The sequence below is a fragment of the Neofelis nebulosa genome, chromosome 4 (assembly GCF_028018385.1).
Source record: "Neofelis nebulosa isolate mNeoNeb1 chromosome 4, mNeoNeb1.pri, whole genome shotgun sequence".
Classification (NCBI taxonomy): Eukaryota; Metazoa; Chordata; class Mammalia; order Carnivora; family Felidae; genus Neofelis; species Neofelis nebulosa.
Window position 1 is genome coordinate 53,442,054 of NC_080785.1, and position 72,089 is coordinate 53,514,142.

Genomic DNA, 72,089 nt, shown 5'->3' on the forward strand with positions numbered 1-72,089 from the left:
GGGAAAATTTTAATGATAACCACAAACATTTTCAAGTATATCCTGAGAACTTGCATGGATCATGAAAAATGGATCATTTTGTAGGAGATCAGAATATACCATCCCAAAATATTCTACTTTGACATATGGATTATTGGGGGCTGAATAAAATTGAGAAGCAGACAAAAGAAAAACCCTCTGCTCTCCCCCTCGTTGCTAGCAAGGGAGGATAATTCTTAATCACTAAAGATGACTTTAAACCATCATCTTAGAGATAGTAACAGAGGAATCTACATAACAGACTTTACTAAAATAACGCTTATTTTCTAATTTGCCCTATATTTAGCTTTCCAGTTTGCCACCCCTGAAAAGCTAAATTCTTTCTCTTTGTCTTGTCACTTCCCTCCAAATGTATTGTCCTTCATGAAGATGCTATATAAGCCTGAAATTCAAACCACCTCTTTCTCCCACATATATGTACTCTGTATGTGTTAATAAACTTATTTGTATTTCTCTTATTAATCTGTCTTTTGTCAGTCTAATAGGTTGGATCCCAGGTGGAGAATCTAGAAGGGTAAAAGGAAAAGTGTGTCCTCCCTTATAATATTCTGGCATGTAATGTGTATTTAATAAAATCGAAAGTCAAAATTTAGTCTTCCATATTCTCCCATTATAGTGCAATAAAACTGAATTTCATGTCATGCATTAAAGTGTGCCTAGCTCCATGAACATTAAAAAAAGAGGTAGGAAAATTCTTAGACAGTATATGTACTCTTTCCCCTCTCCTTATAGTCTATGCTCAAATATTTTTAATTTGCCAAAAGCCCTATTCCAAATATCCTGATTCCTTCCTGACCCCTTCTCTTAAGCCAATTGAATTAAACATTTTTAGCACCAGGCTCTTAAGAAAGAAGCCTATTTCTCAGAGCCTCTTACGACATATTGACATCTGTCCACTCTATACTCCCCCACTTGGGTCTAGACTTTCTCTCTGGAATGAAATGGCAAGCGGTAGGGACTCTTCTTGGGCCATGGCCAGATCCCCTACCCTCAGTGACTTATTTGAGAGAAACTAAATAGCTGAGATAGGCCACCAAAAAAATACAAGGTTATTTTGCTTACTTTTCTAAGTACTTTAAGTACAGGAAACATGCTCAGCCCTTGATCTCTTTTCATACTTCCCTGTAGAATCACAAAGCTCAGGCTTTGTGTTTGCTATCCCCTGCCTGAAAAGACTGTCCCTCTCTCTGTTTCTTTGTCACCTGGCCAACTCCTACTTGGTTTTCTCATCTCAGATTAGACAACCTTTTCCTCTGGGAGCTTTCCTTGACTCCCTAAGACTGGGTTAAAACACTGCTTAGTGTTCCTCCACGCCGCTCCCTATCAATAGCCTAGCACTATGCATACTGTTCTGTAGTCGGGCACATTCACCTATATGGTCGTATAGACTGTAAGATTCTGGAAGGCAGGAAGTGCCCTTCAGATATCACCTTCTTTAATATCGTCAATGTCTAGCACAGAGCTGGTCACAGAGAAGGAACACAATAAATCTTACGTTCAAAAAAATGTAATATAGATCCAATATTACTTATAATATCTTGAGGTAAGTTCCAGCTAGGTTGAAAGACTTCAGCAATTAAGAAATGAAATAAAATTGAAGAAAGAATTTGGAATCTCTGTAAAGAAACTACTCTAAATACTGAAAATATTGAAGTTGTCATCAAAGATAGATATCTTTATAAATATAAAATGAAAACAAAATATGGTAAAAATCCATTTAAATAAGTAGGAATGCAACAGAGCAAGGGAAATGTGATAGACATAACTAAAGCTTAGCATTCAACATACATAAATATGATACAAATATATATAAGATCATATTCCATAATTGGAAAAGAGAGATCTATGCTAAAGCATACAAACTGTAAAAAAAATCCACTGCTTCAGTAACAATTCAAGAAATGGAGATTTTAAAAGTCTGGAGGTGACATCATATATTAAAATAAATAAAAATAATAAACCCACATATTTATAATTCTGTGGGAAAATGCAATTATTACTGTTGACATTATAAGTTGCTTCAGCCTGGAGAGCAATCTGGCAAGATGAGAAAAAAAACTAGAATATGTTCATACATGATACTTTACAATTTCACTTTGAGGGGTACATCCTAAGGAATTAATCTCATTAGAAAGCCAAGGATGAGTTATATAAAGAAGTTCGTAACTAAGCTATTTAGGGATTATAAAAACTGGATCAATCCAAGTGCCAGTTGATAGAATTATGGTATAACTGCACTGGGCATCTGTTAGAGTAGCATTAATATGGACTATGTCCCAATGTGGGAGCCTGATATAAAGTACGGAAAAGAGAAAAATGCAAAATCTAAAACATGTACACAGTGTTTGCTGCCACATAAAGGTCAGAAGGGTATTCAGAGATACTATAGCCTGCTTAGCTTTTGATCTTCCCCAGCTTCTGTGATAAAACTGCTTTCCCCCAACTCAAGTATTTTAGGGGGAAAAGATAAGAAGGGTCTAAAAGGAAAATGTCTGTACAGGCATTTTAATTGGTATGCAATGTACATAAAGCTGATTGCTGGCTATTATGATTACAATCATTATTATTTAATGTACCATGCTAGAATTGTTTTATTAAGTAAAAGCCAACTAATTGGGGCGCCTGGGTGGCGCAGTCGGTTAAGCGTCCGACTTCAGCCAGGTCACGATCTCGCGGTCCGTGAGTTCGAGCCCCGCGTCAGGCTCTGGGCTGATGGCTCGGAGCCTGGAGCCTGTTTCCGATTCTGTGTCTCCCTCTCTCTCTGCCCCTCCCCCGTTCATGCTCTGTCTCTCTCTGTCCCAAAAATAAATTAAAAAAAAACGTTGAAAAAAAAAAAAAAAAAAATTTAAAAAAAAAAAAAAAGCCAACTAATTAAAAAAAAAAGAGGGGGTATTCAGTGGTTACAACAACACATCCTCCATCACACATTCTTTCCCAGCCACATGCACACACATCCCTCTCCCATCTCCCCTCACTCCTTGGCCAGTGGCCCACCACACCCCTCCTCTCACTAGTCATTTCTGCTACTGACTTACAATTAAGCAAGATTAGTTCAAAATTTGTAGGGATTATTAGGCCTTGATCTCTATGAAGTAGTGATACTTTTTTGAGTCTAGAAAGAAAACACCATGAACGATTTGAGGTAATGAGAACTGCAGAGACTCACTAAAAAGGTAGAGAGGTATGAGGAAAGATGACTATCCAAGAAGCCACAGTCCAGGCTCAAGAACCAACTCAGCCCTAAAGTTTCCTTACCTCAGACAAGTTCCTCACTCTCTCTGAACTTCAGATTCCTCAAGTTTCATATGGTAGAGTTGAGCTACAAGATTTCTCAGTCCTTTCCTTCAATTTTATTCTTCTTAGTGAGGTGGGGAGTGTGGTCTGTTAAATGGTTGACACACAGTTGAGGAAGCATAATTTCTCTAAACTTTATTTCCCACCATTTGCCTTTTTCTCAATTCCTGAGGTGATTCTTTTATTGATTGTCTCAATTTCTTCCCCAAACTATTGAAATGCCATTTTTCTTTTGGCCATTATATTTTCATTTTTCTTCAAGTCCTCTGAGGCATTTTTAAAAATAAACCTTACTTTAAGAACAGTTTCAGGGGCACCTGAGTGGCTCAATCAGTTAAGCACCGACCAGCTTAGGTCATGATCTCACAGTTCACGAGTTCAAGCCCCATATCAGTCTCTCTGCTGACAGCTCGGAGTCTGGAGACTGTTATGGATTCTGTCTGTCTGTCTGTCTCTCTCTCTCTGTCTCTCTCTGTGCCTCTTCCATTCATGCTTTGTCTCTCCCTTTCTCTCTCACTCAGAAATACAATAAACATTAAAAAAAAAGAATCAGTTTCAGATTTATAGACTCTGAAGCACTTTGAGACATATAAAAACAAAAAAGAGGGGTTTTTTAAAAACCTGTGTAAATGGAATACTACGTGGCAATGAGAAAAAATGAAATATGGCCTTTTGTAGCAACGTGGATGGAACTGGAGAGTGTGATGCTAAGTGAAATAAGCCATACAGAGAAAGACAGATACCATATGGTTTCACTCTTATGTGGATCCTGAGAAACGTAACAGAAACCCATGGGGGAGGGGAAGAAAAAAAAAAAAGAGGTTAGAGTGGGAGACAGCCAAAGCATAAGAGACTGTTAAAAACTGAGAACAAACTGAGGGTTGATGGGGGGTGGGAGGGAGGGCAGGGTGGGTGATGGGTATTGAGGAGGGCACCTTTTGGGATGAGCACTGGGTGTTGTATGGAAACGAATTTGACAGTAAATTTCATATATTAAAAAATAAAAAAATAATAAAAATAAAAAAATTAAAACCTGTGTAAAACACAAAATATTCATAATTTTGGTTAAAATAGTTATTTTGTAAAGGCTAAAATATTCCTACATTTTCTTTTAGTAGAAAAATAATGGATAGGGGCACCTGGGTGGCTCAGTCAGGTAAGCGTCTGACTCTTGACTTTGGCTCAGGTCTTGATCTCACGGTTTGTGAGTTGGATCCCTGCCTCAGGTTCTGCACTGGCAACATAGAGCTTGCTTTGGATTCCTGTCTCCCCCACACCCACCCCACCCCTGCCTGTCTCCTGCTTGCCTACCTATGTGTGTGCTCCCTCTCTCTCTCTCAAAATAAATAAATTAAACTTAAGACAAAAGAAAAAGAAAAAGAATGGAGATAAAGCATCTTGATTCTTAGCTAGTCTCTGGGCATAGTTAAGTAGCTAATCTGTTTCTTTTTTTTCTCCTTCTTCTGCTTCTGCTTCTTCTTTCTAAAACATCATTGTTCTCATTTATGAGACAGAAAAATAGTATATAGCTAAGCTGTTAGAATTTTCATCATTTATAAATTTAATGTCACATTTGAAATAGCAACAAATAGCATAAAGATCTGTATGCTGAAAACTATAGAAAGCTTATGAAGGAAATTGAAGAAGATATAAAGAAATGGAAAAACATTCCATGCTCATGGATTGGAAGAATAAATATTGTTAAAATGTCAATACTACCCAAAGCTATCCACACATTCAATGCAATCCCAATCAAAATTGCACCAGCATTCTTCTCGAAGCTAGAACAAGCAATCCTAAAATTTGTATGGCACCACAAAAGACCCCGAATAGCTAAAGGAATTTTGAAGACCAAAGTGGGAGGCATCATAATCCCAGACTTTAGCCTCTACTACAAAGCTGTAATCATCAAGACAGCATGGTATTGGGACAAAAACAGACACATAGACCAATGGAATAGAATAGAGACTCCAGAATTGGACCCACAAAATATGGCCAACTAATCTTTGACAAAGCAGGAAAGAATATCCAATGGAAAAAAGACAGTCTCTTTAACAAAATGGTGCTGGGAGAGCTGGACAGCAACATGCAGAAGAATGAAACTAGACCACTTTCTTACACCAGACACAAAAATAAACTCAAAATGGATAAAGGACTGAATGTGAGACAGGAAACCATCAAAACCCTAGAGGAGAAAGCAGGAAAAAACCTCTCTGACCTCAGCCACAGCAATTTCTTACTTGACACATCTCCAAAGGCAAGGGAATTAAAAGCAAAAACGAACTATTGGGACCTCATAAAGACAAAAAGCTTCTGCAATGCAAAGGAAACAATCAACAAAACTAAAAGGCAACCAATGGAATGGGAAAAGATATTTGCAAATGACATATCAAAGGAATAGAATCCAAAATCTATAAAGAACTCACCAAACTCCACACCCGAAAAACAAATAACCCAGTGAAGAAATGAGCAGAAAACATGAATAGACACTTCTCTAAAGAAGACATTCAGATGGCCAATAGGCACATGAAAAGATGCTCAACATCGCTCCTCATCAGGGAAATACAAATCAAAACCACACTGAGATACCATCTCACGTCAGTCAAAGTGGCTAAAATGAACAAATCAGGAGACTATAGATGCTGGCGAGGATGTGGAGAAACAGGAACCCTCTTGCACTGTTGGTGGGAATGCAAACTGGTGCAGATGCTCTGGAAAACAGTGTGGAGGTTCCTCAAAAAATTAAAAATAGATCTACCCTATGATCTAGCAATAGCATTGCTAGGAATTTATCCAAGGGATACAGGAGTGCTGAGGTATAGGGGCACTTGTACCCCAATGTTTATAGCAGCACTTTCAACAATAGCCAAATTATGGAAAGAGCCTAAATGTCCACCAACTAATGAATGGATAAAGAAATTGTGGTTTATATACACAATGGAGTACTACGTGGCAAGGAGAAAGAATGAAATATGGCCTTTTGTAGCAACGTGGATGGAATTGGAGAGTGTTATGCTAAATGAAATAAGTCATACAGAGAAAGACAGATACCATATGTTTTCACTCTTATGTGAATCCTGAGAAACTTAACAGAAGACCATGGGGGAGGGGAAGGAAAAAAAAAGTTAGAGAGGCAGGGAGCCAGACCATAAGAGACTCTTAAAAATTGAGAATAAACTGAGGGTTGATGGGGGGTGGAAGGGAGGGGAGGGTGGGTGATGGGCATTGAGGAGGGCACCTGTTGGGATGAGCACTGGGTGTTGTATGGAAACCAATTTGACAATAAATTTCATATTAAAAAATAAATAAATAAAATAGAAAACAAAATGAAATAGCAACAAACATATTAAAATGTAAGTGATGAAATTATTTTTTTTAATGTTAACTTTTGTGGAAGAAGAGCCAATTATTCACCAGTCATATCTCTATTAGATGTTCCTGTAGGATTTTACTGCAGTATAGAAGTTTCTAGAGCTGGTCGCTCTGTATAGTTTACATTTCTTAGAACTATTAGGGATTGACTCCTTAAAGAAATAGCTTAAGACTTAGAGACCCACTTGAGACATCAAGGCAACCTTGAGGAAACTGATAAAGTAGAGATTTATACATGAACCACAGAAAGATCAAATGGTGTAAAAGTTTTAACTTGTCTGATTGTGGGTTGTGGACTTCAATGACAGATGGAATTGGTCTCTTTGTTATCACAGTATTTGCTTGCCAGCAATGAGGTTCAATTCCTGAGAAATCTCTTATCAAGAGAATTCATGTTTGAGAAATTTATAACAAAATAGAAATGGAGCAATAGGTTGGAAGTGACCCAGTGAAAGTTTTATGAATAGTCCTTCTATTCTTGAAAGAAGGTATTAAGATGGGCAGAGCATAGAGGATTTTCAGAACAGTGAGACGACTCTATATGGTACTATAAGTGGTGAACATATGTTACTATTTATGTGTCCAAACCCATAGAATGTACAACATCAAGAAGGAACACTAATGGAAAGTATGTACTTTGGTTGGTAAACTATGGACAATGTAAGTTCATCAACTGTAAAAAAAATGTTTTACTTGGGGAATGGGGTTGGTATAGGGGAGGCTATTCATGTGTGAGTACAGGGAGTATATAGGAAATCTCTGTATCTTCTGTTCAGTTTTGCTGTGAACCTAAAAATACTCTAAAATATAGTCTATTTTTTTAAATCTCCTAAAATAAAAAAATATGAATAATACTATCCAAACCTTAAATTAGCAACAGTAAGTACTGTATTACCAATTTCCAGGTACTATTTCTCACTGAAAACTTTTTTGCTTACTTTTCCTAGAGATTCAGTGTGATGTTTATAAATTCGTTTTGTTTTGTTGTAGAAATTTGCACAATAATGCGGATTATGACTCAGAGTTCCTACATCCTGCTTCTGGGAAATTGCCTCATTTCAAAAGGCCCAGAATAACCTGGCTATAAGACGTTTTGGATAACGCTGTTCAACCTATTTGTTGCATATCTCTCAGTTCCCTCTTCAACAATGTAGATTTAGCTCTATCCATAATAAATAACCTTTTGCCAAAACGTCAACTGCGATTCTCCTCCCCCTTCCCTGACACACCATTCAGCTCCTCTCTCCTCTGATGTGCCCTGTTCAGTTCTGAGGTCTGCCTGAATCAACCTTAAGTTCTTCCGGAGCCTTATGAAACAAATATCTACTTCTCTACCATCTACTATTATCAACTTTGTATGACCATTCCCTAGTTTACTCATTTTCTAAGTATCCCCAACAAGACCTTATTTGCTTCCTGCCTATCTTCCTACATTCCTGATTTTCCTGGCTGTGTTCCTGCATTTCTAAATAATATAGTCTGAAAGCCATTATGTGGGCCAAGCAAGCCAGGCATCTGTGCTGAGGGTAGGGTGCTGTCAGGGTCAACTGCAGGCGTTGGAGCCTCAGTGGGATGGCAAGGGCTCCTAAACAGGTTGGGGAGTAATGATATAGCTTAATGTGCAGCACTGGAGCTGAGTGGGGTAAGGAAGGAGTGGTGGGAAGAGGGCTATGGCAGCCCAAAGTTGAGTATAAGAGCCAGAGAAGTACAGCAGCTGCTTGGGACAGGAGCGGGAGAAAGTGATGGCTATAGGAGACTGATTACACACAGGGAGAGTTAATCTAATTACTAAATGTGTTAAGGATGATTGGAACCAAGTTTCTTGCTGTTGGATAAAGGAATTACAAATGTGTTGGACTGAAACTGAAAGTATTAAGTTCATTTATTAGTTCACGAATATTGAACTCATAGGTCTCAGTATAGAGATGTAGGAATACAGATATTCCAGAAAACCTGGTTATCAGATCTTGGTTTTTAAATGTCATTGTCCTTAAAAGGAACCAGTGCTGGGGCGCCTGGGTGGCTAGGTCGGTTAAGCGTCCGACTTCGGCTCAGGTCATGATCTCACGGTCCGTGAGTTCCAGCCCTGCGTCGGGCTCTGTGCTGACAGCTCAGAGCCTGGAGCCCGTTTCGGATTCTGTGCCTCCCTCTCTCTCTGACCCTCCCCCATTCATGCTCTGTCTCTCTCTGACTCAAAAATAAATAAACGTTAAAAAAAAAAAATTAAAAAAAAAAAAAAAAAAAAGGAACCAGTGCTCCTTGGAGAAATGTTGGATTCCAGAGTTGAAGCAGGGCAAGAACAAGTTGGTCTGAAAAATCATATTAGGCTTGAAAGTAAGGATGAGTTCAAAGAATAATGGATACATGTCAAAGGGAAACAGGATTCAGCTTTAAGGGTATCTCACTGGCTAAATCTCAGACCATTTCAGAATCAAAATAAATAATTTTATTAGTATATTATAATCCATTGACTACAACAGAAACCCATGATATAAACAAACAAACAAAAAAGCCAGGAGAAGAAAAAGTTATTCCTCCTAATACAATGCCAATTGATAAATGTAGAAGTAATGATAGAATTAGAAAAATCACCATATAACAATTATTATAGTAATAATTAACTAAGCAAAGAAGCATCAAGGGATGCTTACAGTAGTGGATAACATTTTGGTGAGAAATAGAATATTTCATAATATCAAAGTGCCTACTCACAAAATTCTTATTAATTACAAGGAGAAAAAATAGTAACTTTATAGTGGAGAAGCCTGGCAAACAACAGCAAGTGACCAAAGATAATATTGCTAGTAATGGGTTAAATCAAAATCATGTACCACCTGGTGGGAGGCAATGAGAACACAGCATCATTTCTGTGATATTCCTGCTCACACACAACACTCCCCGCCAAATGTATAATCTGCATCTAATCAGGAGGAAATATCAGACAAACCTAATTTAAAGGGCATTCTGCAAAACAATTGTTCTGTAATCTTCCCAAGTGTCAAGTCATGCTGGTCAAGGAAAGACTAGGAAACTGTCCCAGACTGAAAGTGGTTAAAAAGACATGACAGTAAATACAAGACAAGATCTCAGACTGAATTCTTTCGTAAGTAGGATAACATTAGGATAATTGGTAAAGCCTGAAGAGGGTCCAATGGTTAGATAATAGTAATGAATAAATGTTAATTTCCTGATTTTTATGGTTCTATTATAGCTATGTGAGAGAATGTTCTAATAGGTAGCAACTATATGCTAGTGTATTCCAGGGTAATGGTACTAGGTACGCACCTTACAAATAATTCAGGGGAAAAAATGTTCTTGCAAGATTTCTGTAAGTTCAAAAAGATTTCAAACTAAAAAGGGGAAATGTGAAATAGAATATGCTGGTTGGGGATCATTGCCTGAATGCAAAGAAACTGATGGTGACCAACTTGAAAAATAAAGAAATGTATTTACTGGCAGGAGACTGGATAAGCATAAGGAAGCCTTGAATAAAAACACAGCTTCAGAGAAGAAACGCATAAGGCAGCACTGAGAAATCTGGTTCAACCCTATCCTGAGGCCGGAGCTCTTTGGAGCCTCTTCTTAGAATCTCCACCTGGAAAGCCTCGAACATCCTTGGCCTCCCCAAGTTTAGGTTTGGCAGAATCAGTAGTTCCATTTTTCCAATTGCCTCTATGGGTTCCTGCTTTCCCTTGGTTTACCCTCTTGTCAGTTCTTCCATATTTTCAAGATTTGCTTTCAATGGGAGAGTTTGTCCAAATAATCTAGATGACCCTATTTCCATAAAGAGAAATTCCTGCTTTATTCTCTTCATAGCCCTTACCTCTTCCTAAAAAGCCTATATATTTCTTTACTTTCTGTCTCCCTGCACTAGACTGAAAATTGAGATGACAGGTCTCAAATGCCTTCGTCACCATTATATCCCATCCCAAGGAAAAAGCAAGCATGGCCACAAAGAACCTTTGCTACCAGAGGTCTGACAAATGATTGACCTAGGCACAACTCTTCAAATTAGCCTGAGACAATAAAAGCACATCAGTTCTTCCACATGTTATTGTTGAAACGATTTTCAAGATCTGGCTCTCCTGGGCTCACTGTCCTCAGCTGCTCCCTTTCAGATATACACCTTACCTCTTCGTCCTCCACCGAGTACGTACTGAGAATGGCTCTTCTTGATTTGGCTGCTTATCTTTTCATAACCTGCTCAAATGTTACCTGCTCTATGAAACTTTCCCTTCATCCCTATGCAGAGCCCCATAGCCTCTTCTGCCTATCTCTACCATAGAGACCCTTACCATATTGTAATGAATTCTTTGGTTATATCTCTGGTCTTCTCACTATAATGTTCATGTTCATCACTGTATCCCCAATACCTAGCACAGTGTCTGGAACATATTAGAAGACCTTTATGTTGACAATACCCTAGGGCATCAGAGCCAATTGGTGCTCTCTGGTCAAACTTCTCTCAACTACGTGTTACTGACTCTCAATACCAGGGAAGTCAATAAAAAATCTTTTTAAATATTAAAAAAGAAAATATCCTATTAGGCTTAGGATATTTTAATTCATTCATTTGACATTGTGGCCCAAAGATCTGCATTTTGAACAAACATCCCTTGTGATTCTGGGACAAATTTTGCGAAACACTGTTCCAGACCATTTTAAACTTTCACTACATTCCTCATCCATTCCAGTCTTGGCTAGTCTTCTCTAGCTAATCAGCCTCTATAAAACAAGGCAGACATCCCCTACAGTTCTGCTTTGCTGCTTCGGCATTTTGATGCAGATTGCCACTTTCTTAGTTGGATTTCCACAGAGACTTTGAGGCCTCAATTGTTTTGTTGAACTCTACTTTAGAATTTTATGTGATTTTATGTCCTGTGTCAACTCATTCTCATTTTGATTTTTAATTCCCATACTTTATGGTTCCTAATCCCAATTCTAAATCAGCTATCTGAGACTCTCAGCAATATCTCCACCCATGTAATTTTCCATAATAAAACCACAGGACTTCCTGGACCTTGAAAGCCACTCTCTGCCCAAGGCTCCCAAAGGTCTCTTCTACATAAGTTTTTCCTCACATCCACAGTCCTTCCTAAAATGCTGTGTGGTAAGAAGCAAAATGAATGCAAGCTTTGAAGAAAAATTCACCTCTTTTTTAGTTATAAAACTGACATTTTTGTTTCACTTGATGTTGGTTTAAGGGGCTGAAATATCTGAGTTCTCTAGCTTCATTAACCACTATCCCATTAAATGTCGTGTCAAGTGAAGAGGAATCCCAAGGCTCTGCTGCTTCCTGGGATGTGGCATGTTTTATCGTTATCCCCCTTGATGAATCCCACTAAATTTGTTTTCTTGTCTGGTTCCCCCGGGAACACAAGTAAGTTAGATCTAGCCTGTTTATACAATATCAAGATGGTTCCAGCAGAATGGCACTCCTAAGAGTTATTTTCAGGCCTCAGTGAATGTCAGTAAGTGATGTGATCAGATGTACATTATCATGTCCAGCCTGTAGAACATTAAAGAAACCCTGCTTATTATCACAGGATGTTATAGGAGTTTTCAACATGAAAAGAAAATAGATTGTTTCCAGGAGTAACAAATTCAAATGTCAACAGGAAGCTGGAGGATAATATAAATGTGTGAATCTAGTAGATATAAGAAAATAGGGCTTGGTGGGAATTGTGGGGAAAGGAAAATATATTTCACCAAAAGGTATTCAAATTGAAAAATAAAATTGCTAAAAGTCCCTAAAATATAAAATCTGCTGAACTGCCATCCTGCCACATTAATCTATATTCTTAAAAATATATATTTGATCCACCCAGTTTTTTTTTTTTTCTTTTTCAACTAGGTATTTTAGTTAGGCTCTAGGTTAAGCTATGTAACCAAAAAAAACCTGAAAATTCAGTGGGTTAAATAAGACAGAACTTTATTTCTCTAAGAGACCAGAAGTAGGTAGACAGTCCACATCATTGGGCAGCTCTGCTCCATGAGCTCTCTCTGGTATCCAAGGTGGTAGAGCAGTTCAGCCATCCTACACACAGGCTTACATCTGTGTGTCAAAGTGTCTGTTCCAGTTGCCACCACTTCTCAAGAGGCAAAAGAAAGAGGGGGAGTAGATTGATTTTAAGAACATGTCCCAAAAGTTGTACAAATCACTTCCACTCAATTACACCACCTCTCCTGGGGCACCCATGAGCAGTGATAAAACCCATAGAGGGAGTTGTAATACTAAAAGACAGCAGAGAGTAAGAAATACTGGGAGGTAGGAACAGTTTCTGTCAAGCTAGGTTTTCAGGTAAAGCCAAACCAAGTTTCATAAACCATAAACCTAAATCTTTACCTACTCTTTAAATATGTGTTTATTGGCAAATCAATTCTAAACCAATCAGCTTTTAATATTTGTCATTTAACTCTACATGAAATTCACTCTATAGGACTGAAGAGAACTACTCACAAATTCACTTGAGTAGTACAGTTGTAGGAAAGCAAGAATAACATAGAGAAGGCTGGACGGCATTGAGTCTTAAGAGCCTCATTTGATAGGTATAATGAAAACGACCAACTACAATTATTGCTAGAACATTACCTACTATGACAACAACTGCAAAGGAACAAAAGGTAAAAACTAGTCCAATTCAGGCCAAATGCAAAGGGTGAAGGTCTTATTCTCTATTATTTAAGTATCTAATTATTGTTGCTATTACTAACCCATCTTATTCCAAAAAGTAATGATGGAAACACAATGAGGATATATAAATACAGAAGGTAACAAATTAGACCTACACAAGAAACTTTTTAAAAACAAAGGTAAGGGTATAAATGGGTCTAAGAAGAAGCTGGCACTGCTTTGATAAGTGACTTTTAGCAGGTGGCAGCTTAGGCCATCAAAAAGACTGATTAGCTGCAAAATTCACAGCATTACTAAGGTTATTTCCATTCAATTTCTATTCCTTCAGCTTAGTTCTCTGCGTGTATGTTGCATTTTCATGGTACATGACTATCCACGCTGTTGCCTCTGCCTGCACACCATCTGCTCTACCTTCTCTTTAGCACAGTCTCCCCTAGCCCAGGCCAGGCAGTCGCTGCCTTTGGAGGTCTTCCCAGATTTTCCCCAACAGAGTTAGTCATTCTCTTCCGTACTCTCACAGTTATATGTACATTATAGCAGTCATAATCTAAACTTATGCTGAATTCCATTTATTTTGTGATAATATCCCCTTCAAAAAGGTGTACATTCATTAAGCATGCTCAATAAATGTTGCTGAATCTGTAAGGAAAAGTATGCATTGCTAGCTGCATACTCTACTGAAAAATGCTCCTCATTGCCCATTCATCCTCACCATCTCTTGAGCACCCCATACTGCACAAGGAGCCATGCATAAGGATGTTCACTGCAACTTTACTTACAACTGTGAAAAACTAACAACCACCTAATTTGTCTATCAGTGAGTAGATATAGACATAAACTACTTAATTCATATGCTAGAATATAATATAGCAATTAAAATGAATAAATCAAAGCACATTTATTAGTCAATGGATTGTCTTTTCACTAAAAATCTAGGTAAATTTTTTAAAGAAAAATAAATTTAAAAAATAATAAGGACTCTTCCCTTAACCCCAATTTACCTCTAACTTCTGTTCTGTCTTTATATTTTTTAAGATTTTATTTTTAAGTAATCTCTACACCCAACATGGGGCTCAAACTTACAACTTTGATATCAAGAGTTTCATGCTCTGACTATTGAGCCAGCCAGGCATCCCTGTACTGTCTTTGTATGGCTTATTCTGGTATGAAGCTCAGGAACTGTGAACAAATTTCCATAAGCAGGAAGACAAGAGCCCAGAGGTTCTGTCCCATACAGTTCTCAAGTTTCTATCACATGGAGAAGTTCAAACCCTACATCTAGATACCCCTGAAGAATGTCTAAGTAATTCTTTGACCACATGTTAGTGATGAAAAAAAGAAAAACTGAGTACGATGCTAATATACTTTAGCTCCAAGAAACTACTCAGAGTACTCAGAGAAAATGAAATTTTAATATGTGGATTTAAAATCCTTAGCAGTTAACTATGCATTCATCCATTGGTGAGTGGAAAAGAATCCACAATGCAGAAAGGAAGACTAGAAAATCTTTACTCTTAAGAGAGAGGGTTCAGTGCTTCCTCCCCTTTAGGGGAGAACATTACACTCAACCCACTTTACCAAATTTCCAGAGTCTAAGGGAAAAATATGTTGGGAAGAATATTCAATGGGAAATCAGGAGATCTGGGCTTGTGATTATTCTCCATTTGCTCCCACCCCAGATTTATTCTCTGCCCTACTCCAAGTTCTGAGAGGCTGGACTCTCTGGATTATTTTACCCAGGCATCCAGTTGGGTTTGCCCAATGGGAGGCACTGACAGGAGATGGGAATAAGGAAAGCAAGAAATTGGGGAATTTCTCCCTCCTTTCCTTCCTGCATTGGTGCCACATTTGGGGCAGTGGTTGTGTCCCTCTACAACAGGTGTCAGGTAACATCTCCCCCAGGCTGTGGCTCTCAGAGGATTTAAGGCCTCAGGGAGACAATAGCTTCCTGCTGTCACTAGTTTCTAGGTGCCTGCCATGTGGGTTTCCTTAAGTTTACCCACACCTCTATAAAAATGACCTCATGAAAGTCCCTTCAGTTGAATCATCAGACACTGCCCCTAACAAGCTGCCCCTAACAAGCTGCAAGTGCCAAAACAAACCACTTCTCCATGAGCCTCAGTTTACTATTAAGTGAGGGAAAGACAGATGACATTCAAAGTTTCATCCACCTTGAAGATTCTTCAATCCACTTGAGCCTGAGACAGGGTGGAATCCTCAAGTTTTTTCAGCACATCTGTTTAAAGATGCTCCTTTTAAGAGAAAGCTACAGATGTTTGCCTTCCCATTTTCATTCCTTCTGAAGGAAATGTTTCAGCAGAATGAACTTGAGTTGACAGCCTGTTGGGCCAAACATTTTCTTAAATTTCATTTCCCTCCCCTGCTCTGAGTCTTTGCAGAGAGATGCAGGGTGATCATCCCTACTTAGATAATACTCACTGACAGGGACAGCTTAGAGCACCAGAGCCACCAACAAGCTTTTGGAAGCCCAAACTGATTTCAAGTCCCAAAACGACTTTGCTTTCCTGCCCTCTTTGCTCTCCAGTTCTTTTCCCTCTTTTCCAAACTCACCTCCTACTTCCTCCTTCATTTACTACTTCTTATTGACTCCTGTCCTTTGTGTGTCACTTCCCAAGACTATTGGGGGTACAAGAAATACATATGTCTTGGTCCTACAGCCTCAATTGTTTATTCGAAGACCTGAACAGCATCAAGGCTATCAGCAGCTTCTGAGCCTAATGCCAAGAAGCCTCTACCTCTGCAGGCTATCAGTACTCTACTGGAGTAAGACACCTCAAAAAGCAGTCCACCTGGAATGGATGAGCAGCTGGCATAAAGGATATCTGGGGTTCTTCCAGCTAGGCACAAGGTAGAGATTGCCTGCCAGAACTGCTGACATGATCTGAATGTTTGCTTAATTTCTATTTGAGCACTCATTCCAGGGCTGGCAGGAAACTTAATTTCAGTCTGTTTTGGCATCCTTCATATCTGTGTCTACAGAGAAGGCTATTTCTGGGTCACCAAGGCACTAGAGGACCTTCTGGTCATCAAGTCATACTTCATAGCATGGCCTCTTCAGATCTGAGTGAGCCTCCTTGCTGCTTCTTCAAGGCTGTTCCTCAGACCTTGGATATTTTTATAGGCCTCCTTGGATAAACCACAGAGGCATTGCCTTCTCAGCACACTTCCAGGAAGAGAGGGCCAGGTTCCTTCTTCAGGATTCACAGACTCCTCTGTTCTCATCCACTCTAAACAGGAATTACAGTCTTCAAAAGGGAGGAAATCCTTCTCCTTCCTGTTTCTGATCAAGACACATTATCCATGCCCTGAATCTTCTCCTCTCTTTGGGCTTAGGCTTTTAAAGGCAAAAGTCAGGATTTCTGTCTTCTGCCCTACCACCTGCTTCCCCTGATTCAATAAGCACAGCACTAGCCCATTGCTTGAATATGGGAAGGAAAAAGGAAGGGGCTGAGAGAGAAATATGAAAATAGATTACACATTCAAAGCTTCAGAGTAACACCATTCTTATCACAACTGATGTATACTTTCTTCAGTTCACATTTTAGCTAATGTCAACCTCCCAACCTCACCTCCACCACTACATAGCTTTAACAATAAGTGTTAAACACTTTCCTTACACAGATAACTTAACAACACAGGGACACATGTTTACTGAGTTTTGTGAGCATTTCCATCGTGCACCATTCCCAACCGGCAGCCCACTGGGCCCTAGATACAATTGCCGGGGGTCTCTCAAAGCATCCTAGTGCTCTCTTAGACTGGTGCTAAGGAAATAATCCAAACAGCCTGGGAGTGCCACTGAAAGGGAGACAGGGAAAGAATCTTAAACAAAGCTCAAATCAAAAGCACAGGCTTTCCTGCAGGCAGGTTTTGAGTCCAAACTCCTACTTTGCCAACCATGAACAGTGTGATTTTAGGTCTCAGTTCCCTCTACTGTAAAATGTATATAGCAACAGTACCTACTTGCTGCCATGAAACATGAGAGTGTACACAATGCACCATCTTTAGCATTCGAGTGCTCAATAGGTTATCCTTGCCTTCATTAAGACTATCTAGAGGAGCCAAGATGGCAGAACAGCATGGAAGTTTTTTTGTGTCTCACATCCATGAAATACAGCCAGACCAACACTAAACCATACTGCATACCTAGAAAACTGATTGGAGGATTAACACAACAATATGCACAACCTGAACCGCAGAACTCAGCAGGTACCTCGTGCAGAGAGGTGAACTGGGGGAGAGAGAAGTGTGGAGGGCAGGGAGCCATTTTTGTGTGTGAAGAGAGAAGGGAGATGGGGGGAGAATATGGAAAAAACACCCCCCAACCCAAATGCAGCTGGAGAGAAAGTGGAAAGTGGAAACAGCTGCAGGGACTGAACTAAAAAGGGAGAAAGGAGAGGGTTTAAATTCCATTAAGACTCTATAAACAGGGGGAGCGCAGAGTCTGAAACACCATAGCTCAGTACCTGGTGGTGTTCTGGTGGGAAGGGTGAATCCCAGGAGCAGAGTAAAGTCCAGGGGTCTTTGGGCCACACAAGAGAGGCGGTTCCCCTGCTGGGAGGACACCTGGTAGAGGTGGTGTGTCCCCTCCATCCCCCGCTACAGGCAGAGACCCAGTGGATCTGGGAGAACAATCATATTTGCTGGTGCTGGAACAAAGTCGCTGGGGATGAAGCCTGGTGCCAGATGCGTGTTGTGATAGGCTACAATCCCAGAAACACTGCTGCTACATGATTGCATGAAATTTTTCTGGGGCATGCAGGCTGGCACCCGGCCACAGACTCTGGGCATTGGCAGCAGCACGGTCCTGCAAACGTTCCTGGGTGTGGCCATACCTGGCCATTGCTCAATAAGACTTTCCCACAGAGGGGCAGAACAGGTCAAATCCACAGTTCCTCAAAAATAAGGGGTCAGAAAAAACAGCCGCATCTGAGCTAAAACTCAGGAGGGAGGCGCTGCATGGGGCTTGGACATGGACTGTGTAAAAGCAGAGAGTGGATGGAAGCCAAAAACAAAGGACAGGTGCTTGATTGCTGATCAGGGAGAACAGAGTTCCGATACTACAGTCTGGCTAGCTGGGTGACGCCATTATCACAGCTCCTGTGCATGCACATACACACCTACAAGCACCACAACAATCCACCCCAGTAAGCTAAGCAGCGCCATCTGCTGGAGAACAGAGCCGTTACACTAACCCCTGCGCAACTGGGCCAACCTCATTCTTCAGGAACAAGAGTCTCTCCACCTGCTTAGTTTATGGACTGTAAAGCAGTTCATAGTTTGATTTCTAGGGGAAATGAAGTAATTTCAGTCGTATTTCAGTCTGTTTGCCAGTCCATCTATTTAATTTCTTTTTTTTCTTTTATCTCTTTTTCATTGGTTTTCTTTTTCTTAAATACAGAAAGAGAGAAAACTTATTTTTATCTTCAATTTTTATTAAAATATTTTTCTTTAATTTTTCTCAACTATATTTTTTACTTTTGTGTAAATTTTTCAAATTCTATTTTTCTTCCATCATTTCATTTTATTCTGCTTCAGGGTATTCATTTTTTCAAATTTTAAATGATTTCCTTTTTCTTTTCTTTCCCCTTTTTTCTCTAATCTATCAAGCCCCTTTCAACACCCAGACCAAAACACACCTAGGAAATAACATCATTTATTTGATTTTGTGTGCATGTGTGTTTTTAATTTTTTAACTTTAACATTTTTTTTTAATTTTTATTTTTTTTTTATTTTTTTACCTCATTAATTCCTTTTCTCCCTTCAAAATGATGAAATGAAGGAATTCACTCCAAAAGAAAAAGCAGGAAGAAATGACAGCCAGGGACCTAACCAACACAGATACAAGCAAGATGTCTGAACCAGAATTTAGAATCACAATAATAAGAATACTAGCTGGAGCCTAAAATACATTAGAATCCTTTTCTGCAGAGATAAAAGAAGTAAAATCTAGTCAGGATGAAATAAAAAATGCTATAACTGAGCTGCAATCTCAAATGGATGCCGCAGCAGCAAGGATGCATTAGGCAGAACAGAGAATCAGTGATATAGAGGACAAACTATTGGAGGATAACAAAGCAAAAAAAAAGAGAGAGACTAAGGCAAAAGAGCACGATTTAAGAATTAGAGAAATCAGTGACTCATTAAAAAGGAATAACATCAGAATCATAGGGGTCCCAGAAGAGGAAGAGAGAGAAATAGGGATGGAAGGATTATGTGAGCAAATCATAGCAGAAAACTTTCCTAACCTGGGGAGACATATACATCAAAATCCAGGAAGCACAGAGGACTCCCATTAGATTCAACAAAAACCGACCATCAGCAAGGCATATCATAGTCAAAGTCACAAAACACTCAGGCAAGGAGAGAATCATGAAAGCACCAAGGGAAAAAAAAGTCCCTAACATACAATGGAAGACAGATGAGGTTTGCAGCAGACCCATCCACAGAAACTTGGCAGGCCAGAAAGGAATGGCAGGATATATTCAACGTGCTGAATCAGAAAAATATGCAGGCAAGAATTCTTTATCCAGCAAGGCTGTCCTTCAAAATAGAAGGAGAGATTAAAAAGTTTCCCAGACAAACAAAAACTAAAGGAGTTTGTGACCACTAACCCAGTCCTGCAAGAAATTTTAAGGGTGACTCTCTAAGGGGAGAAAAGATGAATGAATGAATGAATGAATGAATGAATAAATACCAAAAGCAACAAATATTAGAAAGGACTAGAGAACACCACCAGAAATTCCAACTCTACAAGCAACATAATGGCAGTAAATTCATATCTTTCACTACTCACTCTAAATGTCAATGGACTCAATGTTCCAATCAAAAGACATAGGGTAACAGAAAGGATAAGAAAACAAGATCCATTTATATGCTGTTTACAAGATACCCACTTTAGACATAAAGACACCTTCAGATTGAAAGTAAGGGATGGAGAACCATCTATGATGCTAATGGTCAACCAAAGAAAGCCAGAGTAGCCATTCTTAAATCAGACAATCTAGACTTTAAAATAAACGCTATATCAAGAGATGAAGAAGGGCATTATATCATAATGAAGAGTCTATCCACGAAGAGGACCTAACAACTGTAAACATTTATAGGCTAAATGTGAAGGCAACCAAATATATAAATCAGTTAATCACAAACATAAAGAAACTCATCGATAGTAATACCATAATAGTAGGAGACTTCAACACCCCACTCACAGCAATTGACAGATCATCTAATCAAAAAATCAATAAGGAAACAATGGCTTTGAAGGACACACTGGACCAGATAGACTTACCAGATATTTTCAAAACATTTCGTCCTAAAGCAATGGTATATACATTCTTCTCCAGTGTACACATTCTCCAGAATAGACCACACACTGGGACACAAATCATCCCTCAGCAAGTACAAAAAGATCGAGATCATACGATGCATATTTTCAGAACACAATGCTATGAAACTCGAAATCAACCATAAGAAAAAATTTGGAAAGGTAACAAATACTTGAAGACTAAAGACCATCCTACTAAAGAATGAATGGGCTAACCAAGAAGTTAAAGATTAAATTAAAAAGTACATGGAAGCCAATGAAAATGATAACACCACAACCCAAAACCTCTGGGACGCAACAAAGGCAGTCATAAGAGGAAAGTATGTAGCAATCCAGGCCTTACTAAAGAAGGAAGAAAGATCTCAAATACACAACATAACCTTACACCTTAAGGAGCTGGAAAATAAAAGCAAATAAAACCAAAAATCAGCAGAAGACAGGAACTAATAAATATTAGAGCAGAAATTAATGTTATTGAAGCAAACAAACAAAAAACAATAGAACAGATCAATGAAACCAGAAGCTGGTTCTTTGAAAGAATTAACAAAATTGATAAACCACTAGCCAGTTTGATCAAGAAGAAAAAGGAAAGGACCCAAATAAATAAAATCAAGAATGAAAGAGGAGAGATCATAACCAACACAGCAGAAATAAAAACAATAATAAGAGAATATTATGAGCTATTATATGCCAATAAAATAGGCAATCTGGAAGAAATGGACAAATTCCTAGAAACGTATACACTACCAAAACTGAAACAGGAAGAAAGAGAAAATTTGAACAGACCCCATAACCAGTAAGGAAATCGAATTAGTAATCAAAAATCCCCCAAAAAACAAGAGTCTGTGGCCAGATGGCATTCCAGGGGAATCTTTCTAAACATTTAAGGAAGAGTTAACACCTATTCTCTTGAAGCTGTTCCAAAAAATATAAATGGAAGGAAAACTTCCAAACTCTTTCTATGAAGCCAGTATTACCTTGATTCCAAAACCAGACAGAGACCCCACCAAAAAGCAGAATATTGACCAATTTCCCTGATGAACATGGATGCAAAAGTCCTCAACAAGATATTAGCCAACCGGATCCAACAATACATTTAAAAAATTATTCACCATGACCAAGTGGGATTTACACCTGAATGCAGGGCTGGCTCCATATCCATAAAAGACCAATGTGATTAATCACAACAATAAAAGAAAGGACAAGAACTTTATGATCCTCTCAATAGATGCAGAGAAAGCATGTGACAAAATACATCATCCTTTCTTGCTAAAAACCCTCAAGAAAGTAGGGATAGAAGGAGCATACCTAGAGATCATAAAAGCCATATATGAACGACCCAATGCTAATATCATCCTCAATGGGGAAAAACTGAGACCTTTCCCCCTAAGGTCAGGAACAAGACAGGGATGTCCACTCTTGCCACTGTTATTCAACATAGTATTGGAAGTCTTAGCCTCTGCAGTCACACAACACAAAGAAATAAAAGGCATCCAAATCGGCCAGGAGGAGGTCAAACTTTCACTCTTCGCAGATGACATGATACTCTATATGGAAAACCCAAAAGATTCCACCAAAAAACTGCTAGAACTGATTCATGAATTCAGCAAAGCTTCAGGATATAAAATCAGTGCACAAAAATTGGTTGCATTCCTATACACCAACAATGAAGCGACAGAGAAATCAAGGAATCGATCCCATTTACAGTTGTACCAAAAACCATATACCTAGGAATAAATCTAGCCAAAGAGGTGAAAAAATCTACACACTGAAAATTATAGAAAGCTTATGACAGGAATTGGAGAAGGCACAAAAACAATGGGAAAAGATTCCATGCTCCTTGATAGTGAGAACAAATATTGTTAAAATGTCGATACTACCCAAAGCAATCTACATATTCAATGCAATCCCTATCAAAATAACACCAGCATTCTTCACGGAGCAAGAACAAACAATCCTAAAATGTGTATGGAACCAGAAAAGACCCCAAATAGCCAAAGCAATCTTGAAAAAGAAAACCAAAGCAGGAGGCATCACAATCCCAGACTTCAAGCTATACTACACAGCTGTAATCATCCAGACAGTATGGTACTGGCACAAGAACAGACACTCAGATCAATGGAACAGAATAGAGAACCCAGAAATGGACCCACAAACGTATGGCCAACTCATCTTTGACAAAGCAGAAAAGAATATCCAATGGAATAAAGACAGTCTCTTCAGCAAGTGGTGCTGGGAAAACTGGACAGCGACACGCAGAAAAAAGAACCTGGACCTCTTTCTTACACCATACACAAAAATAAACTCAAAATGGATGAAAGACCTCAATATAAGGCAGGAAGCCATCAAAATCCTTGAAGAGAAAGCAGGCAAAAACCTCTTTCATCTTGGCCACAGCAACTTCTTACTCAACATGTCTCCGGAGGCAGGGGAAACAAAAGCAAAAATGAACTACTGGGACCGCATCAAAATAAAAAGCTTCTGCACAACGAAGGAAACAATCAGCAAAACTAAAGGGCAACTGACAGAATGAAAGAAGATATTTGCAAACGACATATCAGATAAAGAGTTAGTATCCAAAATCTATAAAGAACTTATCAAACTCAATACCCAAAAAACAAATAATCCAGCGAAGAAATGGGCAAAAGACATGAATAAACAGTTCTCCAAGGAAGACATCCAAATGGCCAACCAACACATGAAAAAAATGCTCAACATCACTTATCATCAGGGAAATACAAACCAAAACCGCCATGAGATACTACCTCACACCTTTCAGAATGGCTAGCATTAACAACTCAGGCAACAACAGATGTTGGCAAGGATGCGGAGAAAGAGGATCTCTTTTGCATTGTTGGTAGGAACGCAAGCTGGTGCAGCTACTCTGGAAAACAGTATGGAGGTTCCTCAAAAAATTTAAAATAGAACTACCCTACGACCTAGCAATTGTACTACTAGGCATTTATGCAGGGGATACAGGTGTGCTGTTTTGAAGGGGCACATGCACCCCAATGTTTATAGCAGCACTATCAAGAATAGGCAATGTATGGAAAGAGCCCAAATGTCCATCAATGGATGAATGGGTAAAGAAGATGTATAGATAGATAGATAGATACACACACACACAAAATGGAGTATTACTCGTCAATATATATACACACACAATGGAGTATCACTCAGCAATAAAAAAATGAAATCTTGCTATTTGCAACTATGTGGATGGAACTAGAGGGTACTATGCTAAGCAAAATTAGTCACAAAAAGACAAATATCATATGACTTCACTCATATGAGTACTTTAAGACACAGAAGAGATGAACACAAGGAAAGGGAAGCAAAATATAATATAAAAATAGAGAGGGGGACAAAACGTAAGAGACTCTTAAATATGCAGAACAAACAGAGGGCTACTGGGAGGGATTGTGGGAGGGGGGATAGGCCAAATGGGTAAGGGGCATTAAGGAATCTACTCCTGAAATCATTGTTGTACTATATGCTAACTAATTTGGATGTAAATCTTAAAAAATAAAAAATTTAAAAAAAGATTATCTAGTATATGTGCCCCAAACTCTTCTGAAGCTCTTCTGGCCCCTTCCTGTCCATGGGGATCTAAAAAGACATATTGGTTACAAAAAAGACAAAGCAGACATATGGTTACAAAAAAGACAAAGCAGAGGTATCTAGGTGGCTCAGTCTAAGGTTAAGTGACTCTTGGCTTCAGCTCAGGTCATGATCTCATAGTTCATGAGATCAAACCCCACATTGGGCTTTGTGCTGAAAGCACAGAGCCTGCTTGGTATTCTCTCTCTCCCTCTCTCTCTCTGCCCATCCCTCTATCTCACTCTCAAAATAAACAAACTTTAAAAAGGAAAAACAAGTAACATGGTGCCCATGGTGCAATCTCAGGAACCAGGAATACTACATTTGGTCTCCCAATGACATGTCAGGTGATAATTCACTAGGCATTGCATTGGACGCTACTAATGCATGTACAGCTTCACCAGCATAATAGAAGCACTCGCAATCCCAACATGGAGGGTTGCAGAAGGCTCTTAGAAAGCATGATGCCTAAAACCAGTCTGGAAGAAAGAGTTGAAAGTTTCCAGGTGGGTTGGAGAGATGAGAATGAGGGAGATTCAAAACAGTAACTTTAGAGCATTCAAAGTAGAAAGTGAAAATGGAAGTCAGGTCATAAAGAGCCTTACAGATCATACTGAGAACTTCAGACTTTATTCTGAAGCTACTAGGAAGTCACCAAAGGATGTTAAGAAGTGAAATAGTTAGGGGCGCCTGGGTGGCTCAGTCGGTTAAGCGTCCGACTTCGGCTCAGGTCGTGATCTCTCAGTCTGTGGGTTCGAGCCCCGCGTCAGCTGTGCTGACAGCTCAGAGCCTGGAGCCTGTTTCAGACTCTGTGTCTCCCTCTCTCTGACCCTCCCCCGTTCATGCTCTGTCTCTCTCTGTCTCAAAAAAAAAATAAATAAACGTTAAAAAAAAAAAAAGAAGTGAAATAGTTAGATTTAATTTTAAAAATGAAATCTGGTGTTAGTGCGGGAAATGAGTAGGAAGCAGAAAGACCTGTAGTAGGAAAACAGATAGGAAGCAATTGTAGTAATCCAGGTAAGAGGTGATAGTGCTCCAAACTAAGTCAGTGGTGATGGCAAAGAGAGGGTGCATAATAATAATTATAATAGATAATATTTTTGTTTCCTATATGTCAGACACTGTTCCAAGGCCTTTTTATGGGTTAAGTCATTTAAAGTTCATCTAAGCTCTTTCTGTCAGGTTTCTTTATTATTCCAAATTATCAGATGGGGAAAATGAGGCAGGGTCACACAGACAGCAAGCACACAGAGCCAGAATTCCAACTTGGGCAATCTTCTCCAAAGTTCTAACCATCATCCTGTGCTCCTAGGAGATTAATGGAAGGAATTACCAAATTGGTTGTGGAGTTTTGATAGAGGGAGAAGTCAAGGATTATGTCTAGTCTTGGATAACTGAGTTGATAATGAAGAAAAAGGAATTGCAGAGGATGATGGACTTGTTTGGGAGAACGTGACTTTCACACGCCCACTAGACATCTAAGGAGAGATGTCAAATAGGCAGTCGGCACCTTGGCAACTGGAGGGAGACTGTGTCTTACTCACATTTAAGTCCTCAGCATCTCAACTGTTAGTAGGTACTTAATAAGTGTGCATTCGATGACTGGAAATTTGGGAGTCACCAACAGAAACTATGAGAGGACTTGTGATCACTCAGGAAAAGAATATAATGTAAGAAGAGAAATGGATCAGTGGTAGATTCTATCTGAGAAAGAACCAACATCTGAGGAGTACACACAGAAAGAACACAAGGGTGTTCATTCAATGTATTTTAAATCCTCCATCTATAAAATATGGAAAGCAATACTTCCCTCCTTACCTGGTGGTGAGGAAAGGAGGGTGACAAGATAGGAAATAGAAAAATTATCAGCATTGATTAAAATTATCAACACTTAGTTTATAACTAAGCATCTAATCTGCTATGAGAAAATACCCAGCAAGACTTCTAAATAAAAGGATGACTTGGACAGTGAAGAACACGAATGAGGGGAGGATAGAGTCTGGCTGGCCAGTGCAAACCCTACCAGGCTCTGCCTATCACACAAGGCATGACTTGAATCCCACCCCTGTCAGAGACTTTTCCTGCCCACTTCACTTACTGATGGGACCTTGTACAGACACAGCATCCCTGAAAATGTACACTAGCTGGGTTCATTACAAAGAAAGCCAGGCTACTTCAAATCCATATTTAGCTGCAAAAATCCCAAACCAATGATTTCTGGGATACCAGAATTTAGGATAAAATGAAGATTATTGAAAAATATATATACATACATACATACATATTTAAATTTTTAAATGTTTATTTCTTTTTGAGAGACAGAGAGTGCAAGCGGGGCAGGGGCAGAGAGAGAGGGGGACAGAGGATCCAAAACAGGCTCTGCACGGACAGCAACAAGTCCGATATAGAACTCAAACACATGAACTGCAAGATCATGACCTCAGCTGAAGTCAGATATGCAACCAACTGAGCCACCCAGATGCCTCTATTGAAATATATTTTTTAAAGGAGTTTGTATTATTTTTAATAATGTTTACTATCCATTCACTGATAAAAAGGTGAACCAGTACTTGATTTTTCCCACAGACACGTAATACTTAGTGGCATTCCCACCAATATATAACATCTCTAGACATTTGATTTTATTATTCCTAAGCAGGTAAAGTTTATTACCATCATTTGGTTTTGGTTTTGGTTTTTGTTTTGGGGGTGTTTTGTTTTGTTTTCCAGAAAGGCTGCTTTATTGGAAACTATTCTGACATCATTTTTCAGACTCCCTGGCAGTCTTGGGCCCAGGGATGGGAGTCATCCTATGATCATGGGGGGGCAGGGGTAGGGTCTCCACACACCAGGGCTCATTTTCCTATAGCTCCTGTGAATGGCAGCTGAGGACTTGATGGAATAGGACTTGATGGTCCCAGGCCCTCCACCACGGGAAAAGCTCAGGGCATTGCCCTGCATGGCTCCCCCAAAGGCCAACATGACCAGCCCACTGCCACCTCTGCCAGTGGAGTTCACCACAGAGATGTTCACACCTCACACACCATCTCTGGCCAAGTGGCTCTCCTTGCCCTCCAGCAGCTTGCAGCAGGTGGTGATCTCAATGTCCAGGGCCAATTTGACATTCATGAGCTCCTGGTACTCACACAGCTGCAGTGCCACGTCCTGCTTGGCTTGCTGCAGGGCAGCCTCTAGCTCCTCCTGCTTGGCATGTGCATCCTTGAGTGCCAGCGCCTCCCCCCCCATTCTTCCTCCTTAGCAACGGCAGCCTCCAACATAGCACATTGGTTCTTTATATTGTTGATATCAGTCTGCAGCCTCTGAATCTCACAGTTCATCTCCAGAGTCTCCATTGGGGTTTTCCAGAGGTCATCCTTGTGCTTCCTGGCCTGGGCCTGGAGGGTCTCAAACTCGGTCTGGTACCAGGCCTCAGCCTCAGCCTGGGTGCATACTTGGCCTTTATCTCCGTTATGATGCCATCCAGGTCCATGGACAGCACCACAGATGTGTCCAAGATCTGGGAGTGCCTACTCTGGCTCAGACAAGGTCTTGAAGAAGTTGATCTCACCATTCAGGGCATCCACCTTGGCCTCCACCTCCACCTTGTTCATGCGGAAGGAGTTCACATCCTTTTCAGCAGCACGAACTCATTCTCAATAGCCATTCAACAGTTAATTTCAACCTCCTACTTGTCTTAAAGTCTTCCACAACATCCTGCATGTTTCAAAGATCTGCCTCCAGGTGGCCCCCGTCCAGCTGTAGCAACTCAAGCTGCCTCCACAGGCCAGCAATGTGGGCCTCAAAGGTATCATGGAGATGGCTGCTCTAGGCTGACTTCTGCTCCTACAGCAGGGCCTGCTTGGTCTCCAGCAGCTTGTTCTGCTGCTCCAGAAACCACACCTCATCAATGAAGGAGACAAACTTGTTGTTGAGGGTCTTGATCTGCTTGTGCTCCTCCTGGTACATCTGCTGGATAGAGGGGCCTATGTCCACCTGCAGCAGAGCCAAGCAGACTCTTATTGATGGTGACCTCACAGATCTCAGTGCCAACTGGACACCTCTAGGCTGAGAACAGTCATGGCCAAGAGGCACCCAGACCATAAAGGTGGCTGTTGCTGAAGTTTCTGGGGCTAAGGAGCTCAGGTGCACCTGGGTGGCCCACCCCAATAAAGTGATGGAACTGGAGATGAAGACCTGGGAGCTTAAGTATGTAGACATGCTGGCTGGACCAGGCTGGACATAGTGGCAGGTACAAGGGAGCCAAACTCCCTTACCATCATTTGTAATGGGTCAGTCAGATGCAGAGTTGTCAGATATACCAAATAAAAAACAAAATGCCCAGTTAAATTTGAAATTTAAATAAATAATTTTTAGTACAAGTATGTCCCAAACGTTACATGGCCTGACATGTACATAGAACTAGACATCCTATTTTATTTGTATCTATTCTAATAGCTATGATCTTCTTTTTGTAGGATTCATAACATGAATCTGTCTCAGAAATTTGAAGCCCTCTGGTGTGGCAGATAAAAGAGTTCTATCCTTGCTGGTTAGGGACTAGGTCTGCTGAGGTGAGAGCAGGCTGGGTGGCTGGTTCATATATAAGATGCAGCCTGGATCTCTGGTTCTCCATACTCACTTCTCCTCTGAGCTCTCAAACCTACCAGGAAATCCCAAAACTCTGACAAAGAAATAGGTTGGACAACTTGAACATCAGCTCTGAGGGTAATAACAACTCCTTTTTTACATTTGTATCCCATGCTGAATTCCCCTCTTCTACTTTTAGCTTTATTTACCTTTATTTTCTGTTTTGCTTCAATTCTCTGAGAATTCCCTGAACTGGTGAAAAGTTCTCTAACTGTGGACCCAGCAGAGTGGCCATTGTGAAACTAAAGAGAAGCTGATCCTGTGCTCAGTCCACAGACAGACAAAACTTTGCTTCTCACTACACCCAGATGTAGATATAGATATAGATATAGATATAGATATAGATATAGATATAGATATAGATATAGATAATTGTCAAGTTAGCTAACATACGAGGTATGCAGTGTGCTCTTGGCTTTGGGAATAGATTCCCACGATTCATCACTTACATTCAACACCCAGTGTTCATCCCCACAAGTGCCCTCCTCAATGCCAATCACCCATATTCCCCACACTCACACCCTCATCAACCCTCAGTTTTTCTGTATTTAAGAGTCTCTCATGGTTTGCCTTCCTCTCTATTTGTAACTATTTTTTTCTTTCCCTTCCTCCAAGGTCTTCTGTTCAGTTTCTAAATTCCACATAGGGATGAAAACATGATATGTCTTTCTCTGGCTGATTTATCTCACTTAGCATAATACCCTCCCGTTTCATCCACGTTGTTGCAAATGGCAAGATTTCATTCTTTTTCATTGCCAAGTAGTATTCCATTGTGTGTGTGTGTGTACATTTGTATACACATACACACACACACACACATACACACATACATACCACATCTACTTTATCCATTCATCAGGTGATGGATATTAGGCTCTTTCCATAATTTGGCTATTGTTGAAAGTGCTGCTATAAACATTGGGGTACATCTGTGCCTATGAATCAGCACTCCTGTATCCTTAGGATAAATTCCTAGCAGTGCTATTCCTGGGTCATAGGGTAATTCTATTTTTAATTTTTTGAGGAACCTACACACTGTTTTCCAGAGTTACTGCACCAGTTTTTATTTCCACCAACAGTGTAAGAGCATTCCCATTTCTCCACATTCTGGCCAACATTTGTTGTTTCCTGAGTTGTTAATTTTAGCCATTCTGATTGGTCACTACACCCAGATTGGAAGCAAGGAGACCATCTTTCAAACCATCATAATCATCCATATATGAATTATGTATTGTTCTAAGACATTTACAAAAGTATCCACGTGTCTATCCACCTCTTCACAAGTTCTACCAACAATTGATACTGATCACCTTATTTTACTAATAAAGCAAAACCAAACCCCACCTCATGGAAAGGTACTGGTGTTGGAACAAGGTCAGAGTCCCACTTAGTGACAAGCAAAGACACAATAATTATGGTGGTTTTTGAACACTCAAGGCTTTATGCACCAGGCTGTTCATCCTCACTGAACATAAAAAGCCTGTGTTTGCTCTTTGTGTTATTATCAAGGTGTATTATCTTTGGGTATTATCAAGGTGCTCTTTAGTTCATAATGCTTTGAATAGAGAAAATTTTAAAATACTCTTTTTGCCCCTTCCATTCTCTATACTTCATATGATTCCTTCCATTCCTTGTCCTTAGGATTTTATCACTATCTGTAAAGCCAAATCACATTCTTAAGATTTTCCAGGATGGTCTCAAGGACTCAGTTCTCAACAGCTAGTAAAAGAATTCATTCTTACATCTGTTGACCATATGTCAACACCAAATCTATGCTAGGTGTTTCATATCATATAAGCATTTTATAATGCATATAGGACAGAAACTCCTATGTGCAAGGTACTGAACAAAGACAGTTAACACTTCACAAAACAAAATTAAAAATACATTATTGTACTAAAAATTAAAAAGACAATAAATGTTCCTTGAAGTTTAAGTTCAGTTTTATAAGTTCAGATAACTGCTAAATTGATAATCTTGATACAGATGAAAGAAGGAAACATGTTTTCTCCTGGAGAGGAAAATGCATTATCTTCTCTTCACAGCTTTCAAGTACCTGACACCTGAACTTGGCCTTGGGCCAGTGAGTGACTCACTTACTCAGTTACTGCCAAGGTAATGAAAGGGTCTTTTGTTCCATCAGTTGCAAGTTTTTGCAAGATGTTAGACAGAAACACAGTTTAGAAATGTCAGTGGACACCACCCTCTCAGTAAGGGAGCCCAGAGTCCTGGGGCCCCATGGTGGCTCATACTTGGTCTCAGATAGTCTATCAAAGAGGCAGTGTGAAGAGATCCAGGCTCCAAGACTCCTAAGCCAAGCTGAGAAGAACTGCCCAGGTAATGGCTTTGGCTCTGCTGGAACATTCATCCAGGCAGAGATAGCACAGGGGAGCTTGATGGCACAAATCTTCATTTAGGCAGCAACTTGACTTAATTATGCAGTTTCAGTCAAATTATTCAGCATTTCTGAGCCTCCCTTCTTCCCCCTCAGGTGATAACAAAGATCCTGAACCACCGTCGCTCAGCTATCCTGAGGGATAGGTAACATAATCAAAGGATGTTCAAGAAGACATAAAATGATAGCTTTAAACTATTCAGCCTTCATTTTACCTACCACTATGTCCCTAAGACCACATCAAATCCAGAGCACACGTTTGCTTCAGAAGACTTTTTTGGGAAAATTTCTGGGAACAGATGAAGTTCAGGTGAAAGAGGAGGTGAAGCATTTAGGATATATATTGATGTAGATAAGGGTTTTTGTTTTGCCTTCTTTTCTTCTATTTTGGTTTCTTAATGATATGACCTTAAACTAGGTGATTTTTTTTTCACATTTCTTGGTCTCCATTTCAATATCTGTAACATAAGAAATTTCCACTTGAATGCTCGATGAGCTTCTTGAAGCTAACTGTACTGAATCAAATTCTCCAAACTAGCCCATGACAATGGCATCAGTAACTCCATGCTGTAATGGCTCATCCAGACCCTTGGGTTCTGTCTCCCTTGACTCTGCTCTCTTATACCCCACATCCAATCCATTTACAAATCTTGTTGGCTCTACCCCCAAAACAACCACAATATCCAACCATGCTTCCCACTCTCATGAAATTCCTCTGTAATAACTGGAACTCATTATCCTCTATCACCTCTCCCTGAAGAATTGAATCATCTCTAATTGCTCTTTCCACTTTTCCCTTGTTTGTCGCTTTTTCCCAGTAATTTCCTAAACCCTCTGTATCTCTGCCTGAGGATCCTGATGGTAAAGTATGAGACAAAGGTTTCTGTGTCCCAGAGAGCAGAAGTAAGGAATAGGCATTGAAATAGGAAAGGAGGTAGAGTCAACAAAAGAAAAGTGTAACTCAATCAACTGATGCTTTGTCCTCAGGGGAACTTGTAAGGGGCACCATGAATACATCTCAGAACCATGCACCTGGGAGAAGGGAAAAAGCTTTAGCTTCTGTCTCCCAGTGATCAATGGATGCTCCAAGGGCCTGTTGTCTACCCACCCACCTGCCAAATTGGGTAGTACATGTGTGAGTCTAAGGGGATGTCCTATACAATAGCCTTAGAGGAGCCCAGGGCAGGACAGTAGGTATGTGGCACAAGCCAGCAGTGAGGCTTGGCTGGGAGCAACCCCAGTGTGGGTAATGGAGGCCTCACAGATGCATATTGGGCTCTTGGCTGGGCCCAGCTGCACCCAGGGTAGGGTCCCGCAGGTGATTGCAGTGACAGGGATGGATGTAGAGGAAGAGAGCTTTGTGCTGTCCTTCTCTTCCACATCCAATGCAGAATTTGATGCTGTGATTGGATATTTACAGGACTTTATCATGGATGATGAGTTCCAGTTATTACAGAGGAAGTCTATGGACAAGTACTATGAGGAGTTTGAAGACATGGAAGAAAATAAACTCACTTAAGTGCCTATTTTTAACAAATGTATGTCTTTACTAGAAAAGTATATTGAAGAACAGCTGCTGGAGCAGATTCCTGGATTTAACATGGTGACTTTCCCAACAACTCTATAGCACCATAAAGATGAAGTGGCTGGTGACACAGTTGACATGCTGCTCACATTTACAGATTTTCTGGCCTTTAAAGAAATGTTTCTGGACTATAGAGCAGAAACAGAAAAGTGGGAACTAGATTTAAGCAGTGGTTTAGTGGTGACTTCATTGTGCAAATCACCTTCTCTGCCACCTTCCCTGCGTGACCTGCAGCGCTAGGTCCCACCATCAGACAATGGGATCTTTCTGGACATTGCCAGCCCAATAGACTGGAAGAGGCTTTGGCTAATGTGACAGAATACATCTTGGAAATACTGACTCTGTTCCTCAACTCTTCATTACTTTTAAGTATTGACGGGTCAGAAGACAATCATCTAACCCTCCTGGGACCCTGAAGCACCTTCTTGTCTTCAGTAATCCTAGCACTCCTCCCCCAAGTAGACCCCTCTCTCAGGCCTCTGAGTCAGGCTCCTCTGGAGCAAGTCCAAAGCCAGCATTCCACCCTGGCCCCTTCCCCAACATACATATTGGTAGGTCAACAGCATTTGGAAGAACCCACCACTTCCAGCCCTCTTTGTTTCAGCAGGCTCCACATGTCCACCAGGCCTTTTGTGTGCTCACAGCTTTCTACATGCATCAGTTTCAGTCCCACAGCCACAAAGGGGTTTTTGTCTGTTTCGGAACATTTCTCTAGGGTGTTACTCAAGCCAGCTGAGCTTTCTGAAGCAGCTCCCTTTCCAGCTAGTATTGGCTATAGGAATCAACAGAGAGAGAGAGATCCCTTACCTGAAGCTACATATGAAAATCAGTTCCTTGTCTTACACTTGTTAGTCCTTGCATCACTGTCTTCTGCTAGTCCTGATGTAATCTGTTTCTAGAGTTCTCTTTAAAGCATTTTTAGAAAAATATTTTTATAGATGAATCCTCAGGCTAACCTAGTGGATATAATCTTGGAGCTTCCATGACTACCCACTTAAAGATCAAGTTATTATATGTTGTGTGCTTTTTAGCTGTTAGTTCTATGAAAGCAAAAATGCTTTCTGTGTTGGAATTCTTATTTCACTGGGTACCAGTGAGTGTGTGCTTATGCTAGAAGTATAAAAGATCTCTCTTTCTTATGGCATGTTACGTGTACAGGTTTGCTAAAATCCTTTCTGTATAATCAGTTAGTTTAGGTTTTCTGTTGGGGTAAAGGCTCTGTAGTTCCTTCCTCCTATCAAAATGTCCCTACCAAGTGTCCCCAGTGTTCCACTGGGCTGGCTCAGCACAAGTAGGAAATAGCAAACAGCTTTGCTGGTCATCAATGCTTTTATTTAGCATAATGTTTCATAGAAATTACTGACCAGAAAACATGGATGTCACATCTCTAGAAAGAAAAAACATAGTATTTCAATTCTCAATGTGTATCTTCTATATCTTTCAAGTAGAAATAAGACTCTATACTGACTCCAATCAGCTCTTCTGGTTTTAAAGTATAAGCTATAGACTATATGTACTATAGACTAGATGTGTGGTGCTTGTTAAATACTTTTGTGCCATGAGTAAACTTTAAAAAAAGAAAAAGACAAATACCATATGATCTCACTCATATGTAGAATTTAAGAAACAAAACAAGCAAGCAAAGGAAAAGAGAGAGAGAGAAACCAAGAAACAGACTCTTAACTATAAAGAGCAAACTGATGGTTACCAGAGGGGAGATGGGTGAGGGATGGGTGAAGGGGATTAAGTACACTTATCTTGATGACACTGAGTAATGTATACAATTGTTGAATCACTATATTGTACACCTGGAACTAATATAACATTGTATGCTAACAATATTGGAAATAAAATTAAAAACAATAAAAATAAATAATTTCTATTTCATTAAAAAAAGAAATGCAAAAACTAATTACTGGGGAGAGAGTAGTCATTTCTGGAACTACTAAATATCCACATGAAAAAGAATGAAGTTGGACCCCTACATCACACCATAAGGTAAAAATTAACTTAAAATGAGTGATAGACCTAAATGTAATAGTTAAAGCTAAAAAACTCTTGGAAGAAAGCAGAAATGAATCTTTATGACCTAGGAGTAAGCATTAGTTTTTTAGATAGAGTACCAAAAGCACTAGCAACACAAGAAAAACAAATTGGACTTCATCAAAATTAAAAACTTTTGTGCTTCAAAGGATGCTATCAACATTGACATTGGTACAATCTATAGAGCTTATTCTGAGAGAAGGTAACCAACAGAATGAGAGAAAATGTAAATAAATATCTGATAAGGAACTTGAAGTCAGAATATACAAAAACTCTTAGAAATCAATAATTTAAAAGTTATGATGAGGGGCCTGTGTGGCTCAGTCAGTTGAGCGTCTGACTCTTGATTTCGGCTCAGGTCATGATCTCATGATTCATGGGTTTGAGCACTTTGTCAGGCTCTGTGCTGGCAGTGTAAAGCCTACTTGCGATTCTCTGTCTCCTTCTCTTTGCTCTCCCCCACTCTCTCTCTCTCTCTCTCTGTGTCTCTCAAAATAAATAAACTTTTAAAAAGATATAATATTGTACTAGTTATATAAGATGTCACATAATATATTTATAAAATGCACAGAAGACTTCAACTGACATTTCCCCAAAGAAGATATACAAATGGATAACATGTGCATGGAAAATCTGTTCAGTATCATTAGTCATTAGTCATTAAGATTATCAAATCAAAACCACAGTGAGATATGATTTTCACACTCACTGGTATTGCTATAATTTAAAAAATACATAGACAATAACAAATGTTTGCAAGGATGTAAAAAAAAATAAAACCAGAAGCCTCATATACTGCTGGTGGAAAAATATAAGTGGGGTAAGCCACTTTGAAAAATGGCTTGTTTTGGAGAACATTTCCTCAAAATGCTAAACATAGAGGTACCATATGACCTATCAACTTCAATCCTAGGTATATGCCAAAGAATCATGAAAACACATATCCACACAAGAACTTGTACACTAATTTTCATAGCAGCATTGTGCATGATTACAAAAAATGTGGAAATGACCCAAATGTCTACCAACAGATGAATGGATAAACAAAATGTGGTACATCCACACAAAGGGATGTTATCCAACTATAAAAAGGAATGAAGCTTTGATACATGCTACAACATTGATGAGCCTTGAAAGCATTTAGCCAAGTGCAAGAAACCAGACCCAAAGGCCATATTGTATAGTTCCATTTACATAAAATGTTCAGAATAGGAAAATTCATACAAACAGAAAGAAGATTAGCGGTAGCCCTAGGCTGGCGAGGAATAAGGGATGGAAAGTGACTGCTAATGAGTAAGGAGTTTCTTTTTGAATCATGAAAATGTTCTAAAATTAAATAGTGGTGATGGGTGCACAATTCCGTGAATATACTAAAAATGACTGAATTGTGCACTTTAAAAGGAGAAATTTTATAATAAGTGAATTATATCTCAATAAAGCTGGTATTGAGAAAATAGTGATGATGTGAAACATTTGCAAGGATGCAGAGAAACTGGAACTCTCACACACTGCTGATGAGAAAGCAAAATACTACAATTATTCCTGGAAGATAGATTGACAGTTTCTTTAAAAACTAAATGTATACTTATCACACCATCCAGCAATCACATACCTAGGCATTTCCTGCAGAGTGAAAATTTATGTCCACACAAAAATCTGTACAATTATTGTTTCTAGCAATCTTATTTGTAATAACCAAATACTGGAAAGAGCCAAAAGGTCTGACAAAGAATGAATAGTTGAACAAACTGATACATACCATGAAATACTACTCAGCAATAAAAAGGAATGAATTTTTGATACATACAACAACTTGGATGGATCTTAGTTGATCTTAATGCTGAGTGAAAAATGCCAGTCTCAGAAGTTCATATACCATATAATTCTAATTATATAACATTCTTGAAATGACAAAATTATAGAAATGGAAAACAAATTAGTGATTGCCTATGGTTAGGGATGGAGAGAGGGTAGGAGGAGGGTGTGACTATGAAGAGGTAGCACCATGGAGAGTTTTGTTGTGATGAGATCATTCTATGTCTTGAGTAAGTTGGTGGTTACATGAATCTAAGTGTGATAAACTGACATAGGACCACACACACACACACACACACACACACACACACACACATTGTAACAATGTCAATTTCCTAATTATAATATTGTACTAAAGTTATATAAGATGTAGCCACTGGTAGAAAGTAGGTAAGGGTACCCCTGTGCACTATCTTTGCAACTTCTTATGAATCATTGGTTATTTCAAAATAAAAGGTTAAAAAAATACCCAAAAATTACCAAAACACTGTTCTAGAGGCTCTTTAAAAAGTTCCTGTATAAATATTCCAGGAAAGGAAAAATTGATAAATAGGACTTCAGCAAATGAAAATCTTTGACTCTCGGGGCGCCTGGGTGGCGCAGTCGGTTGAGCGGCCGACTTCAGCCAGGTCACGATCTCGCGTCTGTGAGTTCGAGCCCCGCGTCGGGCTCTGGGCTGACAGCTCGGAGCCTGGAGCCTGTTTCCAATTCTGTGTCTCCCTCTCTCTCTGCCCCTCCCCTGTTCATGCTCTGTGTCTCTCTGTCCCAAAAATAAATAAAAAAAAAAAAAAAAAAAAAAAAAAAAAAAAAAAAATCTTTGACTCTGCAAAAGACCCTGCTAAGAGGACAAAAAGACTAGCTAAAGAATGGAAAATAACATTACAAACAACATATCCAACAAAGGACTAATATCTATAATGCATTAAAAACCCTCAAAACTCAAAAGTAAAAAAAAATCCAATGAGAAAGTAAACAAAAAGTATGTACATTTCAAAGAGGGTGTATATATATATATATATATATATATATATATATATATATATATACAAATATATGTATATATATATATACAAAATATATATGTATATATATATATACAAATATATGTATATATATATATATATATACAAATATATGTATATATATATGTATATATGATGAACACATAAAAAGATATTCAATAGCATTAGGGGAATGAAATTAAAACCATAATGACATCATTATGCATGTATCAGAATGATTAAAATAAAAAATAGTAATAACACCAAATGCTGGCAAGGATGTGAAGAATCTGCATTACTCATTCATTGCTGGTTGGAATATAAAATGATATAGCCACTCTGGAAAATAGTTTAGCAATTTCCTTCCAAAACTAAAAATGATCTTACCACTTAGAAATTGCACTCTTGAGTATATATCCCAGCAGAATCAAAACTTATTTTCATGCAGAAACTTGTGCAGCTTTTTTCATAATATCTAAAACCTTCTAAGTACCCAAATGCTCCTCAACAGATAAATGGTTAAGTAAACCATGGTACATATATACCATGGAATATTACTCAGCAATTGAAAGGACCAACTATTGATACAGCAACTTAGATGAAAGTCAAGGAAATTTTGAATGGAAAAATCTCAAAAGGATACATACTGTATGATTACATTTATACATTCATGAAATAACATAATTATAGTGATAGAGAACAGATGAGTGGTTGCCAGGGGTTAGGGATTCAGGGAAGAGGTATGATGGTAGCTATAAAGGGGTATCACAAGAGAGTCTTGTAATGAAGAATCTTGAATCAAGAATCAACAATCAAGAATCTTTATCCTACTGGTGGTTATACAGAGATGTGCCTGTGATAAATTATACAGATATACACACCCACAAATATGCACGCATGCACAAATGATACTTATATAATAGCTGAAATCAGAATAAGTTCTATAGGTTATACCAACGTCAGTCTCCAGGCATTGATACTGTATTACAGTTATATAGTATGTTAACACAAGGGGAGGCTAGTTTATTTTTTTTTATTTTTTTCAATGTTTTTATTTATTTTTGAAGGAGAGAGAGAGACAGAGCATGAGCGGGGGAGGAGCAGAGAGAGAGGGAGACACAGAATTTGAATCAGGCTCCAGGCTCTAAGCCACCAGCACAGAGCCTGATGCGGGGCTCAAACCCACAAACTGTGAGATCATGACCTGAGCCGAAGTCAGACGCTTAACTGACTGAGCCACCCAGGCACCCCAAGTGGAGGCTAGTTTAGTGGTACACAGAAGCTCCCTGTACATTTCTTTGTACTTTGTTGTGAATAATTATTTAAAAATAAAAAGTTTAAAAAATAATTTAAATAAATAAAGTTTTTTAAAAAGAAAGAAAACAACCCCTCTCCCCAACCCCTATCTGTATCTCCTACTCTTCCTTTTTACATAAAAGAAATTGAAAAGTAACTTCTTCAAATCTTCAATATCAAACAACAGAGGCCTATTTTTCTTGGTTTATAGACTTCCGTTTAGATTAAATTATGTATTAAATGAAAACATCTACTAATATAACAATAAGGGAAAATTAGCTCTATAAAATCTTCTGGTCCAAATTAAAATGTCTAAAATTTATATCATTGAAGAAAGCCAAGCATAACATAAGACTGTTAGACAAATTAAAGTTTCTAATAGTATTTTAAAAGAGATATTATATGGCAAACAACTGCTTCATTAACTCTAATACTGGCTACATTTAAAAATTTGCATACTAGTTCTCAGTCTAATTTGAACCAATTGTCCACAATTCAAATATACATTCTCTGGATTTCAAAACTCTCTAAATGTAAAGACCATATTCTCCCACTGGATACACACAGTGAGTTAAGAGTTAAGAAAATTTTCTCCTTCCCTTAGATCAAAGGAGTTAAGTGTCTGCTTGGATTCAGCTCCAACTTGGATAATTCAGGAAACTTTGATGATCTATAGAATGCATTATAGATAAAGTCTGGTAAAAAGCTCAGAAGGCAAAACATGCTGAGAGCACAAGGAACCTTCCAAGAATGGGTATTTGACTCTGACGAGAGAGCTAGTGAGAAGAACAGGAAATGTTGGAACTGCGAAGTAAATTAGGATAATGCAATAGGAATAAAGACCTTTTAGGCTCTCAGTGAATTATAAACATAAATACAGAATTCCCTAAAAGAGTAATGAAAATGAATTAGGAAAATAAGACTATCTGTAAGTGCTCCTATTTGCAAATATCCCCTGGGTATTTTAATTTCCTTCACATTGACATTAGCACAAATCTTCCTAAGTTAGTAGTCTGTGCTCTCATTTATTCAGCACAATTAATTTTGCCTCATCTTCTCAAGCTGTCATTTTCTGATGAGTTTTTCCTACTCTTCTTTGTTTTCTATTCCCCTTCCTTGAATTATGGGTTTCAAATCACTTCACTATAATAAAAGCAAACATGAAGCACTGGGACTTCATCAAGATAAAAAGCTTCTGCACAGAAAAATAAACAATCAAACCAAACTAAAAAGGCAGTTTATGGAATGGGAGAAGATATTTGTAAATTACATATCAGATAAAGGGTTAGTATCCAAAATCTATAAAAAACTTATCAAACTCAATACCCAAAAGATAAACAACCCAGTTGAGAAATGGGCAGAAGACATGAATAGACACTTTTTGAAAGAAGACATCCAGATGGCTAACAGACACATGAAAAGATGTTCAACACCACTCATCATCAGGGAAATACAAATCAAAACCACAATGAGACCTCATACCTGTCAGAATGGCTAAAATTAACAACACAAGAAACAAGAGGTGTTGGTGAGGATGCAGAGAAAAGGGAACCCTCTTGCACTGTTGGTAAGAATGCAAACTGGTGCAGCCACTCTGGAAAACAGTATGGAGGCTCCTCAAAAGTGCAAAATAGAACTACCCTATGACCCAGCAATCGCACTACTAGGTATTTACCCAAAGGATACAAAAATACACAAAGGGGTACATGCACCCCAATGTTTATAGCAGCAATATCAACAATAGCCAAACTTTGGAGAGAGTCCAAACATCCATCAACTGATGAATGGATAAAGAAGATATGGTATACAACAGAATATTACTCACCAATCAAAAAGAATGAAATATTGGTATTTACAACAATGTGGATAGAACTAGAATATATTATGCTAAGTGAATTAAATCAGTCAGAGAAAGACAAATACCATATTATTTCACTCACATGTGGAATTTAAGAAACAAAACACATGAACATATGGAAAGGGGGATAAGAGGAGAGAGAGAGGGAAGCAAACTACAAGAGGCTCTGAACAACAGAGAACAAACTGAGGGTTTATAGAGGGAGGTGGGTGGGAGACGGGCTAGATGGGTGATGGGTATTAAGGAGCACTGGATATTGGATATTGGATGGGTATTGTGATGAGCACTGGATATTGTATGTAAGTGATGAATCACTGAATTCTACTCCTGAAACCAATATTGCACTGTATGTTAACTAAAATTTAAAATATATATAATTATTTTAAAATATTAAAATATATATATATAATATATATATATATTATATATATATATATATATATATATATATATATATATATAAAATTATTGTCACTGTATTCCCTGTGTGTAGAGAAAGCCTTTCACACAGATCCTTAAAGAAAATCAAATCCCACTCAAACCTAATCATGAAATCCTTACATTCCACCTGTGTTGAGCCCCAATGGATGAGTAAAAGCTTAAGACACAATACTCTCAACTTACAGCCCCTTCCAGGACAGAGCAGGCCCCAGGAACATGGAATTGAAGCTAGCTTCCCCATTTTCAACATCAAAGACTAAGAAGAAGGACTATCTTTCTTCTCTGGGATCCTACCTCTCTTCACAAGAAATTGCACATAGGAAAGTCAAGCTCCTTTCCCCGCCCCCATCCTTTCAGGGAGAACCACCTTCAGTAAGCTGTCCCTACTTTTACTGTGTCAAGAAAAAATCTATAGGTTAATTTATGATAGCCTCCCCCATCCCCAAATAATTTCTCTCAATGCAGGGGCACCTGGGTGGTTCAGTCAGTTAAGCATCTGACTTCGCTCAGGTCATGATCTCTCACTCTGTGAGGTCAAGCCCCACATTGGGCTCTGTGCTGATAGCTCAGAGCCTGAAGCCTGCTTCAGATTCTGTGTCTCCTTTCTCTGCCCCTCTGCCTCTCATGCTCACTCTCTGTCTCTCTCTCTCTCTCAAAAATAAATAAACATTACAATTTTTTAAAAATTTTTCTCCAAGCATATATGAAAATATTCATGTAGAACATATTCAGAGCATTATTTGCCCCCTTCACTCCTGCCAAGTGGCATCAACTTTTAGTATCTGGACTTAGTATCTGAGTGGCAAATAGATAATGTACAAAAAAGGGACTATAAATTTAGTCATTTCTAAGTTAATTTGTATCTTATTCACCACAGCAGCATAAAAGTATTGTTTAATTCATGTGTGAAGTCTATTATTTACTTCATTCACAGTCAATATGTGTAAGTGCTGATGGATCCTTTTCAATAATTCTTCATCCTGTTCTCAGTTTGGAAAACACCATTCTGGGGAATGTTCTTGAAGCAGTGAGTTGAAAACTGTTTCCTGTGGCAGAAACACATTAGGCTGGGATTTTGAAAGCATGGCCATGGATAATGCATGGGAAATATAAAATATCATGAAAAGAAAACACAGTGTACAAGTGATTTGGAGGTTTCACTGAGATATCCTGGGGTGTCATTCATGAGCACCAACAAAATTGCATTGCCAGACAGGCATACCACACGTGAGAACCTATGTCAAGGCAAGTCTTCCAGCTCCTGGGGGGATATCTTGTGCCACAATACTGCTTTCAGTCTCACTCACTATTTCTCTTTTTCTGTTTCTTTTTTGATATCTTGTTTCTGGGTGAGTTTGCATTGCCCACCATTTTTTATGACTTTCATTGGAAGCATGGCATTGATTATATGGTCCAAGAATCTGGTCTCTTTTGACCGGAAGATGACAGAGAATCTGGTTTCTGTTCAATGAAAGATGAAAAGAAATCTTGTCAATTCATATTTATTTGTTTGTCTGGAGGATTCTGACATCTCCTGGCTTTCTCTCTGTGTTTTGTCTTGTTTGTGCACCATTATGAGTTAAAATCACTTAAGAAGAAAATAAAGTTATTCCCACTAGAATGGAGAGTAGCCTGTGGATCAAAGAATAGCCAACTTGAGTGGCTTTGAGATCCACTGTATATTCTTAGTCATCCTGTTACCCAGCTGCAACCTACCAGTGAGTTTTGCAAACTCAATGCTGTAGTTGTGACATAGAGGTCACTAGTCCTTTTACTATGTGTGTGTAGATGAATATTGTCTTTACCCTACTTCACAAAAGTAATTAGCCTTGTTAAATGATTTATGAATAATTATAGTTCTTTCTATATCTGTGTCCAGTAATAGTGGTTGTGCTTACTTTCTCTCAAAAATTTAGAAAATAAATGTGTACACACTATAGGGTATATAATTCAATCAGACAGATGTACCATCAAGGGGAAGAAAATGCACACAAAGACTTAAATTCATGACATTGGTTTTGTGTGGACTTGAAAACAGATAGCTCTGACCTCTGAAAGAGCTTCATGTAGTTTGTACAATTTTGAAATCAACTGTGGGAATAAGCCAGAATTTGAGTTAGAATGCACAAAGCAGGATCACTGCTAGCTTGTCTGGTATTTTATGACCTCCAGAGAAAACAGAAGGTTCTGAATACAGTAGCCTCCGTTACCCATGGGGGATACATTCCAAGACTCCCAGCGGATGTCTGAAACCACAGATAATACTGAACCCTACATATACCACAATTTTTCCTATACGTACATACCTGTGATAACATTTAATTTATGAATTAGGCATAGTAAGAGATTAATAACAATAATAATTAAATAGAGCAATTATAACAATATACTGTAGTAAAAGTTATGTAAATATGGTTTCTCAAAATATCTTATTGTACTGTACTCACCCTTCTTCTAGTGATGATGTGAAATGATAAAATGGCTACATGATGAGATGGAGGGAGGTGAATGACACAGGCACTGTGACATGGTATTAAACTACTATTGGCCTCCTTTCTGACAATAAGTCAGAAGGAAGATCATCCACTTCTTGACCGAGGTTACCCTCAGGTAATGGACACTGCAGAAAGTGAAAGGGCAGATGGGGGGTGGGGGGCTATTGTACACCACTTTTTCTCTTCTCACTCAAAAGAAAATAATTACAGAGAAGTACCCAAATGAGACAAGTCAAGATATAAAGAAAAATAAACCTTAGAGTTCAGCCCTTAACTTCACTCACAGTCGGATGGAACAAGCACCACATGGTTTACAATAAAATAAAGAAAAATCCAGCTATAAACTCTAGCTTGCCCAGGAGTTGATCAGATTCCTCAATTGTGTGAGTGGGAAGTATTTTCTGAGAAATATATCTTGGTATATCTTGTCTACCTCCAGTGCAAATTAATAAATTAGGTTATAGGAGCACCTGGCTGGCTCAGTCAGTTAAGCGTTGGACTTTGACTCAGGTCATGATCTCATGGTTCATGAGTTTGAATCCCGCATTGTCCAGGCTCTGGCTGACAGCTCAGAGCCTGGAGCCTGCTTGGGATTCTGTGTCTCCCTCTCTCTCTGCCCCTCCCCCCTCTCAAAAATAAATAAACATTAAAAAATTAAAAATAAATAAATAAATAAATAAATTAGGTTATAAATTCTCTACAATTTATCAGTTCTCCTGTTTTGATTGGCTTATAAAGACTAATAAGCATATGTATGTTTAAAAGTAAAAGAAATGAGGAATTTCAGGAAAGAATATCCAATGGGAAAAAGACAGTCTCTAGCAAATGATTCTGGGAGAACTGGACAGCAACATGCTGAATGAAACTGGACCACTTTCTTATACTATACACACAAATTCAAAATGGATGAAAAATCTACATGTGAGACAGGAAACCATCAAAATCCTACAGAAGGGGGCGCCTGGGTGGCGCAGTCGGTTAAGCGTCCGACTTCAGCCAGGTCACGATCTCACGGTCCGTGAGTTCGAGCCCCGCGTCAGGCTCTGGGCCGATGGCTCGGAGCCTGGAGCCTGTTTCTGATTCTGTGTCTCCCTCTCTCTCTGCCCCTCCCCCGTTCATGCTCTGTCTCTCTCTGTCCCAAAAATAAAAAAAAAATAAAAAAAAAAATCCTACAGAAGAAAACAGGCAACAACCTCTCTGACCTTGGCTGAACCAAGTTCTTACTTGACATGTCTCCAGGGGCAAGGGAAATAAAAGCAAAAATGAACTATTGGGACCTCATCAAGATAAGAAGCTTCTGGACAACAAAGGAAACAATCAACAAAACTAAAAGGCAACCAAGAGAATGAGAGAAGATATTTGCAAATGACATATTGAATAAAAGGTTAGTATACAATATCTATAAAGAACTTACCAAACTTAGCACACAATAAAAAAATAATCCAGTGAAGAAAGGGGCAGAAGACATGAATAGACCCTTTTCCAAAGAAGACATCCAGATAGCAAACAGACACATGAAAAGATGCTCAACATCACTCATCATCAGGAAATACAAATCAAAACCACAATGAGATACAAATCAAAACCAGAATGGCTAAAATTAATAATTCAGGAAACAACAGATGTTGGCTAGGATGTGGAGAAAGAGGAACCCCTTTGCCTTCTTGGTGGGAATGCAAACCGGTACAGTCAATCTGGAGAACAGTATGGAGGCTCCTCAAAAATTTAAAAATGGAACTACTGTAGGACCCAGAAATCTCACTACTAGGTATTTACCCAAAGGATAAAAAAATGCTGATTCGAAGGGGCACATGCACCCCAATGTTTATAGGAGCACTATCAACAATAGCCAAAGTATGGAAAGAGCCCAAATGTCCATTAACTGATGAATGGATAAAGAAGATGTAGTATACATCTATAATGGAATATTGCTTAGTGATGAAAAAGAATGAAATCTTGTCATTTGCAACAATGTGGGTGGAACTGACTTATTATGCTAAGTGAAATAAGTCAGTCAGAGAAAGACAGATATCATATGTGGAATTTGAGAAACACAACAGATGAACATAGGGGAAGGGAAGGAAAAATAAGATAAAAACAGAGGAAGGTAAACCATAAACGACTCTTAAATACAGAGAACAAATTGAGGGTTGCTAGAAGGGAGGGAGAATGGCAGGGTGGGTTAAATGGGTGATGGGCATTAAGGAGGGCACTTTTCAGGATGGGCACTGGGTCTCATATTTAAGAGATGAATCACTGTGTTCTACTCCTGAAGCCAAGACCACATTGTATGTTAACAAACTTGAATATAAATAAAAAATAAAGTAAAATAAGAGTTTCCAGAAAATAATTATTTGAACTTCTAATGCTTTTAAATAAGCTAGTCCTTTGAGAAAGCTTCAGACAGTCACTGAAACAGTATTTCAAGAAAAAAAATAAAGGATGGGGGAGGGGAGGGGAATTTAGCTTTAAATTAAATCATTGCCCTTGGTTGCTAAGTTCCAAAATAAGATGCAAAGAAATATAAGTTGTTAGGGAAAAATAATTGTAAGAGAACTTCAGTACTTTTAAATAAAAGTTAAAAGAGTTTTTAAATATGTATACAACTATAAAATGACATTCAGACAGTATTGCTAACCAAGGTGAATCCTTGACAAAATAAACTTTTCTCAGCGTGAAAAATGTTAACACAAATTTGGTTTAATTTTCCCATGAAAAGTCTAACCCTTTAAACTATCCAAATTCTCTAAAATAATTTTATGGGTCAAGTAAATCATCATTTCTGCAAAATATTTAGAATTATAGAAAATAAAAATCATAAATTCTAAATTAAATTATAATAAACCATGTCTTTATTAAAAAGGATTAAATACTATGAAGCTGTACCAAAAAAAATATTTTTTTTAATTTTATTTTAGGGGGCAGGGAGAGAGAGCAGGAGAGGGGGAGAGAGAGAGAATCCCAGGCAGACTTCACACTGCCAGCACACAGCCTGACATGGAGCTCAGAACTCACAAACTGTGAGATCATGACCTGAGCTGAAATCAAGAGTCTGATGCTTAACCAACTGAGCCACCCAGGCACCCATATACCAACAAATTTAAATGTCACCTCTCTGGTAAATTCATAATACCAAAAGGAACTGTGTTTTTCTGTATTGCATAAGCATAAATAATTTCCAAAATCCTCAGTTAATTATAAGAACTTTGACTAATAATAAACTGAGAAGTTTTTGGTTACTTGAACAATCCTTTAAAAATTAAAATTCATAGAGGGGCGCCTGGGTGACTCAGTCGGTTAAGCGGCTGACTTCCGCTCAGGTCATGATCTCGCAGTCCGTGAGTTTGAGCTCCTCGTCGGGTTCTGTGCTGACAGCTCAGAGCCTGGAGCCTGTTTCAGATTCCGTGTCTCACACTCTCTGACCCTCCCCCATTCATGCTCTGTCTCTCTCTGTCTTAAAAATAAATAAACGTTAAAAAAAATTTTTTTAATTTAAATTCATAGAAATAAAGACAATGCAAAAACACCAAGCATAGTTTATATACATGCCTCTTTTTATACATTAAAGAGAAGCTATCAATGAATAGGTGGACAAGGTCATGCAAATACCTTGGGGGCATATTAGCATACATGTTTCTTTTTCTTACCTTAAGAAGGGTGAAGTGGATGTAGGTGAACACAGGCAAATGCCTACCATGTGTGCCTACGAGGCACAGCAGCCCAAACTGGGGCTCTGATCTGAAAGGAGCTTGTGTTGACAACCTGTTCTCAACTACCTGTTTGTTTCCCAGAAGTCCCTATACCTGTGGAAGGAAGTCAATTACCTCAATTAAAGGTTGAAACCAATTAAGAAAAAGATCGAGACTACAGTAGGTATAATCATTACAAAGGAATATAAATGCATTTATAAAATAAGGGATGTGACTTCGCTGTTGCTTTATACAGGAAAAAATGAATTTTGTCTTAAAATTTGAGGGGCGCCTGGGTGGCTCAGTCAGTTGCGCTTCCGACTTCGGCCCAGGTCACGATCTCACCATCTGTGAGTTCGAGCCCCGCGTCGGGCTCTGTGCTGACAGCTCAGAGCCTGGAGCCTGCTTCGGATTCTGTGTCTCCCTCTCTCTCTAACCCTCCCCCACTCATGCTCTCTCTCTGTCTCAAAAATAAAATAAAACATAAAAAAAAAAAAATTTTTTTTTTAAATTTGATCATGGAAGAATGTGAAAAGAAATACTAAAAAACAAATTTTGAGAATATACAATGAGTTGTATAAGATCAGAGGGAAGTAAATTGTATTTTCCTTGGTCTTATATCTGTAAATAATGAGTTTGAAAGAAGTACTATCAAGTATTAAAATATTTAGCAAAATTGGCTTACTTTGAAGAACTAATTTATAAGGTAGAATCCAGGGATTGGTAACCTGGTTCTGTAAAGGGCCAGATAGTAAATACCTTCAGTTTTGTGAGCCATAGGTCGCTACGGCAACTATTCAATTCCTCTCTTGTAGCCACAAAAGCAGTTACAGACAACAAATAAACAAATGGATGTAGCCATTCTTGACCAGATGGCCCTAGTTGTGGAGCCCAGAGACAGATAAAAGGCTGTGATAACCACTGGGTGTTGTATGTAAGTGATGAATCACTAAATTCTACTCCTGAAACCAATATTATACTGTAGGTTAACTAACTGGAATTTAATAAAAAACATACAAACAAAAAATGGCTGTGAATTCTTTAAAGAAAAATGTTACATGGGTGATATATAAAAAGAGTAAAACTAGAATTTGGTTTTCTTCCTATGAAAATGACAAATTGATCTTTGAGTAACAGTTTGCTCTTAAGAAATAGTAAAAATCATTCTATACCTTCTCTATACTCAGCAGCCTCTTAACTCTCTGTACTTCCTTTATTTGTTCTTGAATCAATTTTAACAAAAGTCCACTTTTGAAAAAGCTAGAACATCTAGTAATTATAGTTACAGGCTGCTGTGGTCTGAAGCTAATCATTTCTTGCCTTTAGGTGCCTGTGACTTAAGCTCATACTCTATTTCCTCTGACAAATATTTTGGATATTGCCTTTCCCAATTGAGTCCCACATTCAAAATAATTCACCCTTCATAACCTAATCTTTGGGATTACCCAGACTGGATAATATCAAAGATTTGCTCCCACCCCACACCACCCCACCTTATAAAGAAGAATTGCTAGAAATAATTGGATATGTTGGAAAGTCTCCACAATTTTACTTATCTCCACAATATTTGTCAAAGCCCATAATAATGAATAAGCTACTATCAAAAGGGAAGTTCAACCTCCCTAAGTTAATTATATACAAGTAAAATGTTATTAACATAAATATGTTTTGGAATTGAGTATCTTTTAGATTGGATAGAAATATATTGACAGTCATGTACAAACACTGGCACAATAACTCCCAACAAATGAAGTTTTTTAATTAAAATTGTTTCTAGGCTTAAATATCCTTGCTAATTAGCTCACAATACAGTATGACTTAAAAGGACCTGAAAATTTGTCAATGTCCACAACATATTTTTAGTCTACGGGTAATCACTGAGTAACTCTTTATAAATTCCATAATACATTATACATCAAGAGAGGAGTCCACCGTTCTTTGTGAGATTATTTGTCATAATAAATCAACTGAAGTCATTTCATCTTATCACTGACAGGTATTTTTTGCTTTTCCCTCAAAGTTGCCTAAAGGTTTCTGCTACAAAATTCAGAGCAGGAATTTGAGTCTTCTGGAAGAAATATCAAAAAAGCTTCAGTAAATTCTATGTTCTTTTAACTAGTTATATTAAAGTAATAGACTAATGGGCGTAGGCTTGCCAGGGTAAGCTGACCTTGTCGTAACTAACAGACATCTATCAGTCTGTACCAAAGATGTAAATCAGTAATACCAGGACTCCTAATCCAGAAGCAGAAAAATTCATGAAAGCTGGCTGCTAACTAACCTAAGATCAGCAAAACAAGAATTGCCTGGAGACAAATGAAACTGACTCAGGTGTGATTAATGATGTAATTTTAACATGAGAAAATCCTTTCTTCTCAGTCTTTATACCTCAATTTAATAGGGTATACATATGTACATATACATATATTAAACTAAAATAAAATACTCTTCAAATAGTACCTTGTTTCAATCAAACTCAAAATTCAGAAAAAAAATCTATGAAAGATCTTAAAATTATAAGCTAATAAATAATCAGAAAAAATCTAAGATCTATGATTCTGGAAAAAGTGACAAAATTGATTGGCTTTTTTATAAAATAAAAAAGGGATAACCATGATTAAATATTATGCAAAGTACTTTACTAAATCTTTTTACTTTCCCAGATCATGTTATTTACATAGATTTAATAAGAATGTGTCCTCCTTTCTACCAGAATATAATTGAAAAAATCAAATTTATAACCTTTGCCATGCTAGAAATGTCACATAGAAAAACAAATATCATTTAATTGGGTATAATAATAAGCATATGATTAAGGAGTAGAAACTATACATCATAGGTGAAAATGATGTCTATACATTTTATTGGGTTGGCACCTGTCTTGTGGCTTCTGAGATCCTAGCTTTATTGATGTTACAGAATGTAGTGTCCTGACTGGCGAGAACAATGAAAAATTGTAGGAAAGCCCTGGAGTTTATAAGTACTACAGGTACAACCTGGGAAAAGAGAATTGGACAATTCTTTGTACCTCAGAAGACAAACTAATAAGGGAGTAAACGTCATTCTTGCACATAAAAAGGATAAAAATTCAGCCCTGGGCCTAAAGAACCCAGAAAACCGCCAGAGGATTAGCAGAACGGAGTCTCCGGAGCCAAGCGCAGACGAGAGGCCCACGGAAGAGGGTAGGAAGGGCGGCGAGGCGGTGCGCGCTCCACGGACTGGCGGGAGGGAGCCGGGGCGGAGGGGCGGCTCGCCGGCCAAGCAGAGCCCCCGAGTCGGGCTGGCAAAAGCGGAGGGGCCGGACGGACTGTGTTCCGACAGCAAGCGCGACTTAGCGTCTGGGAGGTCAGAAGTTAACAGCTCTGCTCAGAAAGCGGGAAGGCTGGAGGACAAAGGGAGGGAGAGCTGCTGAGCCCCCGGACGGCAGAGCTCAGCTTGGCGGGGAACAAAGGCGCTCGCCAGCGCCATCTCCCCCGCCCATCCCCCAGCCAAAATCCCAAAGAGAACCAGTTCCTGCCAGGGAACTTGCTCGCTCCGCGCAAACACCCAACTTTGTGCTTCTGCGGAGCCAAACCTCCGGCAGCGGATCTGACTCCCTCCCGCTGCCACAGGGCCCCTCCTGAAGTGAATCACCTAAGGAGAAGTGAGCTAAGCCTGCCCCTCCCGCCCCCGTGCACCTTGCCTACCCACCCCAGCTAATACGCCAGCTCCCCAGCACCACAAGCCTGGCAGTGTGCAAGTAGACCAGACGGGCCACACCACCCCACAGTGAATCCCGCCCCTAGGAGAGGGGAAGAGAAGGCACACACCAGTCTGACTGTGGCCCCAGCGGTGGGCTGGGGGCAGACATCAGGTCGGACTGCGGCCCCGCCCACCAACTCCAGTTATACACCACAGCACGGGGGAAGTGCCCTGCGGGTCCTCACCACTCCAGGGACTGTCCAAAATGACCAAACGGAAGAATTCCCCTCAGAAGAATCTCCAGGAAATAACAACAGCTAATGAACTGATCAAAAAGGATTTAAATAATATAACAGAAAGTGAATTTAGAATAATAGTCATAAAATTAATCGCTGGGCTTGAAAACAGTATACAGGACAGCAGAGAATCTCTTGCTACAGAGATCAAGGGACTAAGGAACAGTCACGAGGAGCTGAAAAACGCTTTAAACGAAATGCAAAACAAAATGGAAACCACGACGGCTCGGATTGAAGAGGCAGAGGAGAGAATAGGTGAACTAGAAGATAAAGTTATGGAGAAAGAGGAAGCTGAAAGAAAGAGAGATAAAAAAATCCAGGAGTATGAGGGGAAAATTAGAGAACTAAGTGATACACTAAAAAGAAATAATATACGCATAATTGGTATCCCAGAGGAGGAAGAGAGAGGGAAAGGTGCTGAAGGGGTACTTGAAGAAATAATAGCTGAGAACTTCCCTGAACTGGGGAAGGAAAAAGGCATTGAAATCCAAGAGGCACAGAGAACTCCCTTCAGACGTAACTTGAATCGATCTTCTGCACGACATATCATAGTGAAACTGGCAAAATACAAGGATAAAGAGAAAATTCTGAAAGCAGCAAGGGATAAACGTGCCCTCACATATAAAGGGAGACCTATAAGACTCGTGACTGATCTCTCCTTTGAAACTTGGCAGGCCAGAAAGGCTTGGCACGATATCTTCAGTGTGCTAAACAGAAAAAATATGCAGCCGAGAATCCTTTATCCAGCAAGTCTGTCATTTAGAATAGAAGGAGAGATAAAGGTCTTCCCAAACAAACAAAAACTGAAGGAATTTGTCACCACGAAACCAGCCCTACAAGAGATCCTAAGGGGGAGGATCCTGTGAGACAAAGTACCAGAGACATCACTACAAGCATAAAACATACAGACATCACAATGACTCTAAACCCGTATCTTTCTATAATAACACTGAATGTAAATGGATTAAATGCGCCAACCAAAAGACATAGGGTATCAGAATGGATAAAAAAACAAGACCCATCTATTTGCTGTCTACAAGAGACTCATTTTAGATCTGAGGACACCTTTAGATTGAGAGTGAGGGGATGGAGAACTATTTATCATGCTACTGGAAGCCAAAAGAAAGCTGGAGTAGCCATACTTATATCAGACAAACTAGACTTTAAATTAAAGGCTGTAACAAGAGATGAAGAAGGGCATTATATAATAATTACAGGGTCTATCCATCAGGAAGAGCTAACAATTATAAATGTCTATGCGCCAAATACCGGAGCCCCCAGATATATAAAACAGTTACTCATAAACATAAGCAACCTTATTGATAAGAATGTGGTCATTGCAGGGGACTTTAACACCCCACTTACAGAAATGGATAGATCATCTAGACACACAGTCAATAAAGAAACAAGGGCCCTGAATGATACATTGGATCAGATGGACTTGACAGATATATTTAGAACTCTGCATCCCAAAGCAACAGAATATACTTTCTTCTCGAGTGCACATGGAACATTCTCCAAGATAGATCATATACTGGGTCACAAAACAGCCCTTCATAAGTTTACAAGAATTGAAATTATACCATGCATACTTTCAGACCACAATGCTATGAAGCTTGAAATCAACCACAGGAAAAAGTCTGGAAAACCTCCAAAAGCATGGAGGTTAAAGAACACCCTACTAACGAATGAGTGGGTCAACCAGGCAATTAGAGAAGAAATTAAAAAATATATGGAAACAAACGAAAATGAAAATACAACAATCCAAACGCTTTGGGACGCAGCGAAGGCAGTCCTGAGAGGAAAATACATTGCAATCCAGGCCTATCTCAAGAAACAAGAAAAATCCCAAATACAAAATCTAACAGCACACCTAAAGGAAATAGAAGCAGAACAGCAAAGGCAGCCTAAACCCAGCAGAAGAAGAGAAATCATAAAGATCAGAGCAGAAATAAACAATATAGAATCTAAAAAAACTGTAGAGCAGATCAACGAAACCAAGAGTTGGTTTTTTGAAAAAATAAACAAAATTGACAAACCTCTAGCCAGGCTTCTCAAAAAGAAAAGGGAGATGACCCAAATAGATAAAATCATGAATGAAATGGAATTATTACAACCAATCCCTCAGAGATACAAACAATTATCAGGGAATACTATGAAAAATTATATGCCAACAAATTGGACAACCTGGAAGAAATGGACAAATTCCTAAACACCCACACTCTTCCAAAACTCAATCAGGAGGAAATAGAAAGCTTGAACAGACCCATAACCAGCGAAGAAATTGAATCGGTTATCAAAAATCTCCCAACAAATAAGAGTCCAGGACCAGATGGCTTCCCAGGGGAGTTCTACCAGACGTTTAAAGCAGAGATAATACCTATCCTTCTCAAGCTATTCCAAGAAATAGAAAGGGAAGGAAAACTTCCAGACTCATTCTATGAAGCCAGTATTACTTTGATTCCTAAACCAGACAGAGACCCAGTAAAAAAAGAGAACTACAGGCCAATATCCCTGATGAATATGGATGCAAAAATTCTCAATAAGATACTAGCAAATCGAATTCAACAGCATATAAAAAGAATTATTCACCATGATCAAGTGGGATTCATTCCTGGGATGCAGGGCTGGTTCAACATTCGCAAATCGATCAACGTGATACATCACATTAACAAAAAAAAAGAGAAGAACCATATGATCCTGTCAATCGATGCAGAAAAGGCCTTTGACAAAATCCAGCACCCTTTCTTAATAAAAACCCTTGAGAAAGTCGGGATAGAAGGAACATACTTAAAGATCATAAAAGCCATTTATGAAAAGCCCACAGCTAACATCATCCTCAATGGGGAAAAACTGAGAGCTTTTTCCCTGAGATCAGGAACACGACAGGGATGCCCACTCTCACCGCTGCTGTTTAATATAGTGCTGGAAGTTCTAGCATCAGCAATCAGACAACAAAAGGAAATCAAAGGCATCCAAATTGGCAAAGATGAAGTCAAGCTTTCGCTTTTTGCAGATGACATGATATTATACATGGAAAATCCGATAGACTCCACCAAAAGTCTGCTAGAACTGATACATGAATTCAGCAAAGTTGCCGGATACAAAATCAATGTACAGAAATCAGTTGCATTCTTATACACTAACAATGAAGCAACAGAAAGACAAATAAAGAAACTGATCCCATTCACAATTGCACCAAGAAGCATAAAATACCTAGGAATAAATCTAACCAAAGATGTAAAAGATCTGTATGCTGAAAACTATAGAAAGCTTATGCAGGTAATTGAAGAAGATATAAAGAAATGGAAAGACATTCCCTGCTCATGGATTGGAAGAATAAATATTGTCAAAATGTCAATACTACCCAAAGCTATCTACACATTCAATGCAATCCCAATCAAAATTGCACCAGCATTCTTCTCGAAACTAGAACAAGCAATCCTAAAATTCATATGGAACCACAAAAGGCCCCGAATAGCCAAAGTAATTTTGAAGAAGAAGACCAAAGCAGGAGGCATCACAATCCCAGACTTTAGCCTCTACTACAAAGCTGTCATCATCAAGACAGCATGGTATTGGCATAAAAACAGACACATAGACCAATGGAATCGAATAGAAACCCCAGAACTAGACCCACAAACGTATGGCCAACTCATTTTTGACAAAGCAGGAAAGAACATCCAATGGAAAAAAGACAGTCTCTTTAACAAATGGTGCTGGGAGAACTGGACAGCAACATGCAGAAGGTTGAAACTAGACCACTGTCTCACACCATTCACAAAAATAAACTCAAAATGGATAAAGGACCTGAATGTGAGACAGGAAACCATCAAAACCTTAGAGGAGAAAGCAGGAAAAGACCTCTCTGACCTCAGCCATAGCAATCTCTTACTCGGCACATCCCCAAAGGCAAGGGAATTAAAAGCAAAAGTGAATTACTGGGACCTTATGAAGATAAAAAGCTTCTGCACAGCAAAGGAAACAACCAACAAAACTAAAAGGCAACCAACGGAATGGGAAAAGATATTTGCAAATGACACATCGGACAAAGGGCTAGTATCCAAAATCTATAAAGAGCTCATCAAACTCCACACCCGAAAAACAAATAACCCAGTGAAGAAATGGGCAGAAAACATGAATAGACACTTCTCTAAAGAAGACATCCGGATGGCCAACAGGCACATGAAAAGATGTTCAACGTCGCTCCTCATCAGGGAAATACAAATCAAAACCACACTCAGATACCACCTCACGCCAGTCAGAGTGGCCAAAATGAAGAAATCAGGAGACTATAGATGCTGGAGAGGATGTGGAGAGACGGGAACCCTCTTGCACTGTTGGTGGGAATGCAAATTGGTGCAGCCGCTCTGGAAAGCAGTGTGGAGGTTCCTCAGAAAATTAAAAATAGACCTACCCTATGACCCAGCAATAGCACTGCTAGGAATTTATCCAAGGGATACAGGAGTACTGATGCATAGGGGCACTTGTACCCCAATGTTTATAGCAGCACTCTCAACAATCGCCAAATTATGGAAAGAGCCTAAATGTCCATCAACTGATGAATGGATAAAGAAATTGTGGTTTATATACACAATGGAATACTACGTGGCAATGAGAAAGAATGAAATATGGCCTTTTGTAGCAATGTGGATGGAACTGGAGAGTGTGATGCTAAGTGAAATAAGCCATACAGAGAAAGACAGATACCATATGGTTTCACTCTTATGTGGATCCTGAGAAACTTAACAGAAACCCATGGGGGAGGGGAAGGGAAAAAAAAAAAAAAAAAAAAAGAGGTTAGAGTGGGAGAGAGCCAAAGCATAAGAGACTGTTAAAAACTGAGAACAAACTGAGGGTTGATGGGGGGTGGGAGGGAGGGCAGGGTGGGTGATGGGTATTGAGGAGGGCACCTTTTGGGATGAGCACTGGGTGTTGTATGGAAACCAATTTGACAGTAAATTTCATATATTAAAAAATAAAAAAATAAAAAAATAAAAAAATAAAAAAAAAAAAAAAAAATTCAGCCCTGAAGCCTTCATAAAATTTTCAGAGAGAAACTAACTCCCAAGCCTTAGTATCCTATGGCTCTAGTTTTATTAATCACTTCAAAAGGAGATATTTGTGCATTAATCAACATTCCTTGTATACTTATAAAATCAGCCAAATAAAACATCAAATTAATTATGTTTTTCATAAAAGTTCTAAGCAAACATATGTGATCAAACCAGCACCTTTAAGGAAGAAGGTGCTTTGAGGAGGGTCTATGAAAGCAAAATTGCCACCTTGCTTTGCATCTTTGATGAGTTACCGCAAACTATGCCATTGAGCACTTTGCACCTGAGAACAATACTAACAAGAAAACAACCAGGACTGCCCTGTCTAGCTCTGATTCTCAAAATAAATGAGACCTTGAGCCACCAAGTCACTACTCCTTAAAAACAACAACAAAACTTTATTCATGACTTCTGAAATCCCGCTGTCCCCAGATACAGGATCCCTTGGAGTATATGATAAGTAAGAAAAGTGTTGTTTTTCTACCATCAACATACTACAGTAGTCTTGGCAACTTTAATTTATTTTCTTTAAATTATTGTTATGTATTTTATTTGGAGAGCAGTCTCTAAAAGCCTGGAATCCCGTGCAGAATCTCTTTGCAAGTAAGCTCCTTTTCTGTTCTAAATGCTTTTGTCTCTGTGGCTTCCTTCCACATTTAAACCCCCTGCTTTTCAACATGTAGCCCCTGCAAAGTAGCCTTGACAAACTCATTGTTTGTCATAGAACTTGCTTTAGATACCCTGACCCTGGCACAGTTACAACTAGCAGGCAGCTGCCCCTTTACAGCCCATGAGATGTCTACCCCAAGGTCCTAGAAAGCCTTGAACAGCTCTAAGGATTTGTTTTTTGCATCTGGCAGTAACACACAGCCATCTCTCTGGCACCAGAGGGTTATCATCCCTTTTCAGCCCCACAAGCTTCTTTCAGCATGCTCCCCTTCCAGTTTAAAAATGACCCTGAGAGGGAGGAAAGAGAAGGCAGCCTCAGACGAGGTCTTTGGACATTAAATCAGCCCAAGCATAGAAAATCCACCGTGGATAAATCTTCTATTTCCTTTCCATTATGAGCCGGTCTATATGAACATAGTCACCCTGCCTCTCAGCTGTTATCTGCCTCTTCAAAAAGTTAATGCAGCTCCCAATTAGATCTTTTTTTCCTCCTGTTAATCTTGGTTCTGAAACCAGACTGCTGCTCTTCCTTTGCTGTCATCCCAGTAAGCCAAGTCTCAATTAGCCAGCCTAGTGGTGATTACCATCTTGTCACTTCACTGTTCAGACATTCTTTAATTTCCGGGAGCATGCCAGCCCCCTTCCTCCTGTCTGCCCTCCCTCCAAAGCACTTTTGCTAAAACTGTAGCCCACAATGTCTCAAGCTGTATTATTCCACAGGGGGTGAAGGGCTGACAGGAAGGATGCCTTTTCCAGTTGGTCCAGACACATTTGCATGTTAGGAATGTTAGAAGATGAGGGCTTTCTCCTGTGCCACCAGGAGTCTCTAACTGTCCTAAGTGAGACAGTCCTAAGTGAGACCTAAGTGAGGTCAGGCCTCCTGACCCTGCAGGCCTAAGGAGTTTAGATGGAACTAGTCCTCAAAGCAGATTCTAGCTTTAAAAACAAAATTTAAAAGAGAAGAGGGAGGAATCAGGTCCTCTTTTTCAATTATAAAAGACGACTAGTTGAACCCACTTTACTGAGATCAGTAAATCTCACCTCAGAAGTTAATTCAAAATTTCTAGAGTTCAGTTCTAGTTCTGCCAGTAACTGAGTGACTTTGAGTAAAGTCAAATCATATTTTGAGTGCAGTTTTTTGTTTGTTTGTTTATTTGTTTGTTTATAAGATTAGGGGTCTTCTGTTTAACTTAGAGCTACAAATACAAACTTATTCTCTTTATTCTATTCTAAAGGCACATTAAAATGAGTACATGGGAAAGGAAACAAAGAAAATAAAGGAAGAGCAGACAAGAGAGGTCCACAAAATTAAGAAGCTGAGATGTGGATCAAGGAATTAATAGAGAAGGTAAATCCCAAGTGAGGATTGCACCAGAGAGGGATGAAAGTGAGAACCAGTCATCTCACACTGCAGACCCTCAGAGGACTCATAAACTGAAGACAAATAGCCACAGAAGGCGGGGACAAGGCAGGAGGCTGAAAAGACAGAGGGGAAGGGAAGGGCATTGAAAGTCATCAGCAGGGGGGCACCTGGTGAGCTCAGTCAGTGGAGCATCTGGCTCTTGATCTTGGAGTCATGAGTTTGAGCCCCATGTTGGACATAGAGATTACTTAAAATAAAAACATATTTTAAAAAAGAATAAAAGGAAAAAAAGCAAGTCATCAGCAGAACGTTGAACCTCGGCCCCCTCCTGCCCACCAGCCAGTCTACATACCTACCCCCCTTCTGTCTTCCATTGCAGGACACTGAGCTTTATTCTGGGGTGGGGTGGGGAATTGAATTAGAATGTCTCCAAACCCCAGTGCACCAGCTAGAGCAGAGGCATCTACTAAAAAGTACAGCGAAATAGATAATTGGAACTCTACCTACTGAACCAGAAGACCATCAGCCCCCTACTCAACTTCAAAACTTCCCAGTTAATCAGAGGGTAGCCAGGCAGAAGGACATTGGTAGATTCTTCTCTAGAGAAATAAAATGGTCCCAGAAAAATGACTGTAGGGGAGGAAAAAAATCCTCTACTCTCTTAGATTCAGTGCTTGGGTTTGTGAAACAAAGTGACAGGAAGACATATCAACAAAACAAAAACAGAATTTATTAATTTGTGTATCATGCATATGTGTGGGAGAACTCAGTGATGATCACTCAAAGCAGTGGTCAGAACGTGAGGTTTATGAAGCATCTTAACAAACAACAATAAATTTTGGAGAAGTGAGGGGACATAAGAAAAGAGGTTTAGGCTTTTAGAAATGGCAGACTGTGGGAAGGTAAATAAATGGGGGAAACTAATGGAAGATAAGAATTATCTAATTATCTGTTAGGTAGATTCTTCTTGGTGCCTGTCTGTGGGTTAATAAGAGTCTAGAGTTCTCTCCAGTGATTAAGAGTTCTTCCCTTCCTGATATAGGAAAAAGAGACAGCTTTACAAATATATGTCCAGTTCTTGGGCAAATAGAGGGAGGGTAGAGAGATTTCCTTTTATCTGCTTCTTCCCAATTGCCTTCAGCCCAAAATAATCCTCATGCCAAAGTGTCATATTTGGGAATGGCCTATTCTGATACCCTATATAACCCATAAAAATGATCCATAAGTGCTGAGGATTTGGGTTTCCCAAAGAGATGGCCAATCATTCTATATGAACTCTATCAAATGGAAAGTTTACATAAACACAGCTTTCAGTTAACTTTTTAGGACCTTGCTCCTAAATATGAAAACATCAAAGCATCCTCAGATATTTGGGGATAGCCTAATATGAAAGATTAAGAACCAAACATACAAAGAGAAGAAAGAAACTCAAATGAAAGAGAGGCAATAACCAAAAAGTGAAATATGAATAACAGACCAACATAAACTATAATTAATATCAGAGCAGTAAGAGAAGATATTGGATCCCCAAAACAAGATCAGTGTGTGTAAGAAAGAGAAAAAGGAGAGAAGTAGAAAAAGGACGGATAAAGGAAGGGAGGGTAAAGAGTAGAGAGGAGAATATACAAGAACAAGAAAAACTCTGACCAAAAAAAAAAGAAAAAAATCCCCTGAAATTTTGAAAACTAGAAAGAATGTGTTGGAAGATGAAGTTGAGAAAATATCTCAGAAAGTAGAAGCAAAAGACAAAGAAAAGGGAAATTGGGGTGGGGGTGGGGGAGAAGACTAGAAAAGTAGAGAATTTTTCCCATGACTAAATCTGATTCATAGTTAAAGAGAAAATAGAGAAAACAACAAATCACTATTAAATAATACAAGGAAATAACAAAAGAGCATAAATTTCCAGTATAAAAGGGCCCGCTGAGTGCCCAGCACAATTAATGAAAAGAGATACCCTTTAGTACACATGACTGTGAAGTTTCTGAAATTAATTATAAAAGAAAGATTCTCCAAACAGAAACACTGAATTTTGCAGGCAATCAACCAACACCTTCAGAAGTCGTATAGAGTGATTTCTGTGACTCTACACCCATTTAAACTATCAGTCAGTTTGTATGGGGAAATAAGATCATTTCAGACCTACAATGTCTTTTTTTTTTAGTTCATTTATTTATTTTGAGATACAGAAGAGAGGGCAGGGTCAGGGAAGAGAGAATCTCAAGCAGGATCCCCACCACCAGAGCAGAGCAGAGCCAACACAGGGCTCAAACCCACAAACCATGGGATTGTGACCTGAGCCAAAATCAAGAGTCAACTGCTCAACCGACTGAACCACCCAGGCACCCCTCAGACCTACAATGTCTTTTAAAAGTTATCTTGGGGCCCCTAGGTGGCTCAGTTGGTTAAGCATCCAACTCTTGGTTTTGGCTCAGGTCATGAACTCAGGTTCGTGGAATCAAGCCCCAAGTCAGGCTTTGAGCTGAGCATGGAGACTACTTGAGATTCTCTCCTCTCCCTCTCTCTCTGCCCCTCCCCTATTCTCTCTCTCTCTCTCTCAAAATAATAAATAAACATTTAAAAAAAAGATATCCCAATGCACTTTCTCAGGAAGCAATTTTATCAGTCATGAATTATATAGTTACAATTGTATAGAACCAATTACTGTCAGATTAAACACATAAAGGTTTCTTTGTCTCTCTAGTGAAAGTAGGTCTACAGATAGTCAAGCCAGCATGTGACTCCAAGAAATCATCAAGGACATACTATATTTTGTCTTTATGATTGCTATTATTAGTACATTCATCCTCATGGACACTATATAGCTATCAGAGCAGCAGCATCACATCCATATCCCAGGAAGAAGAAAGAAGAGAGCACAGAGGGGGAAAAAGCTAACTCAGAAATCCTACTATTTATGTTTCATTGACCACATCTATCCATAAAAGAGCCTAGGAAACATGGTTTTGTTACTTGCTGAACCTAATAATGTAATTCCATTAGGTGGCAAGAAGAGGATAATGAATATTGGTTAGGCAACTGGAAGTGTAATGAAAGATACACTCCACTAAATGAGGGAGAAAACCAAGAAAAAAGGAGGCATGGTATTTGAGACACAGATAAGCTAACACAGTGGGGGAGCTGATGGAAAGTCCCGTGCAGAGAACAGCTAGTCTAGATGGGGGCCTCCAAGAGAGAGGTGTCTACAAGTGATTGCCATGCCTGATGTGTTTAACCAGATATAGAAGTTTTAAAGGGTTTAAAATTCTGTTGGTTAATGTGATAGAAAGCTAAGTAAAGGTGGGGGGTGGATTATACAAAAAAGGAAATGTAATCATAGCATACATCTTGGTTCATCAGTGGACAATACATTTTCATAATATGGAGAACATTGAATGTTTTTAATCAAAGACTACTATTATATTCATAGGATGTATGAAGTAGAAGCATGGGAGATAGAAGAGCTCTAATTCTTCTTCTTTTTAATTTTTAATGTTTATTTATTTCTGAGAGACAAAGCACAAGTGGGGGAAGGGCAGAGAGAGAAGGAGACACAGACTCTGAAGCAGGCTCCAGGCTCTGAGCTGTCAGCACAGAGCCCAACATGGGGCTCGAACCCATGAACCATGAGATCATGACGTGAGCCAAAGTTGGAAGCTCAACCTACTGAGCTACCCAGGCACCCCAAATTTTTCTTCTTTGTTTAATGTTTATTTATTTTGAGAGAGAGAGAGCACACGAGCAGTGGAAGAGCAGAGAGAGAGGGAGATCAAGGATCCCAAGCAGGCTCTGTGTTGTCAGTGTAGAGCCCTACACAGGGCTCAAACTCACACCGTAAGATCATGACCTGAGCAGAAATCAAGAGTTGAACACTTAACCGACTGAGCCACCCAGGCACTTTTTCTTCTTCTTTTATAACAGGAACTCATTAGACATGTTTAAAAGTGATAAATTAAGAAATAGTGTAAGCATACTGTTTTAAAGGTAATTACCAAAAGCAACAGCTAAAAGTTTGGGGAGGGGGACATACAGGGATGACCGATGTTCTTCCTCATAAGCCTTAAGTTACCACTTTAAATTTTAAATATACATGTATACATGGATAAAAATTTTAAATAATTTTTAAACATTTAATGACTAAGGAAAATATTCATAATATACTGCTCCAGAGAAAGTCAGGTTGCAAAAAATATAGCCTCGGGGTGCCTGGGTGGCTCAGTCGGTTAAGCGTCCGACTTCAGCTCAGGTCATGATCTCACAGTTCATGAGTTCAAGCCCCACGTCAGGCTCTGTGCTGACAGCTCAGAGCCTGGAACCTGCTTCAGATTCTGTGTCTTCCTCTCTCTCTGCCCCTCCTCAGCTTGCACTCTGTCTCTCTCTCAAAAATAATAAGTAAACATTTAAAAAATTAAAAAGAAAAAGTTTCCCAGGGCATTTGAGTCAACCCAGGAGGTGGGAAATGGGAATGGGAAGGAAGGATTAGACGGTGACAGAAGCATGTGCATGAAGTGACTTCAAAGGTCACTGCTGCTGCAGATGGAGAAAATCAGAATGGAAAAACACTATGATATTGGGTGCTTAGAATTTAAATTCAGTTCTATAGGGGCACCTGGGTGGCTCAGTCAGTTAAGCATCCAATTAGGCTCACAGTTTGTGGGTTCAAGCCCTGCATCGGGCTCCATGCTGACAGCTCAGAGTCTGGAGCCTGCTTTAGATTCTGTGTCTCCCTCTCTTTGCCCCTACCCCGTTCATACTCTGTCTCTCTTTCTCTCTCTCAAAATAATAAATTTTAAAAATTTTTAAATAAGTTCAGTTCTAGAAATTTAATACACACACATGTGCATTTGCCTATGGAAGTGAGAATTCATGCCATCACACTAGTACAGCTTCATTGAAGGAATGGCAGAAGTTCCTGCCTTCCATCTGGCTCCAGGTGACAAGTCCAGTGTTAGAGAAGAAAGCTAGAGTGGGGTTTGTTCTAGTAGGGGAACCCCATGGGTATGGTAACCAGGGGAGGAAAGAGAGCTCTACTGGGAGCTTGCCGTTCTGAGAGATAGAGAGGGAGGGAGGGTTGGAGAGAGAGAGCCAGCATGTCTCTCTCTTGGCTAATCTCCATGTCCCACAAGAGACAGAGGAAATTATGAGATCTCTCTTTGTGATGTGGTAGGGTCCAGGGGTCCTCACTTGTCTACATGCACTAAATCTCTACTTCTCTGTGCCATCACCCATGTGCAATGGCACAGACGGAGCTGTCATTTGTAAAGACCCCATGGGCAGCAGGGCACCAGTGATCATTCACTCCTGGATCCCCAAATGTTGAGGTTGCATTTTCTTTGAGCCCAGACCCTTGCTTCCTGCTAACCTCTGAAGGTTTGGGGGGAGAAGGGTCAGAATGCAGTTCCTAGTTTTTTTTTCTTTTTCTTTTTCTTTTTTTTAATTTTTATCTTCCAGAGAGTGAGAGCACAAAAAGGGGAGAAGGGAAAAGGAGAAAGGCAGAGGAGAAGGGCAGAGGGAGAAAGAGAGAAAATCCCAAGCAGGTCCCAAGCTCAGCATGGAGCCCAATGTGGTGCTCAATTCCATGACCCTGGCATCATGACCTGAACTAAAACCAAGAGTCAGACACTCGACTGACTGAGCCTCCCAGGTGCCCCTATTTTTTCTATCCAAATTTCTCTTCCTCTCCCCAGTCTCTAGCCCATTTCCTCTAGTCCTCAGTGCATATCTAGTACCAATCCCTTGCTGTGTCTGTCCATGCTGGTGAGTAAATCCATACTGTACCACATCAGAGGAAGGGGCTTTTGCTTTTTAACTTAAAAGCTAAAAAATAAAGTGTCTTTGCCCTGAGGTAAACCGTTCCTGGTGTCAATGTTCACCAGCCAAAGACCACCAGGAACACATTTGTTTAACATTTGTAGTTAAACAAGTTGAGTTTATTGCTTGTTGCAGGAGTAGGGGAAGCCACACTTTGGAGAACTGTGTTACATCCCATTAAAAGGGGGTTATTAAGAACTTGCTATAGGATTTTGGCTTATATTAGGTGATTTGGGGGAGGATTGAAGAAAGCAGACTTTTGCTCTGAACTGGCTACTGCAGAAACCAGGGGTAAGATAACTCTATCTTTGGGTATCTTAATAAATCTTTTCTGGAAGAAGAGAAGACTAGATCGAGGCTAAAATCATATTTGGTTAAGAACAACAGTCTTTCACATTAGCCAGAAGAGGAAATGGTTCCTATTTTGTGGTTTAGGCAACACAATCATATTTTGTGGGGAGTCAATCATGGTTATAAAATGGGCTTGTTTTTGTCTTGCTCCATCACAACCACAGAGTGGCCTCGCCTAATGTTGAAGTTCTGTAATATTGATCATGTTCAGCAAGAGAACACCAAGGCTTAATCAGTAGTGCCAGGCAGGCTTCCAGATACCAGGGGCTGCTCTTCTCCTCCGCACTGGTTAGCTGCAAAGGTTTGCATCTGTACCATGTCAAGCAGGAAATGGCACATTAATTATGAATTTTTTTAATGTTTATTCATTTTTGAGAGACAGAGCACGAGAGGGGGAGGGGCAGAGACAGAGGGAGACACAGAATCTGAAGCAGGGTCCAGGCTCTGAGATGGCAGCATAGAGCCCAATGTGGGACTCAAACCGCGAACCATCGTATCATGACCTGAGCTGAAGTCAGATGCATAACCGACTGAGCCACCCAGTGGTCCCATCAATTATGAACTCGAAGGGGCCTGCCACACTGGGCCTAAACCTGATGATGCAGTTTGTCCCTAATTTGGTTCCATGTGTCTGATCTCAACTGGTCAAAACTCAGAGAAGTTTTGTGAAGGTTGTGAAGGTTTGTGATTCACAGTCCTAGCACCCAATGTATAGAGAAAACCTTGTGAGCAAATACAAGGCCCAGCGTCTGAATTACCAAGCCCCATGCTGGGGCCACATCAGTCAGCTGGAGTGCACACAAACCTTTGATCCCTGTTGGAACAGCGGCTGGACATGGTTCTGGGTCTGCGGCCTCAGCTGAGCAGGTATATCCCTGGGAGGGAGTCTCTTTATTCCAGGGAATCCTCACCTCCAAAAAAGGTGAAGCTTTAGCATACAGACTTTTTAGTGACAGGTGTATGGAATAATTTTTGCAACCAGAGCACGTTTTCTTTCTTCTAAAGGTGTCTTAGCCAGAACTACTGTAAACAGTAAAGAGTACTTAAGTTCCCCATGGGCCACTGAACATTAACATGTGAACTTGATCTTTAAACCCTTAGTGCAAAGCATCATAGGAGGCACCACCAACTGCCCCAAATTATGTCCTCCTATTTCAGGTCCTGCAGTTCTAGAAAAAGTATACAAGAAGTGGCAGATTTTTATGAATGAACAAATACAGAGGAACTGAGTGGCTAGCACAAGAGGGGTGGAGTGGTTTATCACAGAGGAAATAAGTCATCTTCTTAGAATGAAAATCAGAAAAAAAAAAGTCCATGAAATTTATTTCAAACCCAGAGTCTTAGAAAGGAATTAGAAAGACTTTAGCAGGAACATGCTGTCTCTACAAATTAGATTTACTCAGTGACTCAAGGGAGAATCAGATCAGCTTAAGAAACAAGTTTTAGTCCTTCAATCAGAACACTGGCTGTGGGAAAGGAAAAGAAAAAATACATATAAAATAAAAAGACATACTGACTAACCTGCAGGGAGAAAAGACTTGCCTTAGGAGAAAAGTTGGAGACCACAAAGGCCAGAGATCTCAAAACAGATTTGAAAGGAAAAAAGGCTATACTCAGACCTAACTTCTCAAAAAGCTGCAATCACGGATGGTTTGGTTATTGCTAGATCAGAGAGGGTGATGGAATAAGGGTGACCCCACAGAGGAAAATGGAGAGACCACAGAGAGCAAGGGAATAATGACCTGGGGACACCATGGTTCGGGAAACTCTTCAGGGCCACCCTCTCTAAGCCTCAGGTGGCAAATTGATATGAACAATGGGCAAACTACCCTTAGGTGATTGGAACACTCACAGGAGACTTACAGGACGTGTGCACTGACTTGAGAGGGGAAGACCAGGAAAATAAGTATGAAATACTTCAGGAATTAGTAAATGAAGGTCAAGACCTGAATATAGACAGAGCTTGCATCATGAGAGATAAATGCCTGAGATATGCAGGGGAGTAGGTGTACGGAAGAAAAGATGATGGGGTAACGTACAGCCTGGCAGGATACTCGCAGGTCGAGTTCTGGACTGAGTTACAGGCTGGGTGTATTGTGGAATTAATAGCCTGAACCTAGGGAGGGAAGGTAGCAGGATTTCTTTAAACAATGGAGAATTCCATGAGGCCCGTATCAGTCAGAAACTGAGCCAGCTTGAAAGGGAAGAAGTCCTTGTTGGCAGGAAAAAAAAACAAAAACAAAAACAAAACTTGAGCTCGTGTATATGTGTTTCCTCAATATGATGAGTTTGGGGCTGGTGCCATAATAATCTTGTTAATCCTACCGACTGCATAAGATTACATCAATTTTGAAGAGAATAGGACATTCTAGCATGTGCCCAGAGTGTCAGCACTGCAGAGTAAGCCAGGCTTTGCAGAAGGAGGTCTTTCTTACTGCAGAGAGAGCAAACAGGAAAGCAGGAAATGGGCATTAATCTTTTAACTGCAATTAGCAAGCCAAAAATTTTAGTTTTGAGTCTTTGAGGACTTTAAAAATGAGAGTGCATATTCAAATTTGAGGCACTGGAACACTGCAGGCACTGTGTTATTTGAGCTAAGTTTAGGCAGGCTGGCTTTTAAGTTTACTTAATCGTCTCTGGCGAGCTGTATTGAGCTTCATGCCTGGACCTAAGTGGATTTAGGATAGAGAAAAGGGAATGAATTTTTGGCCTAGGGTACACTATGGCCTTGGAGCTGCTTTAAGTCAAATCCTGTCCTGACCCATGTCAGAGGGCATTAAGCACTGGCACCTGATTTGGCAATTAGTGGATGAAGGGGCCAGACCCCCCTCATCCCCAGCCAAATTTAGTCCACGTCCTTCTTTTGGACTGTCAAATCAACTAAGAATAGTTTCTTACAGTTTTAAAGGTTTGGGAGAAAAACAAATAAATAAGAATATGCAACATAGACTATGTGTGACCTCAAAAGCTTAAAATAGTACTATTTGGTGTTTACAGAAAAAATAAATTGGCTGACCTGAGAGAAAATACTTCCTTCTCTCCACATTCCTACCTCAGCCCACCAACCCTGCCCATCTCTTTGAAAAGTGTTGGGTGAGAGCTTCCACTTTTTTCCCATTCCTACTCCTGAGAAATGAATGGCTAATGAGTGGTGAGGAACACCATAAGTTGGGCTCTGTCCCACATAATGAGAGCTGGCATTACTTTCTCAGAAGGAAAGTCAGCTCTTTCCCTCCCACTGGCTGTGCCTGGTGAGTGCGTTTATGAGACCATGTGCTAGACAGAGGTCTACTTTACCAAGTCAGCTCTGCCACTAGCAAGTCCCTCTGTTCAGACTTCTGGGAGGTAAAAGTAGAGAACCACACTTGGGCCTTAGGTCCAAGCTACATTCTCCATGCAAGTCTTACCCAGAAGCCTAAGAAGGGTGCTGTGCACACTCCTGGTCCATCAATAAAGGCAATTTCAGGATTCTTAGCAGGTGACTCATGGCTGCCTTCACATGACTAGAACTTGACTGAGAAGGCAGGCTCCATCCCCCAATGGTTTTATTCATATGTGCATGGGTCCTTGAAGCCCTTATATAAATTAGAAGGAAAACTGAGGAAACTCCTTTAAAGAGGCTTTATCTTTCTCTTAGAGATTCACATCTTGCTGTAAAGAACACTGAAATTATGCAATTCAGTTTCTAGAAGCAGACATACTCGGACTCCAGCTTAGTCATTTGTTATCTGTACTAACCTTTGGCAAATTCCTTTAACTTCTGACTCAGTTCTCTCATCCATTAAGTGGGGGTTAATAATACTACTATAATAGCATGCTTTTGAATACAATTTATATAAAGCTCAACTCAAAACTGAATAAACCATAAAATAATTCATTGTCTCACATATCTCATAGTTGAGAGGTTAGGCAGAATTCAGGGTTGGTTGATTCAGCAGTGCCATCAAGGACCTCCATTCATTTTTCTGCTCCACTCTCACCAGCGTCAGCTTCCCCCCAACAGCACTAGGAAAGTAGGCTGTCCTACCTTCATTTTGAGGGCTTTAGCTTTTCAGGGATAGGAATAGGGCTCTGAGTGGGGGAAGCGGTGAACTGTAGCAGTCTCTGTCAGCTCCTTGTCTACGTCCTCTCACCCTGACTATGTCAGGTCATAGTGACTTGACTTCCAACTGCCAGCACATGCATTTCTTCACCTGAGAGCTTTGTCTAGCTTCCAGAGCTGGCATCAGGACATAAAAGCCAAAGTATAAAACATCCATCTACCTATCTCCCTCAAGAAGGACAACAGGGCAGCATTCTACTCTAGCCCCTGCAAGTTTCCCTGGGCAGTCACCCACTCGCACTTGTTTGGGCTGCCTTCCTCTCTCTTTCTTACTTCTCTATTCTGTTTGCTGGCAATTCCTGTGCTTTCAAACTCCTGTATCTGGGTTTGATTTTCCAGAAGCCTATCTAAGACAGACACCTTCAGAGTTGCTGGAAAAACAACTCATTACTTTAAAAACTTGCAAAGATAGGGGCACTTGTACCCCAATGTTTATAGCAGCACTCTCAACAATAGCCAAATTATGGAAAGAGCCTAAATGTCCATCAACTGATGAATGGATAAAGAAATTGTGGTTTATATACACAATGGAGTACTACGTGGCAATGAGAAAGAATGAAATATGGCCCTTTGTAGCAATGTGGATGGAACTGGAGAGTGTGATGCTAAGTGAAATAAGCCATACAGAGAAAGACAGATACCATATGGTTTCACTCTTATGTGGATCCTGAGAAACTTAACAGAAACCCATGGGGGAGGGGAAGGAGAAAAAAAAAAAAAAAAAAGAGGTTAGAGTGGAAGAGAGCCAAAGCATAAGAGACTCTTAAAAACTGAGAACAAACTGAGGGTTGATGGGGGGTGGGAGGGAGGGGAGGGTGGGTGATGGGTATTGAGGAGGGCACCTTTTGGGATGAGCACTGGGTGTTGTATGGAAACCAATTTGACAATAAACTTCATATATTGAAAAAAAAAAGAAAGAAACCAATTTGATGATAAATTTCATATATTGTAAAAATAAATAAATAAATAAATAAATAAATAAATAAATAAATATTTGCAAAGAAGGAGAAAGAAACAAGCATTTATCCTGCCTATCCTATATAGAATGAAATAACAAATATTGGACAAGGAAACTTTTTTTTTAATAGAAGACCTCCAACAAATAAATGAAGAAGAAATGATTGAATTAAATATCATCATTTGAAAACTACTAAAGAATTATTGCATGATAATAGGCAATGATCATCAATGACTTCTAGACTCAAAACAGAGACAACTGGATATCCTGATATGCCTCGTATTGGAAGCACACAACATTACCTGTGATGTAGTTTTGTTTCCCAAAACTCGTGCTGAATCTGATCAAGACTCTAGACCTAACTACCAGTTTACAGGAAATGCAAGTAATAAGGAACATATTAAACCCTACTCCAGGGAGGCAATCAGCAAATTCCAAATTATGACAATACTATGCAACTAAAGGACATTTTAATCAGCTGTGATAATGAACTTTTTTTTTTTTTTTGATTATCCATGAGGGAAAAGGAGGGAAGCAGTGGGAAGAAAAGCAGAGGGGAGGAGAACAGAGGGAGGAGATGGGATCTCTGTCCTATTTTCAAGTGACTTGTCCTTGAAAGAAAAGACTGTTTATTCAATAAGATTTACCTACTAATTGACTAGTTGTCATAGCACGACTGCTTCTTTGCATCAGAGAGTAAAAAAAAGAGATGAGAAGTGTAAGTGGAGTTGGAAAGGCTTTGAAAGTGAGAATGCAAACTTAATGAGCATTTGGTACTCTATCTTTTTTTTTTTTTTCACATTTATTCATTTTTGAGAGACAGAGCATGAGCAGAGGAGGGGCAGAGAGAGGAAGACACAGAATCCAAATCAGGCTCCAGACTCTGAGCTGTCAGCACAGAGCCTGAGGCAGGGCTCAACCCCACAAACTGTGAGATCATGACCTAAGCCGAAGTCAAATGCTTAACTGACTGAGCCACCCAAGTGCCCCTGGTACTCTATTTTTTAAAGTGTATTTAAATCTAACCTAGAAACCCTGGAGTTTATGAGATCTTGGGGAGAAAGAAGGTGTTTCTATGCCATTTATTATTAAAACATTCCTGTCTTTGCCCTCTCCTCTGCTTTTCTTATTTCCTTCTTACAAAGAAAAGACAATTTCTCCTTTTCCTTTAAACTGAACATCCATTCATCTCTGAGAAAATGGCACCTGTGCCCCCAATGAACCTCATGAAGTTGAAACTCAAGGACCTCATCGACATCAGAGAGAACTTGAATGTAAAAGGTTTTACTGTGCTTGTTTGAAGGGCAGCTTTTCTGAATTTCAGGCTTGTTTTTGAAGGCAAAAAAGAAGACTATATTAGTTAGCATAAATACTTGCTTCAGCATTTCCCCCATTTATTCTACCTGAGCAGGTGCACAGTCCTTTAATCATAACTGTCAAGAAAGGAAGGCTTGCAATTTCCATCACTTAAAAAGACAGAAAGATGAAATAGAGGAGAGTCAAGAAGAAGGAGAGAGAGTGTGAAAATAGACACATTTACTGAAAGACAGGGATTGGAGGAGAGAGTGGGGTGGCAGAGAAAAGGAGGAAAAGAATGAGCACATGGTTTTACATTTTTCTCTGTTATTAGTTCATGAATAACAGATAATTCTTGTTGAGTCAAGAAAGAATGGTTTCAAAAGTTTCATCTTACACATAGGGTGGGAAGCTAGCGACCTTTCAGAATGTTCAAAAAATAAAAGAAGAATATTCAAAATAAAGAATTAAATTACTCGTTGTTTATGTTCATCCCTCCTCACCTTGTGAGGAAAGTAGATATTAGATATTTTTTTTTCTTTTTTTTCTTTTCTTTTTTTTTTTTTTTTTTTTTGACTGAGGACATAGAGGGATACATTTTAGAGAAGCCCAGGGAGGAATAAGTTGCATTGCTGAGAAAAGAGAAAGATCTAGAGAGAAAGATCCAGAAAGAGCTACCTGGAGGAGCACAGATGTGAAGAAGGCATGGGGGAAGAAGCATGATGGGAAGGTGTACACACTTACATATACACATACACATCTGTAACCAATTATAAATGTATATATATGTATATATTCACATACACATATACATACAGAGAGAGAGAGAAACTGAAACTTCAAGGTATATCTGGTTGAGAGTAATGTCAAAGACACATGCTTTTGGTTTGTTGGAGTAAACTGTAAAAACCCAAAGAGAGGGACCATAAAGACCTATAACTTAACCTCCAGCTAAG

The 72,089-nt window shown here is 39.3% G+C and overlaps 2 pseudogenes; one reads left to right on the top strand and one right to left on the bottom strand.

Moving 5' to 3' along the window:
* Window positions 1-26,979: 26,979 nt before the first annotated feature.
* Window positions 26,980-28,505, bottom strand: LOC131508408 (keratin, type II cytoskeletal 7-like; annotated as a pseudogene).
* A 4,160-nt stretch (window positions 28,506-32,665) lies between these two features.
* Window positions 32,666-33,154, top strand: LOC131508548 (ADP-ribosylation factor-like protein 2-binding protein; annotated as a pseudogene).
* The last annotated feature ends 38,935 nt before the right edge of the window (window positions 33,155-72,089 follow it).